Source organism: Parasteatoda tepidariorum, chromosome 4 (genome assembly GCF_982258835.1).
Source record: "Parasteatoda tepidariorum strain Cologne lab strain chromosome 4, Ptep-v5.0, whole genome shotgun sequence".
NCBI lineage: Eukaryota > Metazoa > Arthropoda > Arachnida > Araneae > Theridiidae > Parasteatoda > Parasteatoda tepidariorum.
Window position 1 is genome coordinate 33,243,052 of NC_141758.1, and position 61,791 is coordinate 33,304,842.

The 61,791-nt window shown below is 29.5% G+C and overlaps 2 protein-coding genes and 2 long non-coding RNA genes across 4 annotated transcripts; 3 read left to right on the top strand and 1 right to left on the bottom strand.

The window, feature by feature from the left end:
* Window positions 1–1,043: 1,043 nt before the first annotated feature.
* LOC139425889 (uncharacterized) lies at window positions 1,044–3,375 on the top strand. Its single transcript, XR_011636970.2, has 2 exons — window positions 1,044–1,132; window positions 2,038–3,375. It is a non-coding gene; the product is annotated as an uncharacterized LOC139425889 (long non-coding RNA).
* A 7,798-nt stretch (window positions 3,376–11,173) lies between these two features.
* LOC147810869 (uncharacterized) lies at window positions 11,174–41,059 on the bottom strand. The gene is made up of 5 exons (XM_087162128.1): window positions 41,038–41,059; window positions 38,164–38,331; window positions 21,016–21,408; window positions 17,083–17,291; window positions 11,174–12,285 (listed from the first exon to the last, which is right to left on the bottom strand). The coding sequence occupies exons 1-5, from the start codon at window positions 41,057–41,059 to the stop codon at window positions 12,052–12,054; spliced, it is 1,026 nt and encodes a 341-aa protein (XP_087018254.1). The 3' UTR covers window positions 11,174–12,051.
* Window positions 41,060–45,082: 4,023 nt separating this feature from the next.
* On the top strand, window positions 45,083–45,775 carry LOC147810870 (uncharacterized). Its single transcript, XM_087162129.1, has one exon. The coding sequence runs from the start codon at window positions 45,083–45,085 to the stop codon at window positions 45,773–45,775; it is 693 nt and encodes a 230-aa protein (XP_087018255.1).
* Window positions 45,776–52,050: 6,275 nt separating this feature from the next.
* Window positions 52,051–53,855, top strand: LOC122272533 (uncharacterized). Its single transcript, XR_015433004.1, has 2 exons — window positions 52,051–52,227; window positions 53,647–53,855. It is a non-coding gene; the product is annotated as an uncharacterized LOC122272533 (long non-coding RNA).
* The last annotated feature ends 7,936 nt before the right edge of the window (window positions 53,856–61,791 follow it).

Below are 61,791 nucleotides of genomic sequence, written 5' to 3' on the forward strand. Positions count from 1 at the left end.
TTAAAGAGTCCCGCAGTGGACTGATCGTTAAGACACGGTTCCCAGCAGATCACCGAAGTCAAGCATTACTGGCTGCTGTCAGTGTGCGGGTGGGTTACCACTTGGATCAGTCTGCGTAGGGACCGAGGGTGTGCGGTATTGGTCCTCGTTAAACTGTGTTACCGTAAAGTGCTCGACTTCGCGCGCAGGTCATCGGGCTACCGAAGCGGGGGTGCCATCCCCTCCACAGAGGGTCAAAATTGTGATGGCATGTCTTCGGATCATCCTCCGGAATGTTTCCCAGACCGTCGCCAATAGCCCATTGTGCAGCTCTAGTGCGACGTAAATTAACAACAACTACAATCCTTCTTTAAATCGATTTGAAAGAAAAATATATTCCATTTTGTTTTCACTTGCATACGAAAGAATATCATACATTTTTCTTTTTTAAATTTAAAAAGCCACGATAAAGAAGAAACCGAAGGAACACAACCAGGTTGTACTGAAGAAATGCCCAGTGCAACTGATGATCCTGTTGTTCTGCTAGCATTCTTCTCCAATAACAACGTCCCCTATAAGTCGTTGCGTTCCAGAATACGAACTTTAAACTCGGCAGTAATGCAAATAGAATTAATATGAAAGCTATAAGCAAAATACATTCCATCGAACAGGTCATAATATTCGCGATCGCAACACTCGAATACGCCATCTGGGGAGAGACCGGTTTCATGCTTTTAGCCCTTCTCCCTTCCCTCTCCTCCTCTTTTCAGTTGTATAGGAATGTACTACGATATTTTCCCTTTTCTTAATATTTTTCCTTTTTATTTAATAAGAATATTTTTTAAAATTTCCATAATACTTTTCTTTAGAACTATGTTTAATGTAGTTTTCAGTTCCATATAGTTTTTCAAGTTAAAAGATTTCAATCTATATGAAAATCAAGAGAGAAACTAACGTACTTCCTTCCTCTATGACTTTCCACACGCTAATGGGGAAAGCATGTAAAGTGTTGCCATAGGAAAAGAGTTCTGCTCTACGCCACCTGCAGCCCATTTCGATCGCCAATAAGCGTTAAGAAGCAATTGCAGTTGTTTGTTTTCGTTATTCAATCAAAGAAGTTCATGCGAGATTTAGTAGGAAAGAGTATACATAGGTGAACCATAAGTTCTTAATTTTTTTATTTTACCTATAATCTATTTCATGAGTATGTGCTGCACTGTTTTTATTTTTAATATTTCGATAGATCAAGTGCATGTAATTATTTTGCATTTGATACAAAAATTGTAACTAAACTATTTAACTTGTTTTTGCACTAGTGTATGCATTTGTGGTAACTGTTAGTATTATCAGGAGCGGTTGTCGTAGAGTATATCGGGGTGGTTATTGTATTCTTTAGAATTTTTTGTGATATTCCTTGAGGATTATCTCTGTCATTGAACTGTAATTATCACAGATTACCATTTTCCTCTATTCATGCATTCCTCAAATACTCATATTTTATTGAGTGAATATAATACAGGTTTAGACCCGATCACGAAGTCCAATCCTGTCTTTTATGCAGCAGAAATGAAATAGTAGTTAATCCAATATATTACATTTTAATGTATTATATATATATATGTATATATATATATTAACAAGTAAATTGAATTAATTGATAATCCTTATGATGAATTAATGAATAACTAAATGAATAATCCTTAGAAGAAGCAGAAAGATTTATTTGACAATATAAAAATCACTTGTTTCAGAAAATTAAAAGAGATAGATCATTTAAAATAAAAAGATAAAAATTAATTAAATTAAAATTAAAAGATTCGAAGACCACATATATAATTGTTTGAAGTAAATAAAGTTTTTAAACCATTAAGTAAACCTTAGTTTTTGGTGTAAAAAACTACATTTTACAAGCTACTTTTACGCTCATTTTGAGGAATAGATATTTTGTTTTGAGACTTGTCTGGTTTTTTAAATAACCTTGGAGTATCAGCAGCTAAATTATTAAATATTCTATTACATCTTGAGACAAACTAACTTTTTTTTTCTTCTTTCTTTTAGAATTATACAGACTTCCCATTCTTGTCTTCCATTTGGGCTTAAATCAAGTATGTAGATCATTGAAATGGTCCTTTTTTCTACAACTGACTTCTTCTCTAACCTTCAAATTCAATTATTAAAAGAAATATTAAAGAGCAAGTGTCTGGTTCATGCAATCAGTAATATTTTATTTTGAAGACCATGTGAAGAAAAATGCTGTAAAATGTGAAGAATTATGACAAAAACTGCCATCAAACAAAATGTTTCACATCATTCAAAAATATAACTCATGATTGATCCAGAAGCTTCAATTCTACATGGAATTTGAAATTTAATGTATAAGTAAACTAATATATGTTTATTTCAAGGAATGTTGGATAAGACGTCGATAACAAACAAGACCATTTAGTTGATGTTTGTTCATTGCATTTGTGATGTTTTTTACTCAATTTTATGTGCAATTCTGTGAGGAAGAATTATTCAGAAGAGTGTTATTAAAAAGGCCAGGAAATTTCTGTCTGTACAGCAACTTTAAATTTTTATGGTCTTAATATTTAAAATCCGCCAACACTATTTGTCTTCAGTAAGAAATAGAAGAAAAAACTGAATTGTGTTTTAACTAAGCTATGTTTTAATGTTTAAGAATTTAAAAATTGTACTTTAATCTGAAATTTTTATCTGTGCAATTAAGTTTTTGTTTTCTATTAAAAATTTTAACAGCTTTTATTTTTTAGTTATGTTAAATATAAACAGAAAAATGTATTGTATTAAAAAACAAATTAGTTATCGGAAATTATATATTTTTTTTAAATGAGTAGAAATAGATGCAGTTTTTGTAAAAATGTCTCTAAATACAAATCTTTCACTTAGGTTAATTTCAACTAAAGAAAAATCTTATTCCTGTAATATATGTTTCAAAAGTTTTTATCTGAAAAGTACTTTAAATCGACACTTTGTTGTTCATACCAATTTCAAACCTTATTCCTGTGGCTTATGTAATAAGCGTTTTTCTTTTAAAAATGGCTTAAAATCACATAGTTTTGTTCACACAACTGATAAACCTTATTCTTGTATTGTCTGTAATAAAAGATTTACACAAAAGCATCAGTTAAAAGCGCACAATCTTGTTCATAGTAAAGAAAAGATTTATTTTTGTAGTATGTGCTCCATGAGTTTTACTGAAAAACACCATTTAATTTCACATACTTTCGTCCATACTAAAGAAAAACCTTTTACTTGTAGTATATGTCAGAGAGGTTTTTCACTTAAAACTAATTTAAATGCACACATTATGATTCATAAAGGGGAAAAACCTTATTCGTGTATCGTATGCAATAAAAGTTTTACTCAAAAAAGAAATTTAACGCATCACTACCTTACTCACACAAATGAAAAACCTTATTCTTGTTTCTTGTAGCCAATGTAATAGGAGTTTTGCTCTCAAACATCATTTAAATAATCATATTCTTATTCATACTAAAGTAAAGCTGTATTGTTGTAGCATATGCAACAAAAGTTTTTCACTTAAGCATCATTTAACTAGGCATACCACTATTCATACGAAAGAAAAACACAAAGACATACAGTCTTGACTTTAATTTTAATTTTTTATGTCTCATGTTATAAATTTTTCTGTTGTAGAGTTGTTTAAAAGTTAGCGAAACTGTTAGAATTAAATAATTTTGTTATTGAGTGTTATGAATTTTATTTAATTTATTATTTACTCTTACAAGAAAGGTTTTACGGCAGCAGAAACTTAAAGTTGAAATTTTAACAAGATTTCATAAGTTATTTTAGTGTTTAAATTGAAATGCAGTCAACTTATAAAGCAGGATTATATTTGCCTTTAAATTTTTCTTCTTCTCAGAAACGTTCTAAGTAAACCCTTATCTGAAAATAATCATTTGATTCTTAAGGTAAATGCAAACACAAGAAAAGTCATACAATTAATCAAACTCTTGTTTTATAAAAAATAATGTTTTTTAAAACATGCCTTAGTTGTTTTGAGTTTATTTCAAAAATCTTAAATTTCTTTTTTGTATAAATTTCCGAAAGTTTTAACTTGTTGCATCATTGTAATTGGCGGTTGTTAATTAACCAGTATTAAATCAATGGGCAATTTGTTCATTAAGTGCACACAAAAGCCTGCATTTGAAGCAGGCAGTCTACTTGTATTTAAAAAAAATACCATAAGCAAATTTTAACTTTTGAGTGCCAAAAACTATATTATACCAGATTTATCAGAAATTTGTTATCCTATAGGGTGAAGTTGGAGTATTTTGCTACTGACTAATAGCCACTTTTTAGAAAATGTCGCCACATTTTTAAAAATTAAACATTTAAATGATTGAAAAATTGGATTAATCTTAATGCAATAAGACATTTAAAGCATTTATCAAAATATAGTAAACATTGCTAGATCATTTCTAAAATAAGGAAAAATTTTATAAATCAAATGTGAAAAAAAAATTCTTAATTATTCTATGTTTATTAAAACAATAATAAAATGCACATGGGATGTATTTTCTATAAAAAATGTGGCAATGGGCTGATGACTGGCAGAAAATATTTCAATCGCCATTGGTTATATTTAGTTGACCTGTGGTTGGTGGCGACTGTTAATTTTGTCCAATGTTACACTGTTACCTTTTCAAACAAATGAAATTTGTTTTTTGAAAAATATTTTTATATTCACCAAAACATATTCAGATTTGTTTTACATGCTTATTGTTTTAAAAACATTATGAAATTTTTTATCTTATTTTAAATTATTTATTGTTTTTTAACAAAATCTATATTACTACCTTAAACTTGGTTTTATAAAATCTATTTTGTAGAAATTTATTTATCTTCTCTTACTTGGAAATTTATTAAATAGTTGTCCAAAAAGAATTTTGGAAATTTTAAAATCTAGCTGATTTGAAAATAAATTTCCAAAATTTAGCTTCATTTTTTAAACTACTTAATGATGCATTTATCTCACAGTAGATTGATTGTAAAACATTATTGCCAGTGGATTACTGCAGTCAAGCATCACTGGCAGTGGTCAGTAAGTGAGCACTTTGATAAGTCTGAAAAGGCACCCAGGGTGTGCATTATCGGTTCTCGTTATACTCTTCTACCATAAGCAAGTATAATCTCATTATACTGTTCTACCATGAGCAAGTATAATCTCATTATACTGTTCTACCATAAGCAAGAATAATCTCATTATACTGTTCTACCATGAGCAAGTATAAACTCATTATACTGTTCTACCATGAGCAAGTATAATCTCATTATACTGTTCTACCATGCACAGGTTACCAAAGTAGGGAAGCATTCTCTTCCACAGAAGATCAAAATTGTGATGGTGTGTCTTTGGGTCCTCCTCAGGGATGTTCCCCTGACCGTCACCAATAACACATTGAGCAGTTCTAATGCCGTGTAAATAAAATACTTGTTCCAAATCACAATTCATTTCTGTTTTCTTTTTCTCGAATGAAATAAATCTTCATTTAATTTGATAATTTCTTTATTTTTTTTTTTCAAATCTTCTTATTTCATCTTATTTATCAATTTCAATTAAATTCAACCTCTTATTCAAATCATCTACTTAAGTTAATCATGTGTATTTTTACTTATGAAACACTTTTGAAGACTCTTCTTGCAAGTTGTTTATCAGAATTTTGTTATTGTGAAAATTTAGCGTAATTTTAGTTGCAAACATAATAAAATAAATGCAATCTTCCATTGTATAATATCTCCAAAAAATACTGTCATGTTCTTTCTGTTATTAATAATATAGCTTGTAAGGTTAAAACAGTTTTTATAGTAATCAATTATTGTTTTTTGATAGTGAACTATGTTATAACTAGTAAATGCATTTCATTCATTCGAAATCTTTGTTATTACTTTTCAATGTGCTATTTTCAATAGCTAGAAATGTTTTTGTTTGAAATTTTTATAGGTGAAAGTTATTATCTTTTTGCTTTAATGTTATGCATATTTTTTAAATTTTCATTGTTTTGAGATTTTTTATTATTTGAAACTGTTAATTGTGTAAAATGATTTTGTTCTTTATTTTTCTTTTGCCTTGAAAAAAGCCTGGCTGATTTTATTTTTGAAATGGTTGCACTGGTGGTCATAGGGTGACTAAATATGATAAAGTGATTAAAATATTGTCTTAATTTTTTTAAAATAAATATTGAGTTATTATGAATATTTTATAATATTCCCTAAATTACTTTATTTTATGCTTGCTGCTTAAAATTTTTCTTCATTTTAGAACCTTGCAATATTTACAATATTTTAAGAAATGCGATGCTTTGTAAATAATATTTTACATTTTTGGTATCAACAGTTCTTGAATTGTTTTAAAAAATCTGGCCACTGTGTTTAAAAAAGAAAAGAAAAAGTGACTGCTGTAAGAAAAGTTATAATTAGCCAAAAGCAAAATTTCCTACATTTGCCCTATAGCACCACTGATAATTTCTTATTTTATTTTATAACCAGTGTTGAATAACCGACAATTCTGAGTTTACGACTCTCAATGTTCAACTCCGTAGTCTTGTAATTTTGAACCCAATCAAGAAGACAAGGGAACTCTTAGATCAAGCATTGGAACAAACTATCCATTATGGTTAACATTTTAATGGAACTAACCCACATTTGCGTTACATGGAGAGGAAAACAATGAAAACCTCCTACGGTTAACTTTATGGCAAGAGGATTCAAACCCGTGATCTGTCTATCTACATGTGAGGATATTTTATGTCAACACCATGGTCAGTGTGAGTTGGGAGCAGAATTGGAATTGACCGCTGATATAATTAGCACACCCTACTGCAGTGTTAGTTAATGTTTGAACACTGTTGGTTCTGAGTCTTTTCTGTTTTGCCCAGTCAATATATAGTTTAACTGGTTTGTTCATCTCCTTATCTTCTTGACTGAGTTTCATTAGTACTCATTGTGATATACAAAATCATTTATATGCCTTGTGTTCTTATTTATTTATTTTTTTGTTGAAGTAATAGAGAAAAAGTTATTGCATTCTCTTTCAAGAGATTGTCAGAGAAGTAACTGTCTTATATTACGTATTTAAATTTCTGCTATAAATTTTCATCTATTTATTTGTTATTTCGTGTTACGTTTAATTATATGTACTAGATTTTCATGGTTAAAACTGTTTAGTTTAAATAAAATGTTAAAAATAGTAAGTGTTTGTATTATTGCGTTTTTTAAATTCATAAAAAATTTAGTTGTCAGATCATTTGAGTCTGAGAAAATCTGGAAAAATGGAAAACTCAGAGATTTAAAATCAGCTTAAATAACTACAGCAAAATGTGTACAGCAATGTATGTACAACTTTAAAGTATTTGTTGAAATCCAAAAAAAAAAAATTTAAATTTAAAAATTTTTTTTTAGTTTAAAAAAATTTTTTAAGAAGGAGTGAAGATTTTTATACAAAACTCTTTCCCGAAAATTGAGTTTTCAACACACGTGTGTCTATTGGTCATTTCTGACAAATTAAAGCTGTTGTTGGTCATTTGCTGTGATAATTCTAGATTAGAAAAAAACTTTTATTGAAACTTTATAAAATTAATTTATTGTAATGTTTGGGTAATTTTTTTGAGATACAATTACTACTTTGAGAATTTTAATTTACTTTTTAAACTAGAGGCAAGTTTTTTTTTCTTCTTTTAAATATTTTTTATGCGTCTAATGATTTGCAGTGTAATTTTTAAGTTTTTTAAATTGTTGTGAATTATTTTAACTCTTAAGGGTCTGATTTGTAAGTGCATTAATATGTTATAAAATTATATATTGTTGGATATAATCTTATCTTAATATTTCATAACATAACCAGTGAGTATATAGAAATGATCATAATTTTGCATTGATATTGATGCATTCGGTTGTTAATTTTTCATTCTTTTAAAAAAATGTGTTCAATTTTTTTTTAAACTGAAATATTTTGTTAATAAGACTTGTTGCTCTAGATGAAAAGGAAAATTCAAGAAATGTTTTTCAAGAAATTAATATTAGGTATAAACCCAGAGTTTATACTCTGGCTGTTTTTTTTTAAATTTTTTTATACCAAATTTTATTAACTGTTGGTGTATGAAAAAATTGTGTTATATAATTGTCCATTGTTGTATAATTTTTTATACAGAGATAGGAATGAGCACAACGGTTAGTCTTTGAACTATTTAATTTTTTTATGAAGCTTATAAATCACATTATTTAAAATTTTTAATCATTAAAGCTTGTCTATGGTTAGCTAAATATAATAATTATTTCTTTAGATGTATTAAAGGTGTTTTGTTGCAACCAAAGTTAAGGGCACCTTCAAATTATTTTTTGAATTAATTATTTTTTTTACCATATATTGATTTTAAATTGTCATTGTGTTGTTAATGAAAAATGTCTACGTTATAAATAATTTAATTTCATGCCTCATTTCATGCCATTCATGATTTTGCAGACTAGAGTGTACTGTATGGTATCCTCCATATCTTGATGGTCCCGCATTGAACTGATCGGGGAGACAACGGTTCCCAATAGATCACCGAATTCAAGCATCACTGGTTGCTGCCAGTAAGTGGGGGGGGGGGGGGGATCACTTTGATCAGCCTGCGTAAGGGCCGAAAGAGAGAGCGGTATCGGTCCTCGTTAAACTGTTCTAGCGTAAAGTGCTTGACTTCGCGCGCAGGTCGTCAGGCTATCAAAGCATTTCCTCCGCAGCAGATCAAAACTGCGATGGCATTTCTTGGGATCATCCTCAGGGATGTTTCCCAGGCCGTCGCCAATAGCCCATTGTGCAGCTCTTGTCAGACGCAAATAAAGTACCTACCTACCGTCTCTTAACATTGGTCCTCTGTATCCTTAATAAAATACGCAATTGTGTCTTATGTAACTATTAAGTCGAGAAAACATACAACTACATGTATAGTAAATGTTTAAATTTTCACTCCATTTCTTACACCAATATTGAATGCATTAGTCACAATCATTTTATAATTTATGGAATAATATCAAATAGAAATCACTCTAGCGTTTGCTGTTAAGAAACATTTTTATTAAATACATATAGCATTTACATATTAGCATTAATTACATATTAAATTTGAATTTACAAATGGCATATATAAACATTACAGATTATCTTAAATTTAGTGCCACTATTCATTTCTCTTTACATTTAGAGGCCTTGAGGCTGTATAATGATAAGCCACGCTTTAAAATTGTTTAGTTAGGCGTGTAGAGTTCGCTAGATCAGACCTGCGGATCGGAATACCGGACCTGCGACTTCTCATCCTGATATTCTTTTTGCTGTCAGAAATTAACTGCAACTGACTGCAGGATACTAATGTCCTAATTATTCATCGCACATTTTCTCCAGTATATATGTATCTGTAAAACCACAAAATTACTACTACTCAGTGTTATACACTATTTTGAATTTTAAGTTAGTCACGCAGCTTTTGTGACTATATCATTTTTCCGGAAAATAAAATATTTATTTTTATCTTCTGATTGTTTTGATGTTCCGTAAAAATGTAAGAAAGCTATACCTCGTTTCTACAAGCGTTTTTGGTGGAATACACCATGATTTCATAGTAGGCAGTATGATGTATCTCTATATTGTGCTAGTAGAAATGCTGGAAACCGGTAAAGTACCTATTTGAAAACGATATAAGGAACAGTCTGAAGCCAAAGTGTAACTTATTGCCCCAAGTCCTTCAATTGTAATTACAAAGACAATATATAATTGCAGTGTCTCAATTGTAATTTCCTACTCAGACTTTAAATTTTATAGATTGAGAATATTTCTAAAAGTATCCTGTAAGGTAAAATATTGCTAAATCTTTTATTTAGAAAAAAATTTTTTTGTAGGAAATAAAATATACGCTTAAACATTGTATAATTTTGTAATGATTTACGAACAAATATGATTTTTTTCTAATAAAAGTCGATCAGCATCAGCAGAGACCATTTTGTAAAATTTGGAAGCCTTTTTTTTTAAAGTATACTACAAAATCTCTCTAGATAAATTTAATAAATAAAAACAATGCTTTAAGGAGTTAAGACACTTGCATTTCTTTTAACAATTTGACTTATTAGATGTTGTATTATAATTATTTTAAATTAATTATTTATATCGCATTAATTGGATTAGCAAATATTTTTTCATCCCTTGCACATGCTGGAAAATTTTTTTGCCATGAGTTCTTGAAGTTAGTCATGATTTTTTTTATTATTTTTGTCACAATTTCTTATCAGACCGTTTGGGTTTAATATAAAACAATAAACAGAGGGTGACTATGAAACAATTTGTGTCAATTTTTATATTCTGTAATAAAATGAGGGTTATGCTTGTTTTTATAAGAAAGTGAACACATTAGGGGATGCAAATTAATATCTAATTCAGAAAGAATCCAAAATGTTCTGATTAATCGCTTTTGAGGAGAAGGAGTTTAAAAAACCTGAAAACCTGTTTAATTGCCAGACTGAACTTAAGGTGCTTAAAACTGTTGCAACTTCTTTCCATTTTCCCAGATTTTGTATTTTTAAACCCTTCCTCAATGCTGATTCGTTAGATTTTCATACCGGCTTAGTTTTTTCCTCTCCTGTCAAAAATATTATTTGAAAAAGTATTTTTAAAATTAGATTTCTCAGGAATTATTCGACCAATTTTGCTCAAATTTTGTATTTTGCCATTTAAAAATGATATTCTTTAAAGTGATATAAAAAATTGTATACCTTACAATTCAAATTTTTTGACTATTATTAAATAAAATAAATATTTGCTAAAACTTATATTCTGCATGGGATATTTTTTATATAAACGAATTTTACAACTGTGTTCAAAAAGTTTTAAATTCGCATATAAAGTTTTTGAGTTTTAGTGAATTACGCAAAACATAAAATTACCATGTAGGGGTCCAAACTATGGGAACCATATATCTGAGATTTCGATTACTCCCTATATTTCACTAGTCAGAAATCGCAGACGAAAAAAATGTCTGTTTAATCAGAAAAACTGATTTTGTAACCTAAAATATCGTCTGCACTAATTTATTAACATATTTGAGATCACCTCCTCAACCGTCATGATTAAGTCACAGAACGTGAAGATCCTATCATTAGAGCAAAAATTATTTAGGCTGGTCTGTTTATTTTTTTTTTGCGCATTGTGCGTCATTTTTGCAAGGATTTTAAAAGTATAAATCAGCGCAAGTGATTAAGGTACTTTCTGTATAGGTTAGAGTAGCTTAAATAACAGGGGGGAACATATATTATGTTGCATTTATACAAGTACTGCATCTTACTTAATTCGGATGTGAGGATTTCAAATCTGAAATTAGGTTTCTTCCGAAAGCTACGGATTTTTTTCAAAATGATATTTTTAGTTTAGTTTATTTTTTTGTATGAATATATATGTTTATAAAAATGGGCTGGTTTATATACATATAAATATACTTGTCTGTTAATTTGAAAATAACACTTAAGACAAAAAATCATGATCTTAGCGTATCGCGTCATGCACTGAAATGTGTTATCACTTTCTTCTCTAATACGAACTACGTACCAGAGAAGTAGGTACCCTCAGAAGTTAAACCTCCTGGTTCGGACTATATTGTCGTTAAATTGCTTAAAAATTATGGCTAGTAGGGAGAAAAAGATTTCAGATTTGAAATAAGCTAAGTATCTGTTAAAAAATCTCGTGCTGCAGAAAGAAAAAAAATTGTTCCCCAGAGTAATTAAACATAGCGAATCGAGAAGAAGTGAAATGATTATGGCTAACCATGTGATTTAATTGGATACGTATAAGCGACGTCACACGTGTGCATCGAACCTGATTGGTTTCTGAATCAACAAATGGCGGTTTACCTACGATGACGTTACTTGAAGGTATCCAATTATCATATTAAATAGATTTAGTTTACTTTTAAAACAAAAGTGTGTACATTTTTTGAAAAACTAGCAAAGGAGAAACAAATTTTTTTGATAAAATCAAGTGTTTTAACCCCTTTTTATCTTTCAAATTCATTATCTGCACCCACATTCAGCTACAACCATATCTTCGTAATCATATTTGTAGGTGACCACACCGTCATCATCCACGTAAAGAATTGAAATGGGTGTTAATTTGGAAGGGACACAAGCCGCTCTGGACACTTGTTTTGGCTCAAGGCTGTGCATCAAGGTTTGGATGATGGCGTGTTTCGTGGGTGCCAGGTGCGCGCTCATAGGAAATGAGCATTTTCCTGTACATTCAAAAGCCTGGAAGAAAAAGGATACTAAAGAGACATATCTATCTATCATCTAAAATACTAATCAAGAAATTTGCACTGTGAAGAAGACGTGAATACAGTATTTTCAAAATAATTCATAGATACAAAAGAATATTAATGATATTTGTTTAGTTAAATTTATACTCAGCTTGAAACAAGAAATGAATTCAGTATTTTAAAATGACTCAGTCGACACAAAAGAATATACACTGGTGTACAAAACTTAAGCAACAAGTGCGTTTTTTGTCACAACTCTACAAGAAATCATCCGATTGACATGAAATTTGAATATGATGTATTTTATTTTGTACTTAAACGATGATAAAAGAATAATGGCGCAGAAATGAATATAAAGCTTAAAGTAGGGTATAGAACAAAAAAAATGCTTTATTTGACATATAGTGGCGTTACACATGATTGCCTGACGAAGCGTAAGTACAACTGGCAGATGTTCCCTAGTATGGGATATGCCCTCCCCTTACTGTAATTGTTGCTTGGCATCGTCTCTCCATGCTAAGCACCAAATTATCCAGGAGTTCTTGGGGTAAACGTCTCCATTCCTCCTTTAATGCATCTTTCAGCTGATGGGTGCTACCAGGAGGATACTGTCGTGTCGCAAGACGTCTCCCTAATGCATCCCACACATGCTCTATGGGATTTAGATCTGGAGAGTAAGCTGGCCAATCGATTCGTGTGATATCTTCACTTTCCAGTAGCTCTTGAACATTAGCAGTACGGTGTGGCCGGGCATTGTCATCCATAAAAATGAAGTCTGGTCCAATGACCCCTCGGAGCAGACGCACTTGGGGTAGGATTACCTCATTGCAGTAGCGGTCTCCAGTTACAGAACCTTGGTCGAAGATCTGGAGCTCAGTCCGCCCGTTCAACATAATGCCACCCCAGACGACAACTCCAGGACCACCGTAACGATCTCTTTCCACGATGTTATTGGGTTGAAATCGAGCTCCAACCTCTCTCCAGATCAACTGACGTTGAGAATCGCTTGTAGCACTAAAACGACTCTCATCTGTGAAGAGGACGCGACTCCATTGATGAGGTGTCTAGGATTCGTGTTCTCTGCACCACTCGAAACGGTGCCGCTGATGGCTAACTTTTAAAGGTATGCAGCGTTCAGGACGTTTAGAAAATAAGCCACCTTTGTGGAGGCGTCTGACCACTGTAAATCTTGATACTTGTCGTTTTATGGCTGTGCACAGTTGCTGAGATATGGCGCTCGCTGACTGAAAACGGTTTCTTTTCGCCTGGAGGACAATGTAACGGTCATCTCTTGGTGTTGTTTTCCTTGGACGGCCACCACCAAACTTCTGAACAGCTGTACCAGTAGTTTTAAAGGCTTTCCAAGCACGAGAATCAACACTTTTGTTGATCCCGAACTCTTCGGCGACACTGGTCACACTACGCCCCTCCTCAAGCTTCCCAATCATTCTTCCTCGAGTAAAGTCGTCTAAATGATTTCTTGAAGACATGTTTCACAAAACAAATCACTTGCAGCGAATGTCTTTAACTACGGTGCTCTTCATCCTTTTATCACAGCTTTGACCTGCGCACGCCGACCCACAAGGTTTGCGTACACTTACATCACCTACGACGTTTTATTTCTAAAATTTGCATACAAATAATCTTTCTACTGAATTACGTGCATATTATACTGCAATTTCAAGACTATCTTATACATTGTTGGGGAGCTGTTGCCGAAAAACCACTTGATGCTTAAGTTTTGCACGCCAGTGTAAATATATCAAGAAATTTATTCGGACCGGGATAGCCTGGTTCGCAGGGTGCTGGACTAACGTTCGTGAGGACGGGAGTTTGAATCCAATCGACCGACGACTCCCCGTATAATAAATGGTGACTGGTGCACGTTAAATCTGTCGAGTCATTAAGTCCTCCATGCTCCCATAACAATTTATACTTCTGGGGATACTGAATTGGAGATTAATCGCTCTTTGGTTCAGATCAAAATCACAATCTGTGGATGAATGAATGGGTCTATTAACGGATATGACGTATGGGTGTGGCAGAAGTTGATTCTTTGCCATAGATGGCGCCATTGGAGAACAAGAACAATTGCAACCCTTGTCTTAATGGCCTACGACTACAACGAAAAGAACTTTATAAGATAATGTTGTGCTCAGCTGGAAAGAAATAACGGAATTTAGTCGCTACTCTCTTAACCATACCTTCTAACATTTGATGTATTAACGAAGTATATTTTTAAGGAGTGTTGAATAAAATGAAAAAAATTGCAAAACAAATAAAACTCTTATTACAACTTAAGAATCAAACCATCCTCTTCTGATTATTACTGTGTTTGTTTAAATTATTTATATGTGGGGGTAGGCAAAACTCTTTCAATTTAGTAAAAAATATTACTTTTCATTATCTAGATTGCCATTAAGAAAAATAGTTTTTAAAAATACGCAAATTCCGTAGTAGTTGGAGGTATGAGTTTAACTAATTTAAAACTAATGTTGCAGAAATGCAAAATTTTGCTGTAACGTAATATATATATTTATGGAAAAAGGAGGTAGGCATTTTATGGATAATTAGGTATTTTCAAGTGCTACAACCTCTTTCGAATTTAAATTCCGTAAATACCAGATCATGTTATGGCTATGCATTTTATTCAATACTTAGTTCACGGATGTCTTGATACGGAATGATAAATTCCCAGTATAAAATAAATAGGGTTTTTTAATATTATTTATCATTTTAAAAAAGTTTGTGAAATAGTCTGCTCGTTTTTTACATAGAATTTTTATTTAAAGTTTCTTTATTATACTTTTTATTATTTCGTATTAATTTAGGTCTATTTTGATCTAAATTAATACGAAAATACTAAATTAATACGTAAAAAATATACTTAGCTTTCTAATAATTTAAGGCTACGAAGTACAGCATGAAACACCGATGTTTTTTTTCCCGCGTTTAAGGTAAAATCTTTCAAACACGGCTCACTTTGAAGCAATCGATGATTTTTTTAAAAAATTCGCGCTTATTTGGAGTTATTTAGATCTAAGAGAAACAGTTATTCATCATTGAAATTTCTCTAATTTTAGAAATGAATTATCGATAAATTTTTGAATCTATACATACATACATAATAATAAACGCGGCTGTGTGTGTGTCTGTCTGTCTGTAATCACAATATATCGCCCCAGAAGCCTCGCCCGGGCACGAAACTCGGCCCATAATTGTGTTTTGACATAATGAAGAAGTATTTTTTTTCTTTTTCAAAAATTTTGATTAGTTATTTAGTTATCAGTCATTTTGTAAGTCTATGCTTTTCGTCTGCTTTTTCGTCTTCAAAGAGCCATATTCAAAAAACTATTAAAAAATGCATATACTTTTCCCCACTCTTATAAATGTATGCTAATGCGAACCTCACAATTGAAATATTAATTTTCGACAACTTAAACCAATAATATACGAAGGAATTAATAATTTAATTGTAAAGTTCGCATTAGTTTACATTTAAAGTGGAGAAAAGTTTAACTTCTGTATTAAAAATGTGGCAACATATTCGATACGTAAATAGAACGCTTCGCTTTGATATATTTGTCGTTGTTCATAATTGTTATAATAAGTTTTTCTTCTTCTTTCCACGCTCTATTTTTTTTTCTTAAGCGAAGACGATAATTTTTATAGCGATATTGTAGTACTTTGTACAACTAAAAATTCTTTTCACAACACTTTAAAAATATTTACTTTATTTTCTTTATATATACAGAGAACAGGCGGCAAAGAATTCGATTAGGTTGAAAAACATTTCGCTAAAAAGGAACAAATTCCAAAAGAAAAAATAAACAACTTAAAGAATAAAAATGCTGATGCCAGCCAATTTTTTGAAAGTTAACTTAGAAAAAAAAAACCAAACGATGTTAAATAACAAACCAAACGATGTTAACAAAATGACGTAGAAAGCGCAACTAGATCAAAATTATACAAGCACAACTAGATCAAATTATAATACCTGAGTGCTTGACGTAACAGATATAGAAATAGAATTTGATACCATAAAAAATTATATAGAAATAGAAATTGATACCATAAAAAATTTATTCGTTTTCGTGTTCTTTTCATGTATTTAGCATTTTAGTTTTTTTTTTCTTAAGCGTTGTAGCTATATAATTTCAAACATCCTCAAGAGCTATAACACATCTGCAGCAGAACTGGATATGAAGACAAAATTGCTGGACAGGAACACTTTAATTGTCCACTAATCTTCAGATTTCCGGCTATGTTTTAAAAAACTTTATTTGTGAAAACCTTTAGCTTGGCGGACAGCTGGGCGCCTTTGGCGGCTAGTATGAATAATAAAAAAACAATATTCAAACTTTTTTTTTCTGTAGATTTTTCAGTACAAATATAATTTTGATAATCTAACAGAATATTTTCAACACAAATATAATTTTGATAATCTAACAGATTTTTTTAAGTACAAATATAATTACGATAATCTAATATGTTTTTTAGTAACTGTTAGATTGTTGTTTCAATTAAAAAGCACCAAAATATATTTTTATTTGTAATTAGAGCGTTAGAGAAAATATATTTAAAAAGTACACCAGTGTCCCATCTGCGTCGAAGGGTTATTCTTAACTTAACAATTATCTCGGGCTTTTAAGTTAAGAGTTAATGGGTTAAATTATAATGCTGTCAAATAATTATTTGTTTAAATATTTCTTTATAAGAGTGCAGTGTAGAGCAATTGCTTCCCCATACGTGTTTGTTAAAAAGGTAATAAACAGAAATTGTTACTAACCTCGTAGCTTGGTGGCGCTATAATCCATTGATCATAGTTAATTGCCGCAAAGTTGACGTGAAGGGGTTTCCTTCTGCAAGGATTCTTCTTTCTCTTGAGCTTCCCTTTTCTGATCCTCCCCAGTTCTTCTACTATATAATTGCTTTGCTCTTCAGATTCCTCATCTTCGTCTTCACTCCTCCTTTTTCGATAATGCTCTTCAAAAGAACCTTTATGGAACAACAATATTTATTTTATATTAATTTATGTTATATATATTATGTTATATATATATATATATATATATATATATATATATATATATATATATATATATATATATATATATATATATATATATATATATATATATATATATATATATATATATATATATATATATATATATATATATATATATATATATATATATATATACACACAAATTAACATGAAAAACATGAATAAAATAAAAATAAAAAACTAAATGGTAGAGAAACAAGAATGGTAAAAGCAAATAGTCGTTGTCAAGACACATCTAATTGCCATAAATAATGCGATATTTCTGAATAAAGAATAATTATCCTAAGATAAAAATTATTCTTTATATGTGTCGATATCGCAAAAAACCTTATGTTGTTAAAAATCATGAAATAAAAGAAAAATGTAAAAGGAAATCAAACTTACCGGCGTGAATTAAAACGCGGTTTAGGTTTAAAAGTACAATAATAAAACAGTTAACAAAAATCGCGAAGATGTAAAATATTGCTTATAGCTTGAATCGAATATAATAAAATTAAAAAAAACATTTGATCGAAGAAGAAGAAAAAAATGTTTAGGTAAAATATTAGTGCTGCCATCTATGAGAAACAATTAGTAAAAAGGTAATAAAATTTAAATAATAATAAAAATGTTTAACGGATTGAATAAATTAGCAGTCTTAAAAAAAAAAAAAAAATCATTAATAGGGAAATTAATTTAAAAGTCAGTCTGTCAGGATAGAAAGCCGTTTATAGACTTATCCTTCATTCATAAAATCTAACATAATTTTACAGAATACACATATCCATCTTTCATAGGGTGACTTATTTAAAAATCAGAGCCTGCATACAGGAATGGAAAACCGTTTATAGGTTTTATTCTTCATTCATACAACCTTACATAATTTTAAAGTATACACGTATCACCTGCATTCATTTGGGGTGGTTCTTTACGAACCAGAGCCCATTCCACTTATACAAAAATAAAAATAATTAAATAAATAAATAAATAAATAAATAAATAAATAAATAAATAAATAAATAAACTGTTTATTATACTGGACAATTAAAATTAAATTAATTTTAAGAGGCTACAAATATTAAAAAGTAACTAAAAAATATTTAACTAATCCAGTATAAAAGGTCATACATCCAAACAATTCCGTCCAGTGGCTTTAGGAATAGTTTATCATAGTTAGTTCCTACCTTGAAAAAAATCAGAGCTTATTCTTAAAACAGAAAAATTAAATAAAAATTAAAAATTAATGTACCAAGTTTTTTAAGATTTTTTTAAAATAAAAATTAAGAAATGAACTAGGAAAATGGCTATTAATTAAATCGTTTTTATATATATCAGTATCTAATAAAAACTCGTTATAGTTAGAATTATTCCTGTAAAATCTATGAATTTGATTGGCAATAATATTAGAAAAAACCTTATTGGCTAAGTTAGAGTTGAAATCTATGCATTTTTTAACTGGAAATTTAAATTCATTTCTTTTGTCAAAAAGTTTAAATGTAATATTTTTATCTGCATTAATATTAAGAGTCAAATCTAAAAAATTTGCTGAAGAATTACTATTATTTGTTTTATTAAGAGTTAATTCATTTGGATAAATATGTTTTGCTAGAATATCGAAATCATTAAAATTAATAACTAATAGATCATCAATGAATCTGAGAAAGAGAGAATCAATTGGAAGATTAACATGTGATTTTACAAATCTATATTCTTGTAGAAAAAGAAAAATATTGCAGATGTTAGTACTAAAATTATTTCCCATGGGAATACCATTAATTTGTTGAAAAAGGTGGTCATTGAAAAGAATATAATTGTTGTTAAGGTTAATATGTACTAGAAAGTTCCAGTTATCTTCATTAATAATATCACTGAGATTAAACATGCTATGAATTTGAAGAAGGTCATCATGAATTTTATTAGTTGGAAGGGAAGTATAGAGGTTTTCGAAATCAAAACAGTGAATTGAATCTACATTTTTTAAAGTTTTTAGTGTATTTAAAACCTGAATGCTATTTTTAATATTCCAATTTAAATAGTTATTATTTTTAGTAAGTTTATTAATTTTGTTATAAACTTTTTTAAGAATGTTGTCAAAGTAAATACCGATTTTTTTCATGTTACTATTAACGCCACTTGCAATAAACCTGAATTTGGTTGGAGTCTTATGGAATATATATATATATATATATATATATATATATATATATATATATATATATATATATATATATATATATATATATATATATATATATATATATATATATATATATATATATATATATATATATATATATATATATATTGATATATTGATATATTTTGCTTTGGATATATAATTACAATATTAGAAAGCACTCCTTTTTGCTGATATAATCGTGTGGACTGATGAAGTGATTATATCTTTTCTTTGTTTTGTTTTCCGGATTTTTAGTTTCTTTTTTTAGATATCAAAAATTATATTTTTTTTAATTACTTTTTAAAAATTATTTTTAATAATTTTCTTCTCTTGTCATTATTTTTTATTTTTTCCATATTTTCTCAATATTTTAGCTTATTTTATGAGTTCTATATACTTGCATCTTATGCGCAGTTAATAAAACTTATTAATTTTCTTCGTTTTTCTTTTTGTTTTTTTGTGCTATGTTATAGTGATCATATTTAAAGCAGAGCTTTAGCGCTTGATATTATTTACTATTAACTTACTTTCGTATTCTTTTTGTTTCCATTTTTGTTCGGTTTTGCCTTTATTGTGCTATATATATATATATATATATATATATATATATATATATATATATATATATATATATATATATATATATATATATATATATATATATATATATATTCAAAATGAAGAATAAAACAAAGAAAAATTATAAAATGTCTATAATTTTTCTTTGTTTTATTCTTCATTTTGAACTTATCTAATGAGTGCTGTTTACTTGCAGCTTAAGCGCAATAAATGATACTTATTGTTTTTCTTAACTTTCTTAGTGTTTTCTTGTATTTATTTATTTATTATATATATATATATATATATATATATATATATATATATATATATATATATATATATATATATATATATATATATATATATATATATATATATATATATATATATACATATATATATATATATATATATATATATATATATATATATATATATATATATATATATATATATATATATATATATATATATATATTATATATATATATATATATATATATATATATATATATATATATATATATGTATATATAATATAGGGAGAATGATTTTATTTTTAATCAATAATAATGTATTCACCCTCGTTAGCAACAACCTTCTAATGCAGGATCAAAATGAATCGGAATAGATCTAAAAAAATCAATTGGTTTTTAAGACTAACGAATATTTAATGCGCCGAAACGACATTACTTTATTCAAAACTTTACTCGACATTACTTCATTCAAAAATTCAAGTTATTTAGTTATTATACTTAATAATAAATCTTTTCTATATTGTAAGTTCGCAGATACTGATGAAAAAATGTCAAAATTTTTACTTTTGTAAAATTTTAGAAAATGAAATTTATTACCATGCTGTTTTACACATAACTCTTAAGTTAATAACATTCTAATATTTTCTTTAAAGAATAAGTTATAAAGATGTTAACCTTTGCTTTTGTTTCGCACTAATACATTGAATTCCTTCACATTTTCAGCATTTTGAAAAACAGTTTGATTGTTAAAATTTTTTCTAAATTCTTCCAAAGATCTTTTCATTCTGGTGAATATTTTATCATCTTCATCTGTTGACTTCGTCAGTGTTTTAGATAACACTAGCAACTGTGGCCCATACGTTGAAAAGGCATCAAGATCAAGAAAAGGTGAAATTTCTTGTGGAACCACAAGTTCAAGAAGCATCTTCTCCTTGTTTTTCAAAGATTCTATGAGAAATTCTGTAACATTTACTGTAAGTAGTAATTCCTCTTTTAAGTTTATCGATTTTGTTGTTAATAGACGGCTGGAGATCTTTGAAAATTTATAGAACTCGATGTTGAATATATCTGTAAAGAAAAAAAAAAGAGTATTACAATTTTTGTAAACATTAATTATTTAAATCTCATAGATCAATATCGAAATTTGTTCAGGTGCAGGACAAAATAATAAGAGCTCTTCTAAACTAACGCTATGAAAACAATCTTTCTTTTAGCAGAAAATGTTTTGGAAGATTTTACATGGCAAAACTGTTGGCACGATTTAAAAGATAATGCTTGAAACTTTTATGCTTTTTTATTGAAAGATATTGCTTTTTTTGATATTTTCCTTTAAGCAAAGCTTGCATCGACCGAAATGAGAGCTGGAAGTTAAAAGTTTCTTTCCTTTTTTAATACTACTGTAATTCTGATTTTTATATAAATATGGCAATCCTAAAGAATCCTTGGTTTCCAATTAGATGTACTTGATAAAGTTGGTCTGAGTTTTAAACTCAGTTGAAAATATTGACTTATGAACAATGGATTTTTAGCGAAAATTCTAAACATTTTAACATATTTTGATGGCTAATCAAGAGTTGTAGCTACGAAGAATAAACTGTTCTTTTGTTTGGGGAGGAAGGGATATTCTATTTTTTTATTTGTTCTTCTTTCTTTTGACGGAATATAAATATATACAAAAAATAGCACTAAATTGTTCTACGAATAAAACATAAAGAATACGTCCATTACTTAAAAAGATTGTGTTTACAGAACAGTTTGTAGCTTATTGTCTCAAAATCCAATAACGAGTCTGATCTTCTTTTGGTAGCTAAATTCCGACTTGTCTAACATTTTCAGGATTGTCGAAATAAATTATGAGAAATATAGATAAAAAGGGGACTAGTGTGGATATTTTTTTTATATATAAAATTGCCAAAAAAGCTTACTAATTACTATTTTGAACATCTCCTGTATTGTTTTTATTCATAGTTGAATGCTTGTCTTCATTTTAAATTTTACCTAAGTTAATTTGGATGAATAGTTCTTAATAATATTCTTTTCAGTAAATAGTTGTGTTTAAACAAAACTAGTAAATAGTTGTGTTTAAACAAAACTAGTAAATAGCTGTGTTTAAACAAAACCAAACGTCAGTGAAAAGATACGCCATTTTTTTTTACTCTTTTTTTTTCTACATAAATTCAGCAACCATCGATACAATCGCTCAAAAATGAGTACAGTCCCACAAATCAACAATAAAACCTCCAAACAAAACTTGGCAAACTGCCAATCACAGCAAATATTTTTTTCTTTTTGCTTCCGGCCGAGAAAAAACGTCACGACGACAACGACAACGAGAACAACGCCCGAATTTTCTCGGGATAATATATATTTGCAATATATACATACCCGAGTTAACGCGGGATAATCACGGAAGCGGTTAAGTTATAATTTAAATATTGGTCATAATATTCATTCAAATATGTTCACATAATTAGAAATATTTGTCTAAATAATTATCAAGAATATATTTCCAGGTTTTTAACGTAGCGACCTAACAGCTCCTACCTAACCAGAATCAAGCAATATTGGCCCACTTCTGACTCCGAACAACCCCAAATATTAAGCCTACTTATGAATTATTATTCCCCAATCACCACTGCAAAAAATGCAGTAGCAATCGTATAGTAATAGAACCTTTAACTCAATGATCAGGATCAATTATCGACTGTAATTATACTTATTAATCTTCATTATAAAAATTCAGTGGTAAGTTTAATAAATCAATTATAAATGTTTAATCGTTAAGTTATTATTTTTTTTTTAATTATTTCGAATTAATTTTTTTTCTCCTTTGAATTTAAATAAAGTGCTCAGTCGACGTAAAATGCGAAATTTCGAGGGGAATTAAAGTTGTCGCATCAATGTGGGTATGTTTAATGCGACAGAATTAAATTTTTGCTTACGTTTTAATTTTCTTGTAATCCTTATTGGAACATTGGAAATGACGAAAATCTTAGGCATATAGGCAATCTTATTTTAAAGATTATATGAAACACAAAGTATTATAAGCAAGAAATTAGAGTTTATCATCAAAATATACTCTGCAGCTTAGTTGTTCCTCGTTAGTAATTTGTGATAAATGGTTTTCACATTATTGCTTTAAACAATCCACATAAGTATTGAGAATCAGAGATGCCAACTGCTCCGGCCACGCCAAAATAAATAAAAAAGTGGAAAAAAACTACAAAGTAAATTTTGCAAATATATGACTATTTTTGCTTGCTTTTTAAAAGGTATAGCATGACCTAAGTACTTTCTTTTCTTTTATTAAACAAAAACTGAGTATTTGGGCTGCTCAGCGACCCCTATCCCATACATCATACCTGCCAACTTTCGCTCTTTCCGAGAATGGATTTTCAGAGTGGTTGTAAAGCAATAAACGAAAAACAATCTGATTCAAAAATATATTTATATTTTGATCCCGTTGAAATTAGCTTGCCTTAAGATTATTGTGCTTTTATATATTTATTGTTATTATTTATATGTAGTGGTGGTAAAACTCATTTATAATTATCATTATAATTCTAAAAGTTAATTGGAATAACCTGAATATTGCTACCACTTTAAATATGAAAATAAAATCTTGCGGAAAATCCGGAAGAGTTGGCAGGTCATGAAATATAAACAAGTTGATTTACAAACATTTTACAACATTATAGTAGCTAGTTAAAAAGATCAAGCTCACTTGCTTGAAGAATTAAAAACATTTAATAATTACAAACAATTTGATTTTAGTCATTTTATACAACCATGATTAGTGAAATACACATTATATACTGACTTGATTAGAGAATTATACATTATTTGCATTAGGTAAATGATTAGACAAAATGATATTGAGCATTAAAAACATTTTATGGTTTTAAATAGAACAAACAATTTTAATTTTAACCATGATTAGATGGCCTAAGTATTAAAAAAAGGTTGAATTGTATAAGCCTACGATTTATTTAGAAATAGTGGTGGATAAAAATCTACTAAATTGATTTTATTAAACCAAGAATCACAATTGATAAACTATCACTTTAAATTATATATTTGCTGTCCGGAGCAAGTTGGCATCTTTGGAGAATGCTTGTCTGATTTTTCTTTTAAATTGGGTGGTGAAAAATTAAACAAGGCAAATAATAGTTAATTTACCTTCTAATGAATTTGTAACTACATACCACTTTTTCACTTCTTATATCTGATTGTAGCGACTCTGAAAATGCCTCTAACTCAGCTTAAATATTTGTATAATTAATCCTTTGGATCCGATTTATTGAAATTCCGAACTCAGAGGAAGCTACCAAATTAAAAAAACTAGTAGTAAGTTTTTGAATAATAAAAAAAAAATTTTTTTTGTTAAATAGTTACCAAATATAACCTGACATCTTCACTAAATGCTTGTCATTTATAAGATGTGGTAGTTATCAATGCATTATTTTTTTCCTAAATAGACTGACAGCAAAATATTTTAGTCAGAACTTTCTATTTATTAGTAACTAGCCGCCTAAGGCGGCCAGCTGTCCGTACACGTTATTAATTTTTTATGGTATCAATTTCTATTGAGTATTGAGTATAGTTAAGTGCGGCGAGCTCTCTGCTTATCGCTTATAGCTCTGCGTTTTATTTCTATTTATCAAAGCGAAGCGTTCTATTTACGTATCGAATATGTTGCCACATTTTTAATACAAAAGTTAAACTTTTCTCCACTTTGATAAATGTAAACTAATGCGAATCTTACAATTGGGTATAATATGAAAAAAGCACAACTACTTCCACTTACTAGGAATAACATTTACCTTTTAGTTTAATTAATAAACTGAGTTTTAAATATGCTTACTAAATTCATAAACTTCGGTAAAACAACAATATAAATTATTTCCAAAGGAACTAGACTAATACAATTCCAACCTGGCGAGTAGCGACTTATAACAAGACACTTCGTTTGATGCTTTTACTTGTTGCTAGAAATCAGGTTCGCAGAAAATGCTGTTTACTAGTTATATTTAGTAGGAATAACACGATCTGTGACGTAGGCTATAGTATACCCAATTAAATTATTAATTCCTTCGTATATTATTGGTTTAAGTTGTCGAAAATTAATATTTCAATTGTAAGGTTCGCATTAGCATACATTTATAAGAGTGGAGAAAAGTATATGCATTTTTTAATTCGCGATCGCAACGAACTATAGGGGGCGTTGTTGTATGAGACGCTTACCTACGATTTCCATATGAACCGTCATTCAGTTACTCTGGAGACGTCGTTAATGTAGCGTGTAGCATTGCAACGTTCCTTCTTTAATGTGGCTTATTAAATTTAAAAAAGAAAAATGCTTGATCTTCTTTCTTGTACAACCGAAAACAAAATGGTATCTCTTTTTATTAGAGAAGGAATATCCAAAACACATCGGAAAAATATTTGTACATTAACAGAAAAAAAATATGTATATTCTTATAAGAGTTAAAACCTAATGCCCGAGAAATAGTATTACTAAATTTAATGATATAACATGAAAGGCCCATTTAAACTTTACATTCTATAGTTTTAAGAATCATATTAGTTCAAAAATTAAAATGAACAAAAAGTATACATAAGCCTCATAATTTTATGAAATTTAATTTTGTAAACAACGTTTTTTGACAACAATTTTTATCAAAAAATTTCAAGTTTCAATGAAAATCATTATTTAGAAACTAAGAAACGTAAAATAAAGAATGCTGACGAAAAAAAAAAAAAAAAAAAAAAAAAAATTCTTTTTTGTCGCCATTTTTAGTGCTACGAATATTCGTCTTTGGGATTTGCCAAAAACAAAACAAGATGCAATTTTATTTTTTCAGGAGGGAAATATTTTACCGAAAAAACGAAAATGTACCAATTCCCACAACATAAAACTTTATCTTGGCAAACGTACGTTTTGGAAATGTTATTTCATTTGGAATCTTATTCATCAGAGTTCATGTGGCGATATGATTGTTTTGAATCTATGCTAAACTCTATATCGGCTCATTTTCCACCGAAATCCAATTAACTATTTTGATTTTAAATAAAGTGTTTTATTTTATGAACTGTCGCAAAAATTTTAAATGTAGATTGGCGGCACTTAAAAACCGCCAAATCTGTAGCGGCGGTGGCGTTAATATGTCGTAAGTACCGAATCTTTATTCCATACTTTTCTGAATCATATTATTTCAAACATTGGAATATACAAGAAATATACATAAACACATAATGTTATACCATTAAATTTTTCAAAAGTATTTTGAGAACAATTTTTATCAAAAAATTATAAACTAAAAAGCGGAAAATAAAGAATTCTTAGGATAAAAAAAAACGATTTTAAGAATTATTAACATTGAAATAAAAACTTTCATATTGTTTCTTTTTTTATTATTCTTATAGTTCTTAATCAGACGTAAAAAACCATTCTGTAGAGAACCATCATCAAATGAAAAAAAAATATTTACAAGCAAATTTTTTATTGTAAAAATCATTGCACTTACCTGATTTATGATTCCCGGAGAATTCCAAAATGATAAGTTCCTTGTTTGAAAACTTTATTCTCAAATAATAGATACATAGTTTATACCTTCATTACTTTTAGATAACATACTACACAGCAAAATTTTATAATTGATATGAATTTGAATATGTAGCTAAAAACAGAATAGCTGAATTCTAGTTGAACTTATTCTTTCAAAATTAAAAAAAACTTACCAAGAAAACGATTTAAATTAATTAAGAATCAGCACAAATGGCACTATTTCAAGTAACTTGGATAATTTTTTATTGTTGTTTTCCGAATTATATGGATACAGAAATATATACTATTCTATAACGAAGAAGAATATGCTATAACTATTACAATTCTGTATGTTCTGAATTCATATATATTCACTGGAATGACGAAAGCAATGTTGACTTCACTTTAATTCGTAATGAATTGAAGACAGAAGAAATGCATTTTACCTTAATACACACATCTGTAACAGTATCCGAAATCGGAAGTCATCAGTTGCAAGTTTGTTGATAATAGAAATGAAAAATTATTGACGAATTTTTCTTCAAATGTTTGGCGTGTTCTGTTCCTGGAAGATTTACTAATATTCTGGAGATTTTTTTCAAGTTCTTCGGCCTTTCCCTTAGGGAAATTTTGTTTCTTATTTGCTGCTAAAAAATGGCGTCTGATTCAGTCAATGACTTTGATGGAACTAAATGAAAACGTGATAAATTAATGTCCGATATTTACAGGCTCCCGCTAGACGGCGTACTCGAGCGTTGCGATCGCGAATAGTTTTTTGAATATGGCTCTATGAAGACGAAAAAGAATAGATTTTATTACAAAATGACTAATAACTAAAAAACTAATCCAAATTTTTGAAAAAGAAAAAAAATACTTCTTCATTATGTCAAAACACAATTATGTGCCGAGTTTCGTGCCTGGGCGAGGCTTCTGGGGCGATATATTGTGATTACAGACAGACAAACAGACACACAGCCGCGTTTATTATTATGTACGGATAAATGTATAACGAATCTCTCTCGTTAAATAACGTGAAAGGGTTGAGAATAATTAAAAGTTTTATTATTACGAAAACCAGCTAAAAGTGCTTGGATTTTCTACCAGTCTGTCCTCTTTTTCATATTATTTTCAGCCCTAAATTCGAGAGTCTAATTGTCCATATACTGTTAATTGATGCAAAGGATATTTTAAGTTCCAAAATAAGATACAAAAACGTATTTTTTCTGAATACAAATATTCTTTCCCCCGCTGTATATGGAATTTTGATCTTAAATTATGATCTCATCAGTTTAGCAAGATAGTATGTAGTTAAAATTTAGATCACTTTAAATATAGTTTGTTCACTAGGAGTTGGCACTTGGCTCCGTTTTCATCACGTGGTATCGGATGATACTATTTCGCTATTTTGGGGAGAAGGATGTGAACAAGGCTGCTATTTGGCGATCGTATGACAAAAATATTTATTTCGCAATCTTCATGTGCGTTTTACTTCATAAACTTGTTGATATTTCTCTCTTTTTATTGAATAGTTTGTTCTTTTTGAGATATTTTGCTGGGAAAAAGTTTTTAAATATAAATTAGCTAGAATAACGAAAGGTATAATAGCTGATGATAAAGCGAAGTAAGTGACTGAAAAAGAATTCACTGTTTGTGTTTGGCCATCACCTTCTACATCAGAAAGCCTCCACACGGCTTCTTATAAGTAGTCTCAGAGATGCCAACTGCTCCGGACAAGCCAAAATAATTTAAAAAACGGTAAATAACATAAAGTAAGTTTTGGAAATATTTTACTTTTTTTGCCTTCTTTTTAAAAGGTATAGCATGACAAACTACTAGTCCTAGTGTTCTGATTTTATTGGGCACCTGGGCCGCGAAGCGGCCCCTATCCCATTCATCTGGAATTTTATAACAGTTTTGGTTGAGCAATGAGGTGAGCAGGCAATGGAGTTGCTTCTATGAATGTTTCAAGCTCTTTGCTTGAATAACTAAAAAAGAATCAAAAATAAATTGAGCAGCTTGCTCTAAACTGTGTTTGTTTGATTTTGGAGTTGTTCAGAATTGTATCAGCATGAGTAAACGTTATTTTCAGAAAAGTTGATGAAATTATTTGTTTTGATAGTTATGATATGAGGCGTCGGAGGTGAAATGTGCAGCTATTGGTCTGTAGTTTTTATCTTTGATTAATTTTCAAATTTAAAGATTTCATTAAAATTTGCTGTTTTACATTCTATGGCTTTATCGAAAAAATCTGCATTTAGCTTGTATATATGCTGTGATAGAGTTGGTATTTTGAGATCTGCATGTATATTGGTATTCCGGATGAACCATCTTGCACAGGTTATTTTTCTAAGGATCTTGTTTTGGCATTGGTTTAATTTCTTCAGTAGATGTTGAGGTATCGTTGTCCAGGCAGGTGAGGCATAGGTAAGTATTGGGCGGATCATTGCTGTATATAGTAGCTTCTTTAGTTTAAGTGACATATTCTGATTATATATTAATGGTTGTATGGCTATTATTGCTGCATTTGCTTTATCTATTGTGCTTTTGATGTGATCATTCCAGGTGAGTTTGCTATTGATTATAAGGCCAAGATAATTTGCTTTTTTAACTATTGGTATTGGTATGTTGAACATTTTTGGTTGAAGTTGTGGAAGTATTTTAATTCTTCTTTTTTGTATAATTAATATTTGTGATTTTCCAGCATTTACTGCAGTTTTCCATTTTAAGCACCAGTCTTCTATTTCGTCTATATGGTCTTGTAGTTTTTGAAGAGCATGATTTGGGTTTCTGGATTTAATAATAATACCGGTATCGTCTGCGTAATAGGCTGTTATGCTGTTATAATCGGCTTTGTTTATAGGAAAATCATAAGTGTATAATATGTATAATATCGGTCCCAGAATGCTGCCCTGTGGTACTCCGGCTGTGATGTTTCTCTTTGTGGATTTTTTGTTTTTGATGGTGATTTGAAATGTTCTATTAGAAAGATAGCAGGATAGGAGTTTGATTATGCCGGGTGGAAAATTCAGCTGTATGAGTTTATATATTGTACCAGTGTGCCATACTTTATCAAATGCTTTGGATATGTCAATCATCAGGAAGGCTATTGTTTCTTTATTTATGATTGCTCTGCCAGTATAGTCTATTATTCGGAGTAACTGTTTGGTGGTATCTAGTTTTTGTCGGAATCCATACTGTTCGTCGGGGAGGGCTGTAAGAAGTGGTTTTATTCTATTGTAGATGATTTTTTCGTATATTTTTCCAAGTATGTTAAGTAGACTGATTGGGCGATAACTCTCAGGGCAGCTTGGGTTCTTATTTTTCTTGAGAAATAGAATGACTGATGCGTTTTTCCAGATTTGTGGGTAGTAATTATGAGCAAGGCAGGCATTAAAAATATGCGTGATTTTGCAGATGTAGTTGTTTGGTAATAGTTTTATCATCTTATTCTTTATCCCGTCCTCACCTGGAGCTTTATTGTTTTTCAGTTTTTGTATGATGCAGCTAACTTCTTGATTATTGGTTGAATTTATTGTTTCTGGGATGAGGTGTTCAGTTTGAAAATTATTAACTTCTTCTGTGATGATATTGTGATGATTTTGGTCAGAGTTGATATTTGGTGAAAATTGATTTTGAAGTGAATCTGCGAATATTTCGATTTTTTCTGATATTGTGTAAGCTGCGCCTGTTGGTCCATTTATTGGTCTGTCTATTTGAGGAGTTGTTTTCAGTTTCTTGGCCATTTTCCATATAGAGTTGTTGGTAGTACAGAGGGAGGCGATTTTTGCCTGCCACAGTTGTTTTTTATATTTTTTACTGTGTTTTTTAATCTGGTTATTGAGTTGTTTTATTGCGTCCAGGTGTGCTGGGTCGTAAGTTCTTTGGTACCATTTCCTGTGCGAATTCCTTAATCTTATTATATTCTTTATTTCAGGTGGTAATCTGTAATGATGAGCAATATACTTGGTTTCTGTGGAAGCGTTTTTAAAAGCATCTGTTATTTCATTCTGGATTTGCTGTATATAGTTTTCTATTGCAGTTTCGTTTTCTAAGGATGGTAGGTCTGTTCCATTAATTGTAAGAGTATTTTGAAAATGGTTCCAGTCAGTTTTATAATTTGGTTTCTCAGATTGTTCTATGGTTTCCCCAACGAGCAGTTGAACTGGCAGATGATCTGATGACAAATGGTTATGAGCGCAGGCGAGCATTGGAACATGCATGTTTGTTATTGCGATGTCTAGTATGTCCGGACTATGGTTAATCCGATTTGGAATGTAAGTTGGAGTTGTTGGTGCTACTACTGTTAATTGATATTTGCTAATAAGATCTTTCAATTTTGAACCACTGTGATTGAAGTTGTTGCAGCCCCATACTGGATGTTTGGAATTAAAGTCACCTGCAACTATTGTATCTAGGGTGGCTGGAAATAGGAGGTTCATATCATTATCTGTTAATTTATTTTTTGGAGAATTATAAATTCCTGTGATTTTGATGTTCTTGTTTCTGTAGCTTAATAAAATAGAAATTTGCTCATATCCATTATCATTTTTTGAGTTATATTCTGTTGTTAATAAGTTGGTTTTTGCTAGAAGTGCTACGCCGCCCCCTCTGTACCTTCTATCACATCTGTAGACTGTATAGTTGGCTATTTTAAGATTTTGGGTTGCATTTAGATGAGTTTCTGTTATTATGAATATATCAGGATTGTGTTCTATTATAAAGTTTTTTAGTTCATGCTGTTTTTCGATTATACCATTAGCGTTCCAAAAATAAATATTGATGGTTGGTTTCAGTGTTGATCTTAGTATTCTGAATCTATTGCTTCTTGTTCCTCTGAGTAAACTGCTTTTTGGATTTTCTTGAACATGTTAAAGCTTTCGTTGCTTTGTAAAAAGTTCACAAAGAGCTTGAGCTCTGATAGTAGTGATTTTGCTTCCTTGATGATGGTTATGTCTGTTTGTAGATTATTGCTGGTATTTGGTTGATATGCTGATTTTACGATTTTTGCATAGCTGTTTGTGCTGCCAGGAGTAATTCTGTTGTTTTGATTGTTGAAGCTGTTGATCTTGAGAGTCGGATATTTTGGGCACTGTTTGTAGTTGGCCGGGTGTGGTCCACCACAGTTGGCACATGTTGCTGGAGTGTCTTTGGTTTTCTGACAGAGATGAGTTAGGTGCTCCTGACCGCACTTCAAACATTTAGGTGTATGTCTGCAGCTGGCCTGGACGTGGTTATATTGTTGACATCTATGACACTGTGTGAGTCCTCGGCGCCCTTTGTAACTCGTTACTGAGACAACAAGATCCATGAATCGGGTTAGGTAGAAGATATCTTTATTTTGTTCCGTTTTGTCTAATGTGATAATATGTAGAGGTAATTTTGTCCTGCCTTGCTCAGTAAATTTTGTCATCTGCGTAACTTTTTTCGGAGTGAATCCATATAATATGAGGTTTTGTTTCACTTGTTCTTCTGTAATTTCTACCGGAATACTTTTAATGACAACTCTGATTGGCTTTTCTTCATTTAATTGGAAAGTATGGTATTTTATCTGTAAGTCATCTAGTATATCTATGGCACGACGTCTCATATCAATTTCGAAAAAATGTAATTTTAAATATTCTCCTGTGTGTTTACCTTCAAAACTGGTTATTTGCTGGTCTTGAAGCTTCTTCTTTAGGTTTAGCCATTGTACGCTGTTATCTTTTATTATTATCGGTGGAATCCTGGGTTTGCTTGCTCTCTGGTATTGAAAATCTGTTGTTTCTTCCATTGCTTCTTCAATGACGTCATTAGGCTGGTTCAGTTGGTTTCTCCTAGGTTCGGATGTAGCGGGCGGTTCCCCATGCTGGCATTCCTTAGAGGTGGTCGCTATTGATGTCTGCCGTATGGTGACTCCATCTTGAGCTGCTGTGGTGTTGGCTTGTTGTTTTTGAATTGGAGTAAAATTTTTTGCATTGGGAAATTTTTTGTTGGTGGGTTCATCTTCCTCCGAACTGGTTGATCTGGTTCTTTTTGTAACTGCTTGTTGTTTTCCTTCGTCACTGATTGTTTTTTGTTGGTTGTTATTCGTATTGGCTTTTGTTGATGATTTCTTTCGATGTTTGTTTTTCTTTACTGGAGTGGCTATGGATATCATGGGATTGCTTGGGATTATTATCTCTGACTCTGCATTCAGTTTGTTGATTTTTTGTAGATGTCTATTTTCTTTTTTTAATTCATCATTTTCAGCTTGGATTTTATCCATACTTTCCTGCAGTGTGGTCATCTTAGTTTCAAAAACTGTTTTGATGTCATTTATTTGCTGAGATAGAGTTTTGTTGAGTTCGGTTTGTTGTTGAAGTTGTTGCTTTAGTATATCCATAGTGTCCATTACCCAGCTGGGAACAGCACTTTCACTGATTTGAATTGTATTAGACATTATAGTGTTATTGTAAGTACAGATATAATTATAAAGTTTATAAAATAAATTTATCTGCACTTACTTGGAATAAATGCAGCTACCGCTGCACGAAAATTATAACTTGTAAATAAAATTGTAGTTCGGCATACACTTTATGCTGACAAGAAAACAAAATTGTCTTAGTGCAACTCGCACTATGAAGCTCTGTTTGGTGCCGTGACCATAAAAGTTTCAGAATGCACAAATGTTTGCAAATAAACACAAATAATCAGCTTTTGTAGTCATAATTCACACTATTAATTTATTTCAAGTTTTCGTGAGACGCCCACTATAATTGATGACGTAAGCACTATTGAAACTGAAATTTGCAATCCAAATCGTAAACACAAATTGTAGAAGTTAGCGTGATACGCCCCAATGGTAGTAGTAAACAAATAAGTCTGTTTTCAAATAGGCATCACATTTTGTGGCACAAAACTTTGTCACTGCAATATCTGGACACAACAGTCGTTGTTGTTGATCAAATATAACTTTACCAATTCCCTAAGAAAGAAATCATCGGCTTTTCAGAATGACAAACTACTATAAAGTGGTGAATTCTATAAGCCTTCGAATTATTTAGAAATAGTGGTGGACAAAAATTTACTAAATTGAATTTATTAAACGAGGAATCGCAATTGATAAACTACCACTTTAAAATATATATTTGCTGTCCGGAGCAAGTTGGCAACTCTGGTAGTCTGCGCAAACTATTTAAAAAGTGAACAGTTTGAGTGCATGAAACCAAGTTCTATTTTAAAAATTGCCTGAGAGGAATTTGTCATATATATTTGAGAATTGCATCTGTAGTGGTAGGCAAGTAAATAAGACAAACTAATCATATTCAAAAATTTAACAAATTATTAGACATATATTTTCTACCACTTTTTTATTTTTACTACATTTCCTATTAAAGGGCTTTTTCGTTAACTGGTTTGCCTTCATAATGGTCTGTTTGAAGTACATACCAGCCAACTTTTCCGGATTTTCCGCAAGATTTTATTTTCATATTTAAAGTGGTAGTAATTATATACTATTTTTTCTTTTATAATCTTAATTTTTAAATGATATTGATCACCACTATTCTTACAAAAATTAAGCACATATATTAATATGCGTTACTATCATGGTTGTCAACTTAAGTTTCCTCAGATACAACGCGTTTGTTTGCTTAAAATTGAAGTTTTAATTCCATTTTAATACCAGTGGGGAAAATGATAATGGAAGGGATTAAAAGTTGGCAGGTATGGAAGTACCTATAAAAACCGTGTGGAGGCTTTGCGCGCATTAGAGGGGAAATGTTTTTACTCTTACTCCCACGCGCTGGAATGAACTCTGCGTCCGAGGAGGTGGAGCCAAGTGCCAACTCCTGGTGAACGAACTATAGCTGTCAAACTGATGCTGGATATTACATACCTGCCAACATTCACTCTTTTCGAGAATGGATTTACCAAGTGGTAGTAAAACAATTACCGAAAAACTATCTTCCTCAAAAATATATTTATATTTTAATCAGGTTGAAATTCGCTATCGTAACAGAGATGCCAACTGCTCCGGACACGCCAAAGTAATTTAAAAAACGGTAAATAATTACAGCTGAATTTTGCAAATATTTGACTAATTTTGCCTGCTTTTTAAAAAGTTTAGACTGACATAACTATAAAAAGTGGTGAATTATATAAACCTACAAATAATTTAGAAATAGTGGTAGATAATAATCTAATAAATTGAATTTATTTAACCAAGAATTACAATTAATAAGATACCACTTAAAAATAATTATTCGCTGTCCGGAGCAAGTTGGCATCTCTGTCGTAAGGAATAATATGATTCTATATATTTGTTGTAATTATTTATATGCAGTGGTGGTCAAAGTGATTTAAAATTTTTATTATAATTCAAAAAGTTAAGTGAAATTACATAAATTTCGCTAGCACTTTAAATATGAAAATAAAATCTTCCGGGAAAACCGGAAGAGTTGGCAGCTATGATATTGTTGTTAACTCGGCGTGCCACCAACCGATTCTCTTACAAGTATTTCATTTTTATATTTAAATTGATAATGCATTTTCGACATTTGTTTTTAAATTTTGGATTTATAAATTTAATGCAATATGATTTTGACTACCACTAAATGCAAATAAATTAATCAATCAATAAATTATATATATATAAAATAAAAACGATCCATACACGAATTTAAGAACCAGAAAATGTGTAGTGTTTATCTTATATACAGTTGCATATCAATTAGTCCTTCAGTACACGCTTGAAGTTTTTATAAATGATATCATTTATACCCATGCAGAAATAAGTTTATGAATAAAAATAATAAGTGTATGCAAATTAAAAAAAATTTCTTATCATACCACTATAATTTAATTTAAAAAAAACATTACCGATACATAAATATTTCAGTTTGGCTTCTCACGTTTCTCTTCTTAAAGCTAAAAAAAATTTACTAACTCCCTTTTGACCCCTAATGAAGAGTCAGAGGAATTGAAGGAGCTTTTGTAAGTTTAATACGTTGAGCGCCACGTCAGCCATCGGTGGCTGCCACTGAACTTTCCATTTAGGCCCCGTCAGCCACCGGTGGCTGACACTGGACTTTCCATTTAGGCCCCGTCAGCCACCGGTGGCTGACACTGAAATTACATTTAGGCTGCGTCAACCACCGGTGGCTGACACTGAAATTACATTTAGGCTGCGTCGACCACCGGTGGCTGACACTGAAATTACATTTAGGCTGCGTCTGCCACCGCTTACTGACACTGACCTTTCTCATAGGCCGTGAAAAACGGCTGGCTGGCTGACAGCAGGGGTGAAAGCGAGACGGAAAAGAGGAAAGGCTGGTAGTAAAACCATTTCAGTTATAGCTAGTTTTGGGGAGGAGTTTACTTATTCTTTTTTAAATTTTTCAACAATATCTACTTTATCTTGGAAAAGAAGCAGTTTTATATATATGCCAGAATTATAAAGGAAATCTTGATATTTCAGATATTTCATTTTTTTCAAAAAAAATGCTGGAATGAAATGTTTTACGTACCAGGTTTTTCTCTTTTCCGTCTTGCTATATAAGGGCTTTCACCCATGGCTGACAGCGTATAACATATGATTCAGAACTATAAAATTTACACTCTTTTATGGAATTGCAGAAAATTTATTCAAAATTTACTTAATTATTGTGATTCTTGGTTTAATAAATTCAATTCAGTAGATTTTTATCCACCACTATTTTTAAACAATTCATTGGTATATATAATTCACCACTTTTTTCAATTATGTCATGCTAAACATTTTATAAACTAACAAAATCTATCTATATTTACAAATTTAGTTTGTAGTTATTTCGCATAATTTTGAAGAAAAGTGCCAATTTTTTTATTCAAAATTAGAAGATTACATAAAACTAAGTGTATATCTAATATATGCACTCATTTTTAAATTAATTTTTAGCGTACATGTTTGATGAGTTGTTCTAGTTGAAAATAATCTCTAAACACATGAAAAACAGTCTGCGCTACCATATGGTGCTCAAATTGAGAAACAAATATGATTCCGGACATAAGAAAAAGATTGCTTTAATCTTTTGAACACAACAGCCTGGAAATATCACGGAGACGATAAATAGAAGGTGAAACGTCACCCCGTCATTGATAAAAGCAACTCCATTGCCTGCTTACCTCATTGCTCAACCAAAACTGTTCAAAAATTCCAGATGAATGGGATAGGGGCCGCTTCGCGGCCCAGGTGCCCAGTAAAATCTAAACACTAGGACTAGGACCCCGTCATTTTGACGGGAGCTTGAAGGTAGGGTAGTTTTTTTTAGTTAAATCTTGTCCAAATAGAATAATATATATATTTTTTATGCTGTGTTAATTTTTGTCTGCAAAGCCAAAATAAATCTTTGTCACTCATCGTTGCGCCGTACTAATTCTGCAATCAACTTGTAAATAATGTTACATAAAATTTTGGAATGTCGTGCGTGTGTGATATGAACTATTTATGGGTCGATACACGTGAGAAAAGCCACGGTGGCTCAGAGGGTAGAACATTCACCTCCCGATGAGGTGATCCAGGTCTGAATACCAGCGATGGCTGGTCGATAGGTATTTCGCACCAGGTTCGCACCGACCACTCTGCTGACGTAAAATATCTTCAGAGTAGATGAATTATGCGTTAGAATCTCATTGTCGTCTGGCTAACTGTGAGAGGTATTTGTGGTTTTCCTCTTCATATAACGCAAATGCGGATTAGTTCCATCAATAAGTCCTTCACGAAAGTTAGTTTGTCCCAATGCTTGATCGAGCAGTTCTGGGTTGGGTTTAGAACTACAAGGATACGGAATTGAACAGTGATAGTCGTAAACTAAGAATTGGGTTGGTAATTCAAAGCCTGTTATAAAGTAAATATACATGGGAAAAGTAAAAGAATTTTTCTTATTTAACGTCGCTTTTGCTAGGGAATTGTTTTTGCTTAAAAATATAATATATAGCATACCAGCCAACTCTCCCGGATTTTGCGGGAGATTTTATTTTCATATTTAAAGTGGTAGTAAATACATACTATTTTTTCTTTTATAAACTTAATTTTTAAATGATATTGATCACCACTATTCTTACAAAAATTAGGCACATATATGAATATGCGTTACTATCATGGTTGTCAACTTAAGTTTTCTCAAATACAACGTATTTGTTTGCTTAAAATTGAAGTTTTAATTCCATTTTAATACCCCTGCGAAAAATTATAATGGAAAGGATTAAAAGTCGGCAGGTATGTAATGGAAGGGATTAAAAGTTGGCAGGTCTGTATATAGGGAGGGAAAAGTACTTACTACTGTTCGTTATAAAGTTCTGCAGAGGAGATATCTGTATCCTCAACTGGCCGAAGAGAATAGCTTCCGTGTCTGGAAAATGAAGAAGATCAAATACCAATTGATGAGAATGTGTATGCGAATTGTAGTGAAATTGATCTTTATATGGCTTCTCATCGAAAGGCAATCCTAAGAAGAAATTAAAAAAGGTTATGTGCATAAAATAAGCACAAGAAAAATTTAAAAGTTTAATCCTTTGTCCTGCTTATGTCTATAGCTAACCCTGGGTATGCCTATTAATAATGTTTTTGGGAAGAAATTATTGCAAATGTTATTATATGTATAAAAAAAAAAGTAATGAACAATCTCAGTATGTATTGAACATAGATAAGGTGTACGTTTGATTAAGAACTATAACTAATACTAATAGAATGTGAAGGGTGAACATTTTTTATGCTCTTTTGAAGGAAAGTTTTACCTATATTACGAAATTTGCACTTAAATATAAAATTAATATAAAAATAATCGAAAAGTTTCCTGTATGAGAGGAGTCTAGTCGAGCACTCTCGTCGATTCAAATAATGAATTCAGCCACAACCCCGGAGGATTTTTTTTTTACATTATAATTTTTTTACATTTACATTATCATGGTAGATAATCGAATGTTTCTGAAAGTTTAAAAACAAGATTTCACCATTTACAGCGATGCCAGCAGCTTCGCTTACGGCAAAAAATTTATAAAGTGGTAGAGACTTAAGAATTTTGATTTATTATATTAACAGGCTCACTACGAAATAAATGGTAACAAGTGGCATTTTTAACAAACATTCGAATTATTTAAAGTTTCGGTGAGAAATCTAGTTTTAAATTAGTATTATTAAACCACGATTCATAGATTAAATCATAAATTTAATAACCAAAAACAAAATTTGTCCTCAAAGCGGAGTTAGTTGGTATTCCTACATTAAAACACAATTGTTGCTACCACGAGAAAAAAATAGTGCGTGGAGTTCCTCTGCGCGGAAGAAGTTAAACTTCGCAACGTTAATTGTAGAAGAATCAGCAGTCGTAGAAGGATCACTAGTTCTATTCAACGACTCTTTTTCCTGCTCTGCTCGCTTCCGTGCTCTGTAACCATGGTAATATTGTGCATTTTTCCCCCGTGAACCTCTTGAACCAGTGCTTGTGGTTGCCTCATCGTCTCGCCCTGGAAAATGTATTTGTATTAATAATGTATGTGAATGCGTCATAATGTAATTTCAGAAGAGAAAACCTAACAATCAATTGATATTCACAAGAGACGTAACTTGACATAACCTTAAATCCGTCGCATTGTCCGTGGGATTGTTTTCACTCATTTTTTACAATTGTTATCCACTAAATTTGAAAATAAAAAATAATACCCTATTAAATTATATGTATATCAAAACAAATTAAAAAAATATTTATAGAAAAACAATACTTTTATGACTTTTATTATTTTTATGCTAGTGAGAATCAAAACAATATGGAAATGAATGCGGGAAAACTGGATCCTACCACGTGATTTCCCGGCCAATAAAAATGTAGCGTTAAACGTTTAAAGCAAACTTGTTAAAAGTCGCATAAGAAGTATAACTTCAAAAAAATTGTCTTCATCGCCCGTTAAAGGCGACAGCTGTGTAAATAATGATTAAAATTCCATTATTAACTCATTAATATTCGGCATCAAAAACACGAAATAATTGTGGAAGTACAATATGCAATTACTAAAAGCGAACAACTTAACCCTTCATTTTCAAACTGTACTTCAACGTACAAATTTCATATTTTCAAAAGAAAGAAAATACAGTTGGTTGGTTGAAATATTGTACCATTTGGGCTTGTTCAATGCTAAAGTGGTAGATAGCAGAAAGAAATATCCAATTGGTATGCATAAATATGAGCTAACACTTTTTCCATGCAAATGTGTTTCATTTATTGACTACTTTTTCATCGGGACATAAATGGATGAAGTGGAGACAAATTTCCCTGCCTGTAGTTGAACTACTATAAAATGTTGCTTAGACTAATGCATACCCTCCAACTAGAGCCCCTGAATTAGACAAGCCGACTCATCATCTTTGCTCCAAAGAGCTAACATAAGCACAATACTAACATAACGTTAACTTGCGAACTTTTTTGCTCCAATATTGCTTGATAGGTCAGCTCTGATAGTATAAGAGCCTTACCTCCAACAACTAAGGAATTTTCATAATTTAAGATAATGTTTTTAGTGGTAATAATCTTAATGTACTATAAAACCCATTCAGGACAATATTTTCAAAAACTTGTTTCAAAACGATAAAGACTGATAATCAGTTATTGTGTTTATGAAATTTTTCTTGAAAAAAACAAAAGACAATCGTTCACCAAAATATATGTAGGGTTGTAAATAAATATGTTTTAACCCCTTGGGCACGGATGATTCAGAAAAGCATTCGTACAAAATCAGAATCAGGATGTAATTAAATAAAAAACGGTAGCTTAAATGTAGTCGTTGCTAATTTGACAGACTTACTTTGCTTTTACTTTAATTATTGTTAGTTTAATCACATATATAATCTACGTTAATTCAAAGTATAACTAAATAGTTTTATTTTGAACCAAGTAATGGTGAATTAAATAGATCAAACAATTATAATTCCGCCCACAAATAAACTGCTAAAGAATTACTTTGATTACCAGTTTTATCTTTTTACCCTGGTCGATACGGTTTTATGCTGGCACGTATTTGTGACAGTCGGCGCGAAAGGGTTAATTGATGTAAGATTAGATTATTGCATTATATCAACAAAAAAAAAGGTAGACAGCACTAAAAATTAAATTAAACATAAATAATTCACCACTTTTTAATTTATTCGCTACTATATATACTTTCGAGGGTCACTAAAGACATCTATATCAACTAAATCTGTGTTATAATTACATACCTACCTACTTTTAATCCTTTCGAGGACGATTTTCCTCAGTGGTAATAAAATGGAATTACAATTCCAGGCAGAAACATACGCTGTATTGTGAAAGAGCTTATGCGGACTACCACAACGGTATTACATATTAATATATATGCTTAATTTTTTTAAGAATAGCATGGCTGAAAGCCCTTATATAGCAAGACGGAAAAGATGAAAAACTGGTACGCAACATATTTTATTATAGCATTTTTTCCGAGAAAAATAAAATATCTGTAACTACCAAGATTTCTTTAAGATTTTAACATATATAGAAATCTGCTTCGTCTCCGAAGATAAAATAGATAATGTTAAATCGTTTAATGAAAGCATAAGTTAACTAGAGATGGGCAAAACTGCTACTTTTCAGTCACTGTTACTTCTGCTACTGGGATCCAAAAGTAACAGTGACAAATAGCAGTGACTGCTATTATTTCGATATATAATTAATCGATATCTTATATCGATTAATCGTTTTCATATATCAAAACTTTGTAAAAATTAATCGATTAAATATTTTTATTAATAATCGATATGATTAGTTATTAGTTAATTTAATCGATATAATATTTTTGTTGCAAAATTAATCAATATAATTAGTTTTCAGTAAAATTAATCTATATCATCAGTTTTTAATGTAATTAATTAAAATAACTCATCTTTATACTGAGGAGTCTTTTATGGAAAGTGATGATTTTTAATAAACAATGTATATCGTAGTACGCAATATAGTAGTATGATTTTTACTAACCAATATGTGACCTTATTTAATTCTTGTAAAATGTTAAAATAACAAAAGCAAAGCTTTTATCTCAGATAAGATATTAAATAAAAACTCATAATTCTTCGCGTTACTAATATTTTCATAATGATATTACAGTGAAAATCTAATCTAAAATTTTTTGTAGTTGAGCATTTAAAAACGATGAATGATGACATTAATTCTATACTTTATGTTATAGAATTCTGATTTCTTCATTAAATGTACAGTAAAATGCAAACTTAATCACAAGTAAATTTTTAGTAGTGATGTCAAACAAAAAATATCACCGTATACCATTCTTCATAGCTTTTCAAAATTTTATGAAATTTTTTTCCTTTATAAAAGAAAAGAATGCATGGTATGAAAACGAAAATTTATTTAATTTTGTTGTTATGATGGGGAATTTAGATATTTCCATAATTTTGCGTTTATTTTATCCTCGGCTGGGAGCATTAATTTCGTACTCCAGGATCTGTTATAAGAGCCAACAGATGGCGCCACTAAACATTTTCTTTGATATTTTGCTGTTCAGAAAGGAAAAATAAACACTGTTTTAATTTTTCTAATGTAATAAAAAATTGAACTGCTTTATGCAATTATTATTTATATTTATTGCAGTAAATTACAATTTATCAATGTGTTTCTTAGGCATGCATAGATGTGTGATTAAGAATCTATGAGAAATAATTGAACTCAACTAGAGTTTTATAGACGAATACCCTAGAGTTCAAAACGAAAAAAGGATAAGAAAAACAAAGAAAATACTTCAAAAGCGAATTATCACCAAAGCGTTAAAAGCACCAAAACTTAACTGAATTTATATTTTGGCTCTTTTCGTTGCCATGGCTTTTATATCGATATTAGACTTTCTCTCTACAAAATAGGCGAGAACGGAATTTCTTTTTTTTAATCTTATTATTTAAAAAAAAATTACTGAAAATTTCAATAACTTTTTAACGAATATTATGGAAATAAATAATAAGATATATTGTAAAGCAATTATTTATGTCTTTTTCACAGAAGTGTTGCCAGTTGAGTATTGTAAATTTCATTCATTTAATGGTTGTGACAAATTTTGATATAATTGTATATTCAGTTATCTGTATATAATAGTTTTTCATGAATTATTCACCCTGAGAAATTATTTTTCTTTTTGAAATACATTTTTAAAAGTGCTGCTGTTACCTTTTTCGATTTATTTTTTTCAATTAAACAATTATAAACATAATAACTTATATGAAAATCCTGATGATGAAGAGGGAAAATATATTAAATTGAGAATTTAAATATTGAATGGATATGAAATGAGATTTATTTATTTAAAAACTTTTAGTTTTATTATTTTAAAAATTAATTTTCTCAAAATCAAGTATTTAATTATATATAAAATATTATGAAATGGTTTCAGAATTAATTATTTCGATTTGAATTTTTTTTAAATATTTTTTGAATGTAAGGAGTTCTTAAAAGTGATGTATCCAGAGTCCCATAGGGAACGGATTCATCTTGAACTAAACAGGATAAAAATGGAATCAAGATAAAAAGGAAACAATAAGTATATTTTTCTTAAAAATCATTTTACCAAAATACGGCCGATTATAATTTTTTGGATTCTGCCTGCAGGTATACTACGCCAGTCACGAAAACCTAATCACTTATTTAAAATGGAAATTTGATTTCCTTTACAACCTTTTTTATTGAAAATGGAAAATGTATAACAACTTTTTAAAATAAATAAGTAACGAAACCATTTTATAAAGTTTTCACTAATTTGTACCTCATTATTTTATTTCTTATTTAAGCATATGTACATAAAAAGAATTTTTTTTTTAACATTGCAACAATGAAACAATTATAAATAAAAATATTTATTATTTGTTAACTTATCAAAAATAACTAAATGCGGAAAATATATAAACATTTCGTAACCATAATTATGTTCATATTATGCTTTATTTTTTAACACCACGTTCATACTAATGAAACGTTCTGTCATAATTGAAGATGGCCTAAAGACGAATTGTCGAAAAACGAAATACCCAAACTAGACAATTTTCTAAGTTTTTTGGAAGAACGTTCTAGAATTATGCAAGGCCTTAATATTAAAGAGGAAAGAAAGAAGCCAAATTTTAGTTCAAGGCCAAATACAGAGAAAATGTATTTAATTAAAACGAAATTGAAATGCTTATTAGGTTGTAGGGAAAGCCATAAACTTTATAAATGCGATAAATTCAAACTAATGAGTGTAAATCAGCGAATTGAAATAGTAAAAACTCATAATTTCTGTTTTTCATGCTTAAATAAGCACTTTCCTAATCCTTGCATGTCTAAATACACTTGCTTTTGTAAAAGCAAAAATCATCATTCTTTACTTCATGAAAATATGAGAAATGAGTCATTTACATTTGATACAGCAGTAGAAGAGAAAAGGGAGACAGACATCTTGTCACCCCTCTCCCCTCCTTTCACTCCTTCGAACACTTTGTTTACGAATAAAAACGAAAATGCTAATTGCGTGATTTTAAACACGGCGGTTGTTTATATTAAAGATGGGCAGGGAATATTTAGACCATTAATAGCCACTTTAGATAGCTGTTCAAGTTCAAATTTAATAAGCAGTAGAGCTGCTAATTTATTGGGTTTAAAGAAACAAAAAGCAAATGTTCCGATTTCTGGTGTTAATGACTCGTGCATTACAGCTAAATCATTTGTTCGTACCGAGTTAACAAATGAAGAAAATAATAAATCTTATTATTTGGACTTGCTAATAGTTCCAAAAATTGCGGTTCTTCCACCCACATTTGTAAACATATCGAATTTAAGTTTATCTGAAAAAATAAAACTTGCCGATAATAATTGGAATAAACCAAAACGAATTGATGCTCTTTTAGGAGCAGAATTATTCTTCGAACTATTGGGTACGAATAAAATTAAAATTAAAGATTCCCAATTAATATTAATTGAAACGTTTTTTGGTCATGTTGTATCGGGAGTTGCGAACAACTTAAATTCTAATTTAGAGAAAATTAACGATTTGTGTTTTTTACTTGTTAAAACCGAAAATCTTGATAAGGCGTTAACTTCCTTTTGGGAAAATGAAAATGTAAACGAAACAAAAACTCCCGTCAGTTCAGAATTAAATTATTGCAACGAACTTTTTGAAAACTCGTTTTATCGAAAAACTAATGGGAAATATGTAGTTCAGATGCCATTTAGGAAGGATATTAGTGAAAACAACATACCGTTGGGAGATTCAAAACAAATTGCTGAAAAAAGACTTAATCAATTATGGAAACGTTTGTCAAGTAATCCTACAATGAAAGAATTGTATGTTTCGTTTTTAAAGGAATATGAACTTTTGAACCATATGGAAAGGATAGCAGACAATTCTGATTTTGATGACAGTTATGGATATTTCCTTCCTCATCATGGTGTCTTAAAACCAGATAGCAAAACTACTAAACTTAGAGTAGTGTTTGATGCAAGCGCCAAAACTACAAATGGCTGTTCCTTGAATGATTTGTTATGCAAGGGAGGAGTGATACAAGATGAACTGTTCTCTATTATGCTACGATTTAGAAAACACATCTATGCCTTCACCGCAGATATTGAGAAAATGTTTAGACAAATCGAAATACTACCTTCACAACCCAAATTTCTAAAAATACTCTGGAAAAATCACGAAAGTGAGCCTACTGAGTCCTACAGACTTAAAACCGTTACGTATGGCACAGCATGTGCTCCTTACTTGGCACAGAAGACTCTTCAACAATTAGCAAAGGATGAAGAGAAGGATTTTCCTTTGGCATCGAATGTTGTTATGGAAGAATTTTACACGGATGATTGCCTTACCGGTACTTCTAATTTAAATGAATGTATTCATTATGAATTTAAATGAATGTATTCATTATTCATAAATGAATGCATTCATAATCAAATGAATGTATTCATACCCGTAAGGAATGAATGCAGGCGTTCGATTGAATCCTGGTTATTGTTATAGATTAATCAGCTTCGAAATGATAGGCGAGTTTAAATGCCATAACTAATTACAATTAGTCTAAAGTATTAATTTTATAAAAAATTAGCTGCATGATTTCTGATTAAAATACTTAATTACAAGTTAATTTATTCTATCACGATTAACTCAATATTAGACGATTTTCACTACTTATAAAATTATAACAATTCAAGCAAATTAATTGAATTAATAATGCCTAGTATATAAATTGAAAACAAATCGTTGTGCGTTGTAAATGGCATATAAATATTTTTTGCACGCTCATTTTAAAATTTTTTCAAATTTAAAATCATTATAGTAAGAAATGTATTCACAATATTTAAAAATATGAATATGTAATCAAACTACGAACATAATTGTTCGAATTAAATAAATCTAAGTACCCGTAAACTTCCTAAAATCATGAAACTTAAAAGAAATTTAAAACTCGAAATTTGAAATGTTTTTTAAATACAAATTTATTATTTTTAATTTTTATTAAATAATGACAGATTTGAAATATATATTGCAATGGTTACGCATAGTTTTATATGTAATACTATAAAAATTCATATCATACGCATAAATGGAGCTGCTATCTGAAGGTAAGGCGATAGATAAGAAAGTATTTTAAAAATAAATTATTACACAAAAATAATTTCAATTAATTTTTTCCTTCAAGCTTTGCAAAATATGAATAAATTTTTAGAGCGTTACAAATCTGGAAGTTTTATAATGGGAAAATTACTTTATTTAAAAATTTGTAAATGTGTATATAAAAATTAAAAAAGAAATAATAATAAGTAATATATATATATATATATATATATATATATATATATATATATATATATATATATATATATATATATATATATATATATGTGTGTATATATATATATATATATGTATATATATATATATGTGTGTGTGTGTATATTCCACTTTTTTAAAATACTCTTATAGAAAATCTGTAAGGGAAGAATTCTTTAAAGAAATCTCGAGCTCATTTTCGCTACTACAAAGTAATAAATTTTACAAAATAATATTTACGAAAATAAAGGAAAATAATATCAATTTCATAAATAGAGCTAAGCAATAAATTTAAATTTCTATTATTTATTTACATAGTTTCATTTATTTTTTCATGCATTTTTTTCTTAAATTGTTTGCCTGTTTAAAACACTAAGTTTCATGTAGGTCATGTAAACAGGCAAACCATGTTTAAAAATATGTTTAAACCATACTTAAAAAAAAAAACATGTTTAAATATATAATTCTTTATGATGGCAAAAATCCTGTTGAAGAAATGTCTCAACGCCATCAATCGCCAAAGTTTACGTATACATAATGTGAATAACAATTTTAGTTTGGCAGTGTCGTAGCGCCATCTATGGTCTATATTTACATTTATATTGATTAAGCTTAAATTTACTTAGTTGTATTCAAAGAGGTTAGTTTTATTTTTTGATTTGACATTTATTGATAGCGGTCTTTATCCTCTTCACGATTTTTTTACAGTTCTTAAATTAAACAAAAATTAAGATAAGAAGAAAATGTCATCAGTCTTTCTCTCCCAGTTGAATTACAACAATTTAAATGAAAACAAAATATGTTATGATCAAAATTACCTAGAAATTAACTAACTACTCACATCTATTGGCAGAATTTTGGAAATTATATTTAATGTTAAACAAACTTTTTTTCCCAATAAAGAGTTTCTTAAACCTGACATTTTATAATTTATTTTTAAAAATTCATAAAATTATTTATAAAAAAAATATTGAAATTTGAATTTTATATATACAACTGATAACGACTGTATTATGTAGCTTGAATAAATTTAATAGAAAATATTAGCCGCAAAATTATGATAGGTATAAATCTGCAAATAAATATTTAAAATTAATACATTCTTTCGCGTGGCATCGAACCTGAGACCCCTACTCACAAGTGCGGAATTGTACCCACTATACACTTTATTTCTCAATGAGAAGTTGCTTACAAAATATTAAAAAGCTAATACATGCTTTTAAATAATAATAGATATTTTGTTTTGAAATCTGTACTCATAAATCATCACTGATATGTAGTAACTTGTACTAACTTTTCGATTAAAGGGGAGGGGGGAGATAAAATTTTTCATTCTTTTCTTACCTCAAGATATAAATAAAAATGTTTGCAGTGTCTGAAAACCTGATGTAAAAAATCCAAGTCTTAAAACATATCAGTTTCTTCGAATATATATCATATCAACATATATCGAACATACTTTGCTTAATTTTGCGTTTTTATATGCTGCATAATTGATATTTATGACAAAAAAATCAGTTCCATTTAAAGAAGGAAAATCAATAAAAATTTTATTTTGTTTTAAATTTCAAGTATGAATATAAACTATTTGAATATATACGAATATATAATATATTCGAATTATATCTTATTTAAATATATAATATTGCATTAAGATTATTTTGAAGATTTTATTCTTATCAAACAATTTATCTAATGGTAAATTATACAAATTATCAAAATAAAAATTATCAAAATAAAAATAGAAATCATGGCTTTTTTTTTATTTCTTTTTTTTTCAAACTGAAATAGAGACTGAATAGAGTTATGATATTTGATCAAAACTAACAGCAATATTTCTCAGAGTGGAGCAGCTTGAATTTAGAAGCAACGAAAATACTTTCATTTGCAGGGTACGATATGAAGCTGGAATATCGACCGGCATTATTCACTGGTATTTCAGTATGTTTCTTGGAGCAGTGAAAATTCCTGTGGCATTTGGAACAGCTAGAGTAGCAGTGATAATCGTCACAGTGACAGTAGCAGTGAAATTTGTCACAGTGAAAGTAGCAGTGAAATTTGTCACTGTGACAGTAGCAGTGAAATCTGTCACAGTCACAGTAGCAGTGATTTTTGTCACAGTGACAGTAACAGTGACTTGTCACAGTGACTGCTCCAGTCACTGTGACAAGTCACTGTTACGTTACTTTGGACCCATCTCTAAAGTTAACTCCTCCCAAGAACTAGCCTTTTATCTCTTCCGTCTCGCTTTCACCCCTGGAACAGTGATGATCAAAAAGATTATAAATTAAGTTTATAAATGCAGGGAATATATAGAAAGCATACATTTTACTACCACTTTAAATATAGAAATAAAATTTTACGCCAAATGCGTAAAAGTTGGCAGGTATGTAATTGTTAAAGAGATGAAAACTTGCTCCGGACAGTGAATAAATATTTTCGAGTGGTAGTCATTTAATGCATGATTCTTGGTTTAGCAAATTTGATATGTAGAATTTTTACTCACGACTGCTTCTAAATAATCCAAAGGCTTGTACGATATGCCAATATTTTACAGTTAAGTAGTATTCAGCCTTAACAAAAATTCGAAAAAATAATCGAAATTTTGCAGATTTTAGTTTGTAGTTTTCCACCGTTTTTTAATGTATTTTATTGAATCTGGAGCAGGTGGCATCTCTGCTGTTAAAAAAGTCTTGGTAATCATAGTTTAATTTTCCTACAAATAAGCAACAATTACATAAATTTACTAGGTACCACTCTTTTTTTCTTTTTTCATTATATATATATATATATATATATATATATATATATATATATATATATATATATATATATATATATATATATATATATATATATATATATATATATATATATATATATATATATATATATATATATATAAACTGCCAATTATGTATAATTGATTCAGCTCTAAGATTTAACCGTTTGAGTGCTTATATTAAAATTTTGAAACATGTCTTTATTGCTTTATTGAAATTGCAGGCTTGTTTGCTCAATTTGCATTTGTTCGCCTTTGTCAAGTAGCAGGACGGATAGAACATTTTAGAGAAGGACATCACAAAGAATAAATACTTCCAGGGTTACGACGGGATTCGAACCCGTCACCTCCACGCTTCTCATTGCGTTTGACAGGAGATACCTCTCGGACAGGGGGGGGGCCTCTTTGGAACATGTCCATAGCTGCCATCTTGTACGCCTTTGAGAAATAATTTTTTTAGCATAGCGTTTTGGCATATCAAATATTGAAGTTTGAAATTTTAAAAAGAAATTTCAACAATCATGACGAATCAATAATTTAAAAAAAATATACAGATAAGATTTAATTGTTGGCTAGTTTTGCTAATAAATGCAGAACTGCCAACTTTCTACTCTTTTTATAAAAAATTATTCCAGTGGTAGCTAAGTTAATGTTTTAATGTACTATTTTTTATTCATTTAAACTTATTTTTTCCAACCCCCTACACGCTGATGATTCAAAAGTTCAGATACAACGCCACGTTGTTCCAGCTGTGAAGTGGTGAGACTCTTAAAATGTTGGCTAAATTACTGAAAAATCTGAAAACTTTGGTTTTAAAATGCTTACCACTCTATAAAATATTTTACAAAAAGCGTAGTAGTTGGCAAGCCTATAAATGTCTTATAATGTTATAGTATATATAGCCTATAATGTTATAGTTTTATTTTTAGAAAATTCTTCCAAACTTAATTTTTACTATTACTTTGTTAAATCTTTTTCAACGACCCTACAAGTTGGCAGGTAAGCATGTCTCTTTTTCAAGACTGGTAACTCTAATCTTTCATTCTTAATAATTAGAATTAGAAAAACTGAATACTCCTATGTACTGAAATCTATTAATTATAATTAATCCAAAAATTCCTATCCTAATAAAAATAATAATCCCTTACTATTCTAATTCCTATCTACCAAAAATCGATTAATTATTGTTCTAAAATCAATTGCTGCATTTTTTAGAAAAATTAGTAGCTATCTGAAGAAACATAACATTTAAGTTATATGAAAACCTTCTGCCACGTTTTTCATAAAAGTTACTTTTTTTATTAACACGTTGAATGGGAGTTACTGGTGACCGGCATTGAGTTTGTTCGTAGCGCCACGGGGGTCAGTGGTGACCGGCGAAGGCGAGATTATCATAAACACATAATTCGAGTAAATGTTTAATATTTTTATATTATTATCGTTACTAAAATGGTTTGAAGAAATTAATGCAATATAGAACACCCAAAAATAGTTTTATTTTTGATAATTTTCATTAATGGAAATGAAAAGAATCTAGTCCTCCACAACATTTAAGTAATTAAAAGTGTTATACATAAAACATCATATACCATGTTCTAATGACTTATGAAAGGTCGGTTTGTTTTAAAATATTTTGCTTCAGTTCTACCACCACAGGGAAAACTTTTTGTCATAAATATCAAATTGTCATGGGCGACGACTGGAAACGAAAATGTGGGAGAGGAGGTTAAAGAATTAAAAGGAGTAACTTAATCTTACTTGATTATTCAGTTTGCTATTTAACTTAACCGGGAACTGCTTTCGTTATTACATAAATAATTTAGAAAGTAAATTGTGGTGGTAGTTACATTGAATAATTAAAAATAAATGCAATTAAATAAATGTAATTAATAAAATTGAATTGAGTTTCTACCACTTACATATTTAGTTACCAGAGGCATCACTATTAATGCGAGAACTAAATCTTTTAAAATTACAGGATAAAATACTAACCTAACTAATTAACGTGCATGCTAACAACCTGACACTAATTCGTTACTAAAAATTAGATTAACACGTTCACGCCGGGAAAAGTGAAAATACTGGTTGAAGAACTATTTCAATATTGCATAATATTCGGGAGGAGTTCATCTAATCTCAACAATAACAATTCACTGTAAGGAAATTTATCACGGCGAAGAAGCAATTCTATATAAAAATTGCATCCGTTAAAAACAATTGGTAGTTATGGATTTTTATTATTCCCGGAAAAAAAACTAAAAAATGAAATTTATTGTTACCAGTTTTTACTCCGGTGCGCTGCCAAGATGAGACACAATCTAGCGTGACCCACCGGTGTGTCACCCCGGCGTGAACGTGTCAAGCAAACAAAAATTTCATATTTCAGAGTGGAAACTTTTGGTGCCTCATCAGAGTGGACAGCGGACTGCAAAGGTCAAACATTTCTCAGCAGCCTTGAAAAAAAAGGCCATATCACACATAGCGAAAATTCGTTCAATTCAACCATCAACTCAACCTCAACTTCAACTCTGAAGACAACCCCGTCCGAAAACATAGGTGTGCTATACTTATCCGAGTTGGATCAACTGCTGTTCAACTCTTTCACATCTCTTCGAAAGAGTTGAAGCAACTTCACAATTCAACCAATCAGGTGGCAGCAACCGCATGGGGTTATGGGATAGCACAAGTCAAAACAATATGGCGGCAAAGTTTATGTAACGAAGCAGCGTATCTAATTTGTTATATATTAATTCAGGTAAGTGTTTAATTGAGTATTGATTTTAAAGTTATTTTATAAGAAGTATAAATCTGTTTCTATCCATTAAAGAAGTTTATATTATAAATGTGTTATGTTTTTAACCGTGAATTAAAAGTATGATTTTCTACGCCAAATTCGCCAATCTGAAGTAAATTTTGCAAGTACATAAAAGTAGTTTTGTTTTATATTTTGACATTACTTTAAATGATAAACAAATTTTATGAATTGCATTTAATCTTTTTCGTACGTAACTGTATATTTATTAGTATTCGCCGAATTCAAATATAGTTTTTTTTTACAATTACTTTGCTCTTTCTATAGTTCCGATAAGATTATACCAGCAATTATTCTAGAGTTGGTACTGAATTCAGTGATTTTGAATATTTTTTAACAAAGGAAAAAATTGCGTCATAAAAAGTAAACTTACTCATACCTAAACAATATGCTGACAGAATTAATTTCGTTGTATTATTTTATTTTTAAACTGTATATTTGTCAGTATTCGCGGAATAAATTTTTTTTTTTTTTCCAATTACTTTGCACTTACTATTGACAAATGGGCCCACCTTGAAAAAACCCACTTGGGACGCTAAGTGGGTTTTATTAAAAAAAATGTTTTTATTAAAACTTATTGATTCACATTTAATTTTATGTAATTTATTTTGTAGCGTAAGTTTGTCAAATAGATTTGCATGCTTTATATGATTAAGTTTTTAATATTTATAAAGTTGAAGAAACTTGAATCGGTAATTTTATATTACTATTAAAAACTTTAAGCGGGTTTTTTCAAAAAGTAATATTTAATGAAATTAAATTAGATGGAAATTTAAATAACATAGTCTGTAAGGATCTATTTTTCAAATGCAGTTGCATGCTTTATATTATTAATAAGCTGGTTTTGAATAAATTATGAAGGAAGTTGAAAATATTTTTTTACCCGTTAAAGCACTTAAAAGGTTTTTTCAAGGTAATATTTTTAATAAAACAATATTAACACACGTTTTACTTTAAATATACAAATATGTAGGTACTTTTTATATCTGCTTTTTTCATAATTTAATAGATTTATTTTTTGAAATTAAAGATAAAGTTAAAATTATTTATCTAAAAATGAAGTCTTTTTCTTAAGGTTAAATATTTGAAAAAATGGGACAAGTAACTGATACTCCTTGTAATTATACATAATTTTAAATTTTAATTTCTCTTTCTATTAATCTTATTATAAAAACATGGAAGACCATTAAAAATTTATTTCAGCTTTTACTGATAATAAAAAAACTTACTCATACCATAACAATATGCTGACAGAATTAATTGGTTGGTATTATTTTATTTTTAATGACTGTTCCTTATTGTCTGTTGCCTTAAATAGACTTGCTTCACCTTTCTTAATAAAATTTTTTACTCGTATTGCAGCAAAGATGAGTCAAAATTTTGAACAAGCTCCCATTGGGGAAACTTTTAAATGGAGCATCGAAATGGAGAGCACATCTATTGAACTCTTGAAGAAAACATTTGGAATGTAACATCCGCCACCACAGGAAATATCATTCAAGAGCTCATAAAAAATTAATCGAAACTGCTTTTACATTTCTTTTGGAATAAATTGATCATTTTTATCAGTTCTTGTTTTTCCTAATTTTTAAATAGTTTGTGTTTATTCATGTTGAATCTTTAACAAAATAGTGCCGTTTAATAGCTTTCTTTTTTTAAAAATTCAGTTTCAGATAAACTTTTAATTTTCTATAAATAGCACAATTTTTTTCAAACTAGAGTATTTCACTAAACATATATGTATATAATAATACTTATCGAACTCTTAAAAAACTATTTTAATAATTTTTCAAAAACTTAAAAGTCAACATTAAAAAACTTAATTGCATTAATTTGGTGCAAAACATTATCAAACTCCTAAATTTTGTTCTTACTGTTTATTTTTACTTTTATATTAGATTTTGTTTTCTCCGTTGTAAAATATACATAGTAAATGTAAGTTGCAAAAAGCTATATTATGTTATTAAATATATGAAACACTTAAAGATAATTTATTTGAATAATTTAAAATAAGTACTATATGACTAAAGGTAAAGAATAATCTAAAAATATATTTTAAAAATATATAATGTATAAAGCGCTAAATCGCCTAAAAAGAAAGAAATCACTCGTTTATCAATGATCAACTCTTGTCAACCGTATGGCAACCATAGTTCAACTGTTTCAGATGGATGTTGAGCAGAAAGTCGAAGTTGGGGTTGAGTTGATGGTTGAATTGAACGAATTTTCGCTATGTGTGATATGGCCTTAGACATTGTATACAATTACAAAAATCGAGTAATTGGTCATTCAATTTCATTATTAGTAAATATTAAAGATTGATACAAAACACGGATTAAATCAATTTGATCCTATCCAGAACACTCATTTAAAGCCTACTCCTTACAAATAGGTAAAATTATAGTTATATGACACTATATGTACATGATTAATACAAGTATTTAACATTAGTAATTATTGCAAACCTTTATATTTAAACACTTTTCATAGCTTTTAAAACTTTATATTTAACACATATCTCTACAACAATTGTATATGAAACATTTTTCTTACCTTTTATGTAGATAAGGCCTTCAAATTCGTTTTGTATTTAGCAATACATATTATAAAACATGCAGACACATTTTAGGTATGGCAGGTTGCAGTCTACATAACTAAAAACTTGTAAACAAAAATTCACTTTTTATTTTCTTCTTTGTTTTACTTTCCATTTTTCAACAATAGCTGAGATTTTTAATTAGTAACCTTATATTTATACACAATGTATCAAGGATAATTAAAATGAAATAATTGCACAAACTGAACCTTTAGTCCATAGTCACGGAAAAGTTCTAACACTTTAGTACACAAGCTATTTTATTCATAGTTTACAAAAAATCACATACCTTTAAATTTTGTTTATAATTTATTTGGAAATTCCTTCCAAATGAGAAACCATTGTATAAGCTGTAAAAAAATATGGCATGCTACAATAGGAAATAAAAATTCACCCCTTGTAATAACAGTTGCACAGTATGTAAGAGAAGCAGACTGAATTCATAATTAAAAGATTAAATAATAAAAAAACTCCATTCAAATTGTCATGTTTCTTTTAAATTTTTAAATACAGGCACTGAATTTTTATCTAGTTTATGTTTTGTCTGTAAGTTTTAAAATATTTACCAGTTATCATTATTGTTCCACAAATAGGGAGGCATTTCATTTGGTAATGTCCTAATGCAAATTGTCAAACCTAGTGAATTGGATAAGCTGATTTCTCCCCTTCAGTTTTCAAAAATTTTCTGCTCATATTTGGTAAATTAAACTATCTTAACACCAATGAATACCTCACTGGCTCATCAATTTTGTAAGTTAATGCAACACTTATCATGCACCATCATTAAAACATCTAGATATCTAAAACCTACAGATTGAATGAATTATTTATATTAGCTACTAAAAAAGCATATATAGTGTACAAGTTAATTATATGTCATATTGTGAAATGGAATTCCATGCACAATTTAATAATACAGTAAATAATATATCTTCTTCATATGATGTAAACAAAAATTATATACATATAAGGTAATATACTCACCATTATACTTACAAACCATATTAAATTCCAAAAAGAATTCCCCATTGAGAAAGATGTTTATGGAAATCAAAAGATGCGGCTTAGAAGGGGCAATAGAAGGAAAGACTTGATATCAAAATAATAAACAAGTTCCCTCACTAAAGCTCCACTGAGCCATCGTGCATCTAGATCATCACTTCTCCACAGTTAGAGGTAATGCTTGCACAACCACTGCTTAGGAAGTCATGCAGATTCAGCATATTTTCAAAAGTTAACTGCAACTGTAAGACTTGGTTCTGTTTAGTGTGAATGAAGATATCCCAATGAAGATATGAAATTAATAAAGTAAAATAAAAAAATATGGAACACCAAAAGGTATAGTACTTAAATGCATTCTGTTATTGATTGAAAATATAATTAATTTTAAAGTAACTCAATTGAGAATAAGAAACTTAATACATCAATTAGTAAAAACTACACCAATTACAAAACTTAACATTTAATAGATTTTTCTTATGGTGCTCATTTTCATTAACTAAGTTTACTATAATGCTATTAAAAAAGTCTACAGTTAATCTTAAAGAAAAGCCATTATCAATGTCATTAAATGTACAGGCATTTAGGAACTCAGCGCCAGGTAAAAAATATATCAAATCCAACCAAAACTCTGACTATCATTTACCTTTCATTATATTTTCTATTTACAATGAAATTTATTCACAATCTGGATTATAAATTAATCATGACTATAACTTTTTGTACACAAAAGAAGTCAACAGTCTCTCTACATAAAGTATTCTGGATTATAATTTTCTATATACATAAAAATTTGACAAGTCTAGATAATTATTCTTGATTATAGTTTTCTATATACATAAAAATTTGACTAGTCTAGATAATTATTCTTGATTATAGTCTTCTATATACATAAATATTTGACTAGTCTGTACAAAAGAATTAAACATATTATATAAAATATTCTAGATTATAGTTTTTTATGTACAAAAGAATAAACTCATCAGAAGAATAGAATCTCATTTAAAAGAAAATCTATAAATAAATAGGTATTTGACATATGTGTATCAACTATGTATACACAGAGAACCTCTATATTATAAAAAAAAAACTTTTGGCCAAATGAGTCTAACGTAAAACAATTTATAATTATTCCTAATTATGAAAAATCTTAATTTAAAATCGAACCTGCTTTTGTACAAGTTTATTTGCTGGTTGTTTTTCACACTGTGTAAAGTTAACTAAACTATTATCTGACATCAATGAATATTTTGTTTCTAATTCGCTAAATGTATTATGAATCATATCTAGCTCTGAATCAGTTTGGGCATTGACAATTAAATCTTTTATATCATTAAGATTTTCTAAGAGCATTTTCCTCATATTTTCAGTGGTTAATGCACGACCAATTCAGCAGATATAGCAATATGTTCGTCTGACTTGCTAGGAGGAATAACTGGCTCAACGGAATTCAAAGAAGTAACAGAAAAATGTGAAATGACAAAATGTTTGCACATATTGAACCTGATATCGACACAACTACATTTTAACTGATGCACACAAATGTTACATGCATCACATCTTAACTGGCAATTACACCTAATATCAACTTTATTAACATCATACGTTACAATTAAATTACCATGAGGTTTCGAAACCACCCAACTTCATGCTTTATCCAATTCTAAAACAGAATACTTGTCGTTCATAACTTTTATTTTGTCATGCCTACTTCTAATACCGTAAGTTTATGCCTCTCAAGAGAAATCAACCTTCCAAAAAGTTTAGCCCTGATAGCACTCAACACCATAGAAAGTGACCCCTTAATAACACACCTTCTTCATACTTTAACAACCTATGCCACCTTTTCATATTAACATTAATCCTACAATCAACTCTATAACAATAAGCCCATTGCTTTGTCCTACACACGTACTCCTCATTGAAATAATTTAAAAAACTTTTCGCATCTGCATTAGAGCTATACTTCTCAAAGAATGATCAAATGTCACAACATCAGTCTCTTCTTGAAGCTCAAATAAAACAGATTTAATGGCGGATCTCAAAATCAGCTACCCTAACCTTAGAATTCTTTTTCCAAGCCCTTTTAACATGCCAGCTACATAATAAATGAAACTCACATTCTCCAAAAACATGCATTATAATAGGCTGGTGCATCATCTGACATAAAAACGGATTTGGCACCCGCTTACTTATCGCATCAAAAAAATATTTCACTACGTCAGCTGTTTCTCTAGAAGAGTAAAATACAGCAGCTGGAAATCCTTCACGATTAGTATCATTAATGTGGTGAATTTAAGCTGATACTGATCAGACAAATCAAATATTGCGTTAAATGCAAAGGAAAACCAAGTAAAAGTATTTTAGATTACTGACAATAATAACATTCAAGCTAAATGTTCATTTTCGCCATCAATCAAAGTAACTCCCAGAAATCAAAGTAACTTGCATTTTAAATATCAGAGTAAAATCATGTTTATAAAAGTTTTTAACGTAACCTATAATATATTATTTAAAATTTAGACAAAACAAATGTTAAGTTAAATGCAAAGGAAAACCACGAAAAAGTATTTTAGATTACTGACAATAATACTATTCAAGCTAAATGCTCAAAATCGCGATGAATTATCTTTTTAACCATTAGTTTTTTTATTACTTTGACAGACAATTTGTCATCTTAGTGCATGTTGTGAAATGCTTTTCTTATATTTGTAACTTTCAACACGTCCCCGAAATCAAAGTAACTTGTAATTTAAATATCAGAGCAAAATCATGTTTATAAAAGCTTTTGTAATAACCTATATATTATTTAAAATTAAATTAAATTTCAGACAAATCAAATATTGCGTTAAATGCAAAGGAAAACCACGAAAAAGTATTTTAGATTATTGGCAATAATAACATTCAAACTAAATGTTCATTATCGCGATGAATTATCTTTTTAAGCATTAGTTTTTTTATTAAACTTTACAGACAATTTGTCATCTTGGTGGATGTTGTGAAATACTTTTCTTATATTTTTAACTTTCAACACGACCCAGAAATCAAAGTATGTTGCAATTTAAATATCGGAGCAAAATCATGTTTATAAAAGCTTTTGTAATAACCTATATATTATTGAAAAATAAATTAAAATTCAGACAAATCAAATGTTGCGTTAAATGCAAGGGAAAACCACGAAAAAGTATTTTAGATTACTGACAATAATAGCATTCAAGCTAAATGTTCATTATCGCGATGAATTATCTTTTTAACCATTAGTTTTTTTTTTAACCTCGTCAGACAATTTGTCATCTTAGTGGATGTTGTAAAATACTTTTCTTATATTTTTAACTTTCAACACGACCCAGAAATCAAAGTATGTTGCAATTTAAATATTAGAGCAAAATCATGTTTATAAAAGCTTTTGTAAAAACCTATATATTATTGAAAATTAAATTAAAATTCAGACAAATCAAATATTGCGTTAAATGGAAAGGAAAACCACGAAAACTATTTTAGATTATTGACAATCATGACATTCAAGCTAAATGTTCATTATCGCGATGAATTATCTTTTTAACCATTAGTTTTTTTATTAAACTTTACAGACAATTTGTCATCTTGGTGGATGTTGTGAAATACTTTTCTTATATTTTTAACTTTCAACACGACCCAGAAATCAAAGTAACTTGCAATTTAAATATCATCGTAAAATCATGTTTATGAAAGCTTTTGTAATAACCTATATATTATTTAAAATTCAGACAAATCAAATGTTGCGTTAAATGCAAGGGAAAACCACGAAAAAGTATTTTAGATTATTGGCAATAATAACATTCAAGCTAAATGTTCATTATCGCGATGAATTATCTTTTTAACCATTAGTTTTTTTATTACCTTGACAGACAATTTGTCATATTAGTGCATGTTGTGAAATACTTTTCTTACATATTTAACTTTCAACACGACCCAGAAATCAAAGTAATTTGCAATTTAAAAATCAGAGCAAAATCATGTTTATGAAAGCTTTTGTAATAACCTATATATTATTTAAAATTCAGACAAATCAAATGTTGCGTTAAATGCAAAGGAAAACCACGAAAAAGTATTTTAGATTATTGGCAATAATAACATTCAAGCTAAATGTTCATTATCGCGATGAATTATCTTTTTAACCATTAGTTTTTTTATTACCTTGACAGACAATTTGTCATATTAGTGCATGTTGTGAAATACTTTTCTTACATATTTAACTTTCAACACGACCCAGAAATCAAAGTAATTTGCAATTTAAAAATCAGAGCAAAATCATGTTTATGAAAGCTTTTGTAATAACCTATATATTATTTAAAATTCAGACAAATCAAATGTTGCGTTAAATGCAAGGGAAAACCACGAAAAAGTATTTTAGATTATTGGCAATAATAACATTCAAGCTAAATGTTCATTATCGCGATGAATTATCTTTTTAACCATTAGTTTTTTTATTACCTTGACAGACAATTTGTCATATTAGTGCATGTTGTGAAATACTTTTCTTACATATTTAACTTTCAACACGACCCAGAAATCAAAGTAATTTGCAATTTAAAAATCAGAGCAAAATCATGTTTATGAAAGCTTTTGTAATAACCTATATATTATTTAAAATTCAGACAAATCAAATGTTGCGTTAAATGCAAAGGAAAACCACGAAAAAGTATTTTAGATTATTGTCAATAATAACATTCAAGCTAAATGTTCATTATCGCGATGAATTATCTTTTTAACCATTAGTTTTTTTATTACCTTGACAGACAATTTGTCATATTAGTGCATGTTGTGAAATACTTTTCTTACATATTTAACTTTCAACACGACCCAGAAATCAAAGTAATTTGCAATTTAAAAATCAGAGCAAAATCATGTTTATGAAAGCTTTTGTAATAACCTATATATTATTTAAAATTCAGACAAATCAAATGTTGCGTTAAATGCAAGGGAAAACCACGAAAAAGTATTTTAGATTATTGGCAATAATAACATTCAAGCTAAATGTTCATTATCGCGATGAATTATCTTTTTAACCATTAGTTTTTTTATTACCTTGACAGACAATTTGTCATATTAGTGCATGTTGTGAAATACTTTTCTTACATATTTAACTTTCAACACGACCCAGAAATCAAAGTAATTTGCAATTTAAAAATCAGAGCAAAATCATGTTTATGAAAGCTTTTGTTGTAACCTATAATATATTATATAAAATTTAGACAAATCAAATGTTGCGTTAAATGCAAAGGAAAACCACGAAAAAGTATTTTAGATTATTGGCAATAATAACATTCAAGCTAAATGTTCATTATCGCGATGAATTATCTTTTTAACCATTAGTTTTTTTATTACCTTGACAGACAATTTGTCATATTAGTGCATGTTGTGAAATACTTTTCTTACATATTTAACTTTCAACACGACCCAGAAATCAAAGTAATTTGCAATTTAAAAATCAGAGCAAAATCATGTTTATGAAAGCTTTTGTAATAACCTATATATTATTTAAAATTCAGACAAATCAAATGTTGCGTTAAATGCAAGGGAAAACCACGAAAAAGTATTTTAGATAATTGGCAATAATAACATTCAAGCTAAATGTTCATTATCGCGATGAATTATCTTTTTAACCATTAGTTTTTTTATTACCTTGACAGACAATTTGTCATATTAGTGCATGTTGTGAAATACTTTTCTTACATATTTAACTTTCAACACGATCCAGAAATCAAAGTAATTTGCAATTTAAAAATCAGAGCAAAATCATGTTTATGAAAGCTTTTGTAATAACCTATATATTATTTAAAATTCGGACAAATCAAATGTTGCGTTAAATGCAAGGGAAAACCACGAAAAAGTATTTTAGATTATTGGCAATAATAACATTCAAGCTAAAT

Bases quoted from the DNA above. Each gene is read 5' to 3' on its own strand.
- LOC147810870 (XM_087162129.1), top strand. From the start codon at position 45,083: ATGCCATTTAGGAAGGATATTAGTGAAAACAACATACCGTTGGGAGAT.
- LOC147810869 (XM_087162128.1), bottom strand. From the start codon at position 41,059: ATGTCTTTAGTGACCCTCGAAA. The intron at 38,332-41,037 runs GTATATATAGTA...ATTTCTTCTTAG, and splicing joins GTCTTTAGTGACCCTCGAAA to GATTGCCTTTCGATGAGAAG. The intron at 17,292-21,015 runs GTTAACATCTTT...TGTTCCATAAAG, and splicing joins AGTGCGAAACAAAAGCAAAG to GTTCTTTTGAAGAGCATTAT.